The sequence below is a fragment of the Perognathus longimembris genome, chromosome 11, assembly GCF_023159225.1.
Source record: "Perognathus longimembris pacificus isolate PPM17 chromosome 11, ASM2315922v1, whole genome shotgun sequence".
NCBI lineage: Eukaryota > Metazoa > Chordata > Mammalia > Rodentia > Heteromyidae > Perognathus > Perognathus longimembris.
Genome location: NC_063171.1, coordinates 5,621,229 through 5,693,317, shown reverse-complemented (window position 1 = coordinate 5,693,317; position 72,089 = coordinate 5,621,229). Strand labels below are relative to the sequence as shown.

The following is a 72,089-nucleotide window of genomic DNA, read 5'->3' as shown; positions in this document are numbered from 1 at the left end:
ATAGAAGGCACTCTGGGTAACACCCCCTCGCCCACATTAATTGATAGATAGATTGATGGATTTATTGATGGTACTGTGAATTGAATTTAGGGCCTTGTACTTGCTAGGCAAGCATTCTACCACTTAAGCTATACCTTAGTTTTTGTTTGTTTAGTATTTTATTCTACTTTATGGTAAATTATCTGAGAAGCCACATATTGAAGGATCAAATCTTGGAGTTTTTATTAGAGCATTAGCAGTCTGCAGGCAGCCAGTTGCTACAAAGGCCTGCAACCCAGAAATACATTTAACACTATCAGGAAATGGACCAGAGAGGGAAGATAGAACAAAAACATTACCAACAAACCAATTCAGCTCCAATGGACAGCTGCAGTGGGACACCATGGTGACTAGAGACAAGCCAGGGGACAGGACACAGGATGTGAAGGAAGACATATGGCATGGCATAATGGCACCTGAGCTGATCTGACCCTAAATAGGGTTAGGTCAGGGGACTGGGTCACAGGAAGCTCCCAGACCCAGGCACTTGACTGACAGGTTCAGTAACCTATAGGCCAAGTGCCTACCCCTGTCTCCAGAGATTCAGGAATACCCATCACCTGGGGATGGGACTTCCCTTCCTCTAGGAATCCAGGCACACCCATCAAGACAACATAGTACAACTCACCATGTGGCCAATGATTGCGCTAGACAGATCTGACCTCCACACTACAGTTCTTTTATTCTTTTAGGCACAGCCTGGTGCTTTTGCCTAACTGGTATCTAATGCTCTTACTTCCCCTGGCCAAGTAACTGGGATAACAGATGTAATCATGCCTGGCCCCTGTTTATTATTATTATTTTTTGGCCAGACCTGGGCCTTGGACTCAGGGCCTGAGCACTGTCCCTGGCTTCCTTTTGCTCAAGGCTAGCACTCTGCCACTTGAGCCACAGCGCCACTTCTGGTCGTTTTCTGTATATGTGGTGCTGGGGAATCGAACCCAGGGCCTCATGTATACGAGGCAAGCTCTCTTGCCACAAGGCCATATCCCCAGCCTCTGGCCCCTATTTTTTGAGTACTTACCACCATGTGTCATGCTCCATTTTAACTCTTTTACATCTAATGAGTCACTTGATTTTCATGATATAAACCTGTGATGTTACTGCTATTTCCTCTTCCTCAGAGTTTCCAACTTGAAAAACTGTTCTAGGAAAAATATTCTGCTACATATTAAAAGTCAGAAGCCTCTATACAGGAACTGGAGGTAATCTAGGAAAATCTACTGTTTCCATTGGAAACCTCTTTCTTGGACATATTAAGAAAGAAAATATCATCTTAGGCTAGCTTTGCCTTGTTTTCATATGGAAAGACCTAATCCATATCTTTCCTAAAAACTAGGAAGCTAGGTTGCAACAAGCACGTCCTAACACCTACATCACAATAAAGCAAAGGAAATATTTGGAGTTTCAGACAAGGTCATAGAAAACAAGCGGTGCTTCAAAATGCCAAACCATTTTCTAGGTCTTATTGTAAGCTTTTAAAAGATTTGGGCAGCTGAACAGTAGGCTCATCATCTAGATTTTAGACATAATCTGAGCTGGTTCCCATAAGGCAGTAGCACTAGAATAATAACTGGCCTGGCCAAAGAGTGAAAAAAATGATTTCTCTCTTAGAAATGAACTGTATCATTAGTTACTATGAATACTGAAAATTATGACAGATTCACATGTAAGCATGCCAGAGAAAAGTAGGCATAAGGTATAATACACAAAATTGTTTATTACCCAAGAGAATCTAGGTGCTAATGTGGATGCTATTGCATCTGTGAAATTGTGAAATCCACAAAGGATTTGAAGAAATAAAGCCAAATAAAACATAATACAGAGGGAATGATTTTGATTATGTAACATTTATGTATAGCATTTCATTTTTACATTTTCAAATTGCTTTTCAGTCATTGGCTTATTCTTCACAGCACACCTGGGGAGTACCCTCATGCCATTATATTCTGTTCATAGCTGAGGCAACTGAGACTGCCAGGAAAGGTGTTTTATCCAACAACACAATAGGGATAGGGTGAGAAATCACTCATCCATTCAATCAGCAAGCTATTCAGAACTACTGTTGGCTAGGCACCAAGGTCTGGGTGGTGGCTGTATGCAGAGATGGGTGGCTACACAGTGCCTGCCTCATGCAAGCTTGAAGTTTTCTGGAGCAGTAGTAAGTAGTTTATCAGGAGGGCTTCAAGTAGCAAGGACCAAAGGTTTAGAGAAAATGAGTTTTCCAAAATTTCTAGAGCCATTGAAATTCAAGGTCATTGAAAGATGGGAGGAATTTTGAAAATGGAGTTTATGGGTAGTGGAAATTACACAGTGACCTAAATATAGACAAATTCAAGACACACTGGAGAATTGCTACTGTAGAGAAACTACAGAAAAAAGACTGGAGAGTAGAATGCAACTTTTTACATCCCTAAATGCTCAGCTCCAATATGTAGACTCTAGCCTGTGGATATTTGAGGAGAGACTCATCTCTGAATACTCCCATTGGTTCATTATCCTAACATGGAACATATTAATATATACATAACAATATATGATATTAATATACCATATATGCTCAGGTCACAAGCATTTACAAATATATTTACAAGTATTTTTCAAACATTTTTCTAAACAAGTATTTGTAAACATATTTTTCTAAACAAATATTTACAAACATTATTTTTCTAAGCAAGTATTATAAACATATTTACAAGTACTTTTCAAACGTTATTTTTCTAAACATTCTAACAATACTTTTTAAATAAGAGATTATGGGTTTTTTTTTTTTTTTTTTTTTGCCAGTCCTGGGGCTTGGACTCAGGGCCTGACCACTGTCCCTGTCTTCTTTTTGCTCAAGGCTAGCACTCTGCCACTTGAGCCACAGCGCCACTCCTGGCCATTTTCTGTATATGTGGTGCTGGGGAATCGAACCCAGGGCCTCATGTACATGAGGCAGGCACTCTTGCCACTAGGCCATATCCCCAGCCCAGAGATTATGTTTAATTATGAAAAATATTAAAATGTTCACTTTGTAAGTTTTTAAAAATACAATTTCATTTTATTCATGAGTACCCAAGGGGAAATCTTTACTCTTACTATTCTTGTTTTGTAGGAAATTTCCCAAACTTGTTAATGATAAATAGGTCTACTCAGTCAGGCAATCAAAATGCAAATATAGATAATCGGATTTAAAAGCCCCAACTTTTGCCATTAGGAAGTAGAAGGATGTAAGAAGAGAAAGAAGTAGGTAAAGAAGAAACTGAAGAATATTGGTCTACTATTTTTATCTGCCAAGGTTGTAGCTTTGATTTTACTGTGATGTTCAATATTACTGAAGGCTGGAAGAAACTTGTCCTCTTATTATTTGGGGATTACAGATGGACAATATTGTCCAACTTCCTTCCAAATGAATGGGCTCATCCAGAGTGAAGCTTAGGACTTTAGGAGAGGATGTGTTCTTTCACTGAATCAAAGGAAGTAAAAATGAATTCCCAGGGGCTGGGAATATGGCCTACTGGTAGAATGCTTGCCTCATACACATGAAGCCCTGGGTTTGATTCCTCAGCACCACATATATAGGAAAAGCCAGAAGTGGCACTATAGCTCAAGTGGTAGAGTGCTAGCCTTGAGCAATAAGAAGCCAGGGACAGTGCTCAGGTCCTGAGTTTAAGCCCCAGGACTGGCAAAAAAAAAAAAAAAAAAAAAAAGAATTCCCAGGAGTCATTCCAAGCTGTTTTGTATCTGCTGGAAAAAGAAGCTCATGCCACAGCAGGGAGAGCAGGGGACAAAAGGTAACAGAGTTCTTGGTGACATTGTGGAGCTACTGTGCAAGCCAAATGTGTGGTCTGGAGTCTTTCTGGATTTTATGAGAGTTGGAAATACTTGGGATAATCAGCTTTCCGTCTTTGTGACAAAATACCTCAAAAAATCAACTTAAAAGAACAAAGCTTTTGTTTGGTTCAGAGTCAGAGGTTGTGATACATGATCACTTAGTCTAATTGCTTTGGGCCTGTGTTAAGATGGAACATCAGTTGAGGAGTGTGTGGTAAGGAAGAACATTCACCTCATCATGGCTGGTAAGTGCAGTAAAAGAGCAAGGGGCAGGGTCCTATTGTTCACTTCAAGGACATACTTCTAATGACCTAACTGCCTTTCACTTTGCCAAACTCCTAAAGGTCCTATAACTTGTAATACGGCCACAGGCATTTTCTAAATAGCCCCTGAGGGACATTCAGGATCCAAACTGTAATAATACCTCTCCTTCAATCTCTGCCAGACACTTTCTCGTGCCCATTCTGTTCTTTCTTGTTGTTTCCTTAAACATTAGGGCAAGAAGAAAAAGAAGCTTGTTGAGCTTTTACTTGCATTTTGAATATCCATTAGAATGTGTATTCTGTGAAGGCAGGAATTTTTGCTCCCTTAATTCTCATTTAATGCTGAACAAATATTAGATTTTGAACAAATGCCCAACTTAAATTTTGTTATCAGTGTTCTCTTAAATCAAGAAATCAGAGGTAAATATTGCCCTGACACTCACTGCTCTCTTCTCACCCTAAAATATGCTTATTATTATTCCTATTTTAATAGATGAACTAAATTGATACATAGAGATTGAGACCATGAGATTGTGTAGGCAATAATAAAAAAGGGGGGATTCAAAATAGGACTCCTTGAAGGAAATAAACAAACTCAGATTTTGGGGTCTTAAGCATACAATTTTCAATAATGTGATTTCAGAGGGTTAGCAATATTCTCCCACCTCTTCCATTTCCTTTGCCTTTCTGAAAGTTCAGCAAACCCGAGGAGAGAGAAATGTAAGCCCATAAAAGGTACAGTAGTTACTTGTAAAAGGCAGGCAGTACTTTGGTTTTGAGTTATCTCTTGGAGTAATTAATACCCCACAGTTGGGTGGGACTTTGTTTTAAGAACTACTCATTTAAGAAGTAAATGGCTACCAAATGGACAAATCTGACAAACCACATACTGTTTGGAGTGGTGGAAATAAAAACTGGTAACTCACTGAAGCAAACGACTAGTCTTGAACTTTTACAAGCTTATGGAAAACTTAATTTGAAGTGATTAAAAATGTCAAGCATTATCAGCTGATATTTGAGATGCTTGTAAATGTTATTTATGTTTTTACTCTTGTAAAATAAAGATTTTTTTTAACACTCCCACCCCGCCCAATAAAAAGCAGGACTCCTGACTTCTACACGGAGTTAAATGGGGAGAATAGGATCAGAGTCTGTAGTGTAAATTCAGAATTCCCATTCAATAAAATGAAGAAAGCAAGGGCAGGGGGGTGGTGAGGAGTTGAGGGAGGGACAGAGGGAGAAAAATGAGGAAGGGGGTAATAAGTATGACAAGAAATGTATGTGTATTCACTACTGTAAGTATGTAACTGTAACTAACCTCTCTGTACATCATCTTGACAATAAAAAAAAGTTTTACTTCTAAAAAACAATCTGCATCTCACCTTAGCTCAATATCTTTTTAGAAATAAATTCATAGGAGTAAACTAAATTCCTTTATGTGTTTTTTTTTTTAATGTCAAAAGTCAGTTCTGGTCATTTGTCTTACTTATCTATCCCACAATTGCAACAAATATCTGCTTTTGATGACATTAGTTTTGTGAGTTTTTGTTTCTTTGCAGTGCTGGGATCAAACTCAGAACATACTAGGAAGTGTTCTATGACTGAGCAAGCCCTACTATGGATATCTTTGATACATTGTTTAACTTTCTTCTAAGCTAGGTCCTCTCTACTTCTATTTCCTTTCTCTGCTTCTATTTCCTGCTCGCCTCTTATTAAGCAATGCAGCCTGAAGTCCCATTTAGTATTACAGTCTAATCTATTCTGAAGCATTTGAAGCTTTGCCCATCAATAGCTTATTTTTGCATGGTGTGGTGCTGCATATAAGCTCAGGACTTAGTAGGCAGAATCAGGAGGATGGTGAGTTCAAGGGTGGCCAGGGCTACAAAGTCAAGCCTGGGCTACAAAGAAAGACTCTCCTCACCCTGTCCCCCTCTACAAGGGCTTCCCCCAACCCCCTAGATACAGGCTACTAATCAGTACTTTTGCTGCTTAATATCATCCAAACTAAATCAAGTGTTAGTCCAAAAATATTTAGAATGAAAATGGAAATACATTGCTTATTTAAATCATCCTACAAGGAAATAAATAGAGGCTCTGAGGAGATAGGTTGTTACTTAGGTAACTTAGGTTATTTAAATAGTAAAATGAAGACAATTTAGCATTTGTTAAATAGGGTGATTCTCATTGGTCCAGTTTAGAAGGATTTTTTTAAAAAGAAAAGTTACTGTCCATGACCAGTGAGAAAAGTATATTTCTAGAGCAAACATTTACCACAACTGATGGACCAATGTTATCATTCTGCATGAAGACAACTGGAAAACCACCAAAATAGAGGCATTTTGAAATCCTAAATTCAACACATGGAGTCTCCTTGTCTTAACCTACCAGCAGCTCATTTGGCTCTGCCCAGGCTGTACTTTAGAGAGTCATGGAGACTTATGAGTAATTGTGGAGTTGCAGTATCCTGGCCACCCAGGACTCGCACCCACACCAGGAAGGTCACCAGCACTCAGTGAATTGGGCTAGGAGTCTTTATTTAGCTGTGCACAGCCTCTGCTCTCCACCACTGGGATGGTAAAGAACAGCAAGGAGCCACCGCAGGCTTGGGTTTTTAAAGGTAGACACAGGGGGTTAATGCATGGGGTAGAGCAAGTCACAAATGGGTTAAGCAAGCTGTTTACAGAAGCAGAATTTTGTGGTCAGGCTGACCTGATACAACTTTATTTTAACAATTATTACCATGTTTCTCTAATATCAACTAAGCAAGCATGAGCGGGCTAAAACAATCCAGTACTCAATCATAAATGGACAAACCTGATAGTTGCCTTGGCATTTCTACACATGATCTTAGCCAAAAGGCCGAGAAGTGATTGTCTTGGCATTTCTATAACTACTACTATGAATATTTCTATAATCTATTACTATGATCATTTTTATAATTGTTACTATGGTTGCTACCTAGATACAGAGAGGAACAAGGGCTACATATATTTTTAAATGTCAGACTACAAGGAACTAGTCTCACGGGTGGGGATGCAGCCCTCTAGCATGCAGTCACCAAAATGGAGTTATAGAATCTTAGAGTAAATGCTAAGAAAGTGAAATTTTACAAGCCCTATTATTTCTAGGAGCTGGGCGGGGGGTACACTTTTCTGTGGTTCTCACAGAGTATCTCTCTCTATTTTTTTTTGTTTGCTTAGGAAGCTGAAAGTGGAAAAAAACAAATTTAATGTGTAAGGATTATTCAGTTTCAAGTAAGAGCTTATAGCTCTCACTTATAAAATAGAGAAAACAACCATTAGGCCAGAAAGTTGCTGATTGCTAACCAATCTTTAAGGAGATCAATGGGGAGGGGCATAGGTTTCCTGAGTTTCACTAAGGAAGAAGATGAAATGAAACTTATGCCTCAGTAGCTAGATCTGCAAAGCAGAGGGATACCTTGATATATCGGGAAAACAGAACTCTGAAAGACTCAGAGGATACACCACTTATTAGAATCATTTGCATCTCTACAGGAGAAAAATACACAATGTACACTTGAGGGGATGATTTTCTGCATTGATGGAAGAAAGGACTAAGGATACTCAAGTGAATATTCTTGAAAGTATGCATTAGAATTATTTTTTTCTAGTGGCGCTGTGGCTCAAAGAGGTAGAGCACTAACTTTGAGTTGAAGAGCTCAGGGACAGTGCCCAGGCCCAGAGTTCAAGCCCCATGATCAACCAAAAAAAAACAAAGAAAAGAATTTTTGGGCTGGGAATATGGCCTAGTGGCAAGAGTGCTTGCTTCGTATACATGAAGCCCTGGGTTCGATTCCCTAGCACCACATGTATAGAAACGGCCAGAAGTGGCGCTGTGGCTCAAGTGGTAGAGTGCTAGCCTTGAGCAAAAAGAAGCCAGGGGTAGTGCTCAAGCCCTGAGTCCAAGGCCCAGGACTGGCAAAAAATAAATAAATAAATATTTTTTTCTAACTACTGGCAGGGAAGCCTATGTAGCTCTTTCTCCCTTGAATGTTCGGCACAAGTGCTAAGATTCTCATACATCACTAAGGTAGAAACATGCTGGCATTAACCTTATTTTAAAAACAATATGTGTAATAGATAATTTCCCCAACAATAAGGCTCACTGAAACTTCACTCTTCACCAGAGAGGCTGAATTTTAATTAGGGTCTACTAGCTGTCATAGGTAGGAAAGTGTTAAATGAGGAATCAAGATGCATTTCAACATGCTAGCTGCTGAGGGCTAATCTAAGCTACTGGTGTGTCAGCTATATATACCTTGTGAGTCTTTGTAGGTACGCTGATGATTTTTCCCTGACTCAAATCCCAACATCATTGAGTTACATCTACACCATAGGCATCTCAAGAACTCTGGGCAGCCACTACAGCAAGGTCCATAGTATTGTCCACAGAGGCTAAAACACCAAGATATTTGTTAAATAGAAGTTGTTAGCTGGTACAGGGCAAAACAACCTAAATTCTCAGGGACACAAATAGGGAAGATCATGGTCAAGGTCGAGGTCCACAGGGTTCTGCTTGCTTAGAGTTCATGCTCACATGAGCTGAAGGAAGGCGTTGTTTATAAAGGTGGGAAGGACATAAAGTGGAGCACTAATACTTCTTCAGAGTCAGGGATACACTTTTAATTGTAAATGAACGAATATGTAAAGTGAATCAGATACTTTCGTTATTGAGCTTTTCAAAGCAGAATGGATAAAAATGAAAATCATGCTTGTTTTCTGCCTCCCTTTTCCATGTAACTGAAGATATCTTGTAAATAAAAAAAAAAAAAGCCCTCAGCTGTGGGTCAGCATCCTTACATGTCCTAGCTTTGTTCCATGTTTTCCTGTTTTCCAGTATGAAACAGATGTGAAGATCTGATTTTAGCCACATATTCTTATAGTCATAAGAGAAACGAGAAGAGGCTAAATATTGCTGTGCAAAACTCATCAGTAAACCACAACAGCATTCTAGGCTTCACATCAACCATGGGTAAATAATGTCAGCTGAAAGACTTGTGTAACACGCATAAATGTTTTCTAAGAATATTTTTCAGATGAGTGCATTTATAGGTATAATCTCTAATTGCATTATAAATGAAAGATAAGAGGTCAGAAAACACTTCAGGGATGTATTATATACTTATTTGCTGCCATCATTGTTCCTGTCTTCCATGACTGCAGATTGTGTTGTCTTGGTGGTGAGAATGAATTGCTACATTTTATGTTGTGGAGGGATTATTTTCAAATGATGATAAAGGTTGCAGGAAGGCCTACTTCAGTGTTTATTTTGGTACTTGTCTCATTTGAAAAGGCTGTGGCTAGGATTTCATGTCTAATAAGCATGCAAGCAACATTTTTTTAATGCTTGCGGAGTGCTTTATAGGCTCCTACTAGTCTCCACAATACTCCTTGAGGGTAGGTCACTATTACCACCTAGAGTTTACCTGTGAGGAAATCTAAGACACAGAGATCATGTAATTTGTACAAAGTCACCCAGCATGCATGCCTAGCTAATAAACGATGACTGAAAAGCTCTTTCCAAATAAAAAGAGCTTCTAAGTGGCAAGTGGCATTAGTGAACCTGATCCCAGGATGAGCACTCTCCACTAGTGAAGGACTCATACATGTTATATAAGACTATTTTTTTTTAAATTTTAGGTTGGCTTTTGAAAATAGTTATTGTCAAATCTCAGCACTCACCAGAGATATCTGAAATTTTTGGAATAGGCTAATATTTAGGCCCCTACCTTACAGAAACACAATCTATGTGATGAGACCTAGAGATCATGTTTACAATGTAAAAATACCATAATGGATTCTTATGCTCAAGCCAGAATCAAGAATGACTACTCTAGACTACAGTAATAATCTGTCAAGGTAAAAACAGCCATAAACCCCATAAAATCAGTTCAGGAAAGAATGGTATTTGTCCCATATGTATCTCACTTCACAATTATTATTATCAAAGAAGGCAAGCCATAATATACTAACCAATTTGGATACCAGGTAATTATGAACAGATTAAAATTCATTTAAGAAATAAACTCTGCAGTCCTTGAAATTTCTAACATAAAGGATAACTTTGCTAGTTCAGTCTTGGGTTATTGCCTCTGTCAACTTTAATATTGAGTACCTTCTGTGTTTCTTCATAAGCCATGTAGTAATAAGCTATAATACCTGCTCACCCACCCATACATCTCTCAAAAACATATCGAACAATTGCTATGTGGAGATTTCAGAATGCTTTTTGCTTATATGGAGTTTGTAATCAGGTGATAAAAACAGATATAAGCAAAATCAAGCAACCAGTCAACTAACCAACCAAACACCCTAGGATTCTAAGTCACACATACTAAATGATAATAAAAATATAGCTTAGCACAGTAGTTTTTTTTTTTTTTACTATAATCCTAGCTTCTTGGGTTTCTGACATCACAAGGATTATGATTTGAGGCAAGCTTGGGAGAAAAGCTAATAGACTTCATCTAACAAGAAAGAAGCTGGGCATGGTGGTGTGTGCCTATAATTCCAGAGACAGAGGAAAGTGTAGGAGGACTGTAGTCCAGGCAAAATAGGGCAAAATGTGCTCAGGCAAAAGGCAAGTCTCTATCTCAAAATAACCAGGTAAAATAGGGCCAGAGACATGATGGCCCAAGTGAGTAAGCACATGCTTGTGAGCATGAGGCTCTATGTTCAAATCCCAGTACTGCAAAAAAAGAGGGGGGTGTTAAAAAGGCATTATTTGTAATTGCTAAAAACTGGAAACAACTCAAACATCCATAACCAATAAGTGGATAAACAAAATGCAGTGAAGCCACATAGTAAACTATATGGTTCATGTAGCTTCTTAGTAGAGTACTTGTCTAGTATGCATGAAACCTGAGTTGGATGCCCAAAGTGAAAAGGAAAAGCACTAGAATAAAATGCAATGAAATACTCATATATGCTACACCAGTTGAAAACATGCTAAGTGAAGAAAGACAGACATAAAGGACCACATAGTATATAATTTCATTTATTTAAAATGTCCTGTATAGGCAAATCTATAGAGAAAGAAAATAGATTAGTGATTGCCCAAAACTGGAGAGGAATGAAAAGAAATGAGGAAATGAGAAATGGCTACTGAATTTTGAGGGTGATGAAAACGTTCAAAACTTAATTATGGTGGCAGTTACACAAGGAAGTTAACTATAAAAAATCCCATTGAATTTTATCCTTGAAATAGGTGAATAATGTGGCATGAATAAGAGAGATATCTAGCTAGACAGAACTATATTAACTTAGAGAAAAGAAATGGCATTTGATCTGAGTCAAAGGGTGATTTTTGTAAGGTACACTGGGTGGAGGGAGAGAAGGCATGCTCAAAGTTACAAAATGCTTTGCTTTCAGACAAAGGCAAGCAATCTGGAAGAGATGAGATTCAGGGTACAGTAGATAGGGACCTGATATAGACCTATCACTACCATACTCAATTCCATAGTTTGATTTTCCATCTCAGCAGTGGAGAGCCATGAGACTTATGTTTGGGGTAATCAGACCCTGGTTTTGAAGGGTAACTGGAGATGAACATGTGGTAGAAAGAAGGTAAGATGGGAGGGTCATGATACAGGCAGCCCATTTAGAAGCAAGGCTGTAGAAATACATAGACAAGAAATGGTGAAGCACCAATTAAGGAGAAAACAGTGAAGACTGAAACAGAAAAATGTGAGAAAACAGCTTAGAAATAGAAACATAAATATGTTGGCACTGGGATGTATACAGGGAAGTATCTTATAAGGGACTGGGTTCTTTTGATACATTATTTGGAAACATAATGCAAAAATTATTGTTTTGCTAACATTCAGCAGCCAAACTATAGCTCTGGTATAGACTGGTATGTCTTGGAGACATACTAGGTTTTCATTACAGACTCTTTTAAATTCCTTAACAAATGGTAGACCTAGGAGAAAAATACTCTCCCACCATTTATGAGCACCTTAAAAGCAGTCATTTATGGCCTATTCTGCATGACTAAGTATTTACCTCTTGCTCAGATAGCATCCCTAAAAACAGTTCTTCAGTGTGAGCAACTGAGATTTACTGCCAGGGCAATACCTTCCTTCCAACACCCACATTTCTTTTTAGCTCTGTCATTACTATCAGGTTCATAAACAGCATTTTGTTTTGCTCCTAATAAGAGTGTCATAATGTACCACACATTATAAATTTCACTTCCAACTGTGTTGATAGGGAAGATTGAAATGGTGGAGTCTCAGGGATGAAGGGGACAAAGTCTGCCTTTTCATTTAATGATTTAAGCCCACATCGATATTTGCCCTTAAGAGGTATAGTCAGATCCTGGGCAAGGTCAAAGGAGAAACAGTCTCTCCTAGCACACATCTGTATACTCCCCTAGGATCTGTGAAGACTTCCTCTGTGAGCTTTGAAGGCATTGAAATGATTCTGCCTCTTCCTAGCAGAATTTGGAAGTGCCTCTGACAAGTACTTTATAGGAACTGACCAAGCAGTGACACCATTGAGAACATCACTCACTGCTTATCTGTGCCTGTCATGGAACAATGATTACAACAAGCCGTGTTCAATCTCAGCTGTTAGCAGAGATAATTACAGCAATTGGTGGAGAGCATCCTAGCAGCCAACTCTAAGGGACTTACTTGCCTCACAGGTTCAAAAGGAGCTTCACACGTAAGCAATGGGATTCTCCTAACTTACACTTCATTTTCTAATGCCTCTCAGTTATGTGGTTTACTCATGATGTTGATATGTTACTGGTTGATATAGGGTCTAGAATATTCTTCAATGGTTTATATGTTAAAGGCTTCATCCCCAGCCCATGGCACCTTTGGGGGGTGGTACAATTTTTAAGAGGCGAGGACTAAATCGGAGGAAGTTAGGTGATTGGGAGCAGTCTTTAGGAAGGATACTGGAAGTCTGGCTCCCTTCTTGTTAGTTTCTTTGCTTCCTGGCCAGCACTTCTAATCATGAGGTACTGCTTAGCTATAGTCCCAAAGCAAAAAGGTCGGCCAACCGTGGGTTGAAACTTCCAAAGCTGTGAACCCAAACCAGCCTTTCCGCTTTTACATCTTTTAACTCAGTAGTGGAAAGCTGACCAACACACTCATCTTCCAATTTGCCTCCTTTCCCTAGTTTGTTCCAAGCAACTGGTTCTGAGATAAACCCACCTTCAAGGTGAAGAGTGGAGGAGGTCCCTCTATCCACCCTCTCTGTTCCCCGCTGCGATTGATAACTTAGGGTTTCTTCTCTCTCCTGTGTTGGAGACCTGACATGAAAGGACGTTGGCTACTGAATGAACATCTCTACTGTCAAAGTTGGGCTTCGGAGGATACCTCTAGAACAGATTGAAAAAGAATCTGTAACAATGTGTGCAGAATGTACCTTATCCGGGATCTCTAACCATATTCCTGTTCCTGCTGAATATCATACATAGTACGTTTCTAAGCAAGCAACCAAGGCATATCAAGTTATCCGATGATGCAGTAAGTGATAGAAAAGGATCTTATTACAGATTTGGCAGGGAGAAAATAGGAGATTTATTTCTAAGGTTTGAAGATTTTTTTCAGATTTTTCTTTACCAGATATGCAAATATAAAAACCAATAGGAACATTAAAAAATTGATGAAAAGTGATCACATTTTTCTATGTTCTGTGAACAAAGGAACCATTCTGTGTATGTGTGTGTGTGTGTGTGTGTGTGTGTGTGTGTGTGTGTGTGTACTGAGGCTTGAACTAAAGGCCTGGACTGCCTGTTAGCTTTTTCATTCAAGGTTGGCACTCTATCCCTTAAGTCACAGCTCCACTTCTTTCTCTCTCTCTCTCTCTCTCTCTCTGTGTGTATGTATGTGTATGTGTGGTTAATTGAGAATAAGAGTCTCATAGACATTCCTTCCTGACTTGGCTCCTGAGTAGTTAGTATTATAGGCATGAGACATTGGTACATACCTGGCTGAGGAACCATTCTTGACTTCAAAAAAATAATGCAATTTATAAGAATCTCAAATCCATGGTCTAAAAATGATGATTTGATAATAGTATGTAGATGAGACTATAACATCCTTAACTGCCTTCTTATGGTGAGGCAACATCTCTTTTTAAATGAACATCTTACGTTGACGGTTCAAATTTTCTCTATTCTCCTTTATCTTCCCAATCAATTAATTTTTTTCTTCTTCAGTGTTCAGCATAACTAGAAAGTCTAAGTAGGGAATTGCACATAATTATAGGCTCTGTACCAGTGATGAACTGATTTTTTTTTTTCCTTCTATGTACTCATAATCATCTGCTCTACTCTTCAGTCTTCCTGTGGACAATTTGGTTAGAATGGTAGCAGCGCCCCTTTTTCCTTCCTTCCTCCTCCTCCCTCCTCCTCCTCCTCCTCCTCCTCCTCCTCCTCCTCCTCCTCCTCCTCCTCCTCCCCTCCCTCCTTCCCTCCCTCCCTCTCTCTCTCTCTCTCTCTCTCTCTCTCTCTCTCTCTCTCTCTCATCAGTTGTTGGGCTTACATCAGGGTCTAGGCATTGTTCCTGAGCTTTTTTGCTCAAGGCTCGTAGTGCTCTACCACTTTGAGCCATAGCTCTATTTTGGGGTGGCTAATTGGAGATAAGAATCTCATGTACTTTCCTGCCTGGGCTGGCTTCGAACTGTGATCCTCAGATCTTAGCTTCCTGAGTAGGTAGGATTACAGACTTGAGTCACCAGCACTTGCCCTCTTTATTTCTCTTTAAGGCATCTTTGATCTCACTTTACATACACATTGTGAAACATCAGAAATGCAACAGCATGTTTCACATGTATTTACACATATACAAATAGAAAACACCTAAAGATTTAAATTGAATTTTATCCATACTTTGGGAAATTGAGATGATTTAATAGATATCAAACTGGAAGGCTGTGACCTTCCTAGCCATGTGTCAGCCTGAACCTGCCAGCTGAGAGGTTATCTTGAGCCTTTTATGCGAGAAATCCATGGCATCCTTTGCCTGCTTTCTTTATTACTGGCTTAGTAAAATCTGACATTGCTAAAAGCTGAAATTTGAAAATGCTTCAGAAAGCAGGATCCTTGCCAAATTCAAGATATTTCTAGTTTGCGAGTTAAGAGATGTTATAAAGAACAAAAGAAGGATACTAGAAGCCAGAAATCATAATAGGAAGAAACTTCACAATCTGAGGTTTCTGAATGTCTTTATCTCTTCCAGCCTTAAAAGGAAGATTGGTCCTGAGAATTATTTTTTAAAGAAAATATAGGGTGATTAAAGTTAAAGAGGAAAACTTAGCTCTTCCAGCAGCTCTTCCCCAATCTCAGGACCTTCATCCTGAATTTCCACTTCAGTACCCAGATTATAAATCATTGCCCACTTTCTCTTATTAGAATTGAATTTGTTACAAAGAACATTCTGCATGGTGTCAATTTGCTTGGTCAAGGAATAAGTTGTTCTGAATATGGAGGTTTCTTATCTGAAATTCCACAGTTAACCTAGTGTCATGATACAATTGTACATTATTGTACATTTTTATCTATCTTTGATGAAGCTGTTTTGTGAAGTTATCCTCTCCTGTCTCACTGGGCAGGGCACAGGTTGGCCTTGTCATGAGGACTTGGGAAGGTTACTTAGGTCTTTGCTACAGTGCAGTCCTGCAGGATAGGATGTCTGCCAGCAGAACCTCCGGGAGGCAGGTTATGTTGCTCTATTGAAAGTAGCACAACACAGCCACAGATGCAACTTGACTTTAGCTTCTATCATCTTGACTTCTCCACACTCCCCAATTCATAAGAAGAGTTTCAGTTAGTATGTAGCCTACCCTGTTTCAAAGGGTAGTAAGTATTTCATATGAAAGTTTCAAATAAAATATTTCAATATAAAAGACTCTTTGACTCTTATTAATATGGGCCTATAGTTGGTTTCTTCTTATTGCTTCTAATGTACTGGCTGGTATGTTCTCTATATACTGTTGTTTTCCATCTTAAATAATACTGCCTTCCCCCCCCTTTCCTGAAATTGTATGCCCTTCTAGATTCTGGAATACAGGAATTTGGAAAATGAATTAACTAATTAATTAATTTTATTTGCTGGCCCTGGGGCTTGAACTGAGGGTCTGGAAGCTGTCCCCAAGCCTCTTTCTGCTCAAGGCTACCACTCTACCACTTGAGCCATAGTGCCACTTCTAGCTTTTTCTGAGTACTGTAGTTTATTGGAGATACGAGTCTCATGGACTTTTCTGCCAGGCTGGCTTCGAATCATGATCCTCAGATCTTAACCTCCTGAGTAGCTAGGGTAATATTTTTTTTCCTGAATCCAAGAGGAATAGTAAAATGCAAAACACTTGTGCCTATGGACTGTCTTCTATGTTGGCTCTGCTACCACAGTTGGCAAGTATAGGACTTAGGGCCACAGTGCAAAGCACCTTGTTCTCTGGTGCACAAGTTATGGCCCTGTGCATCTGTTTATGAACCAGAAAGGGCTGCCATGGTTTACTTCCCAAAGTCAGGATCACCTGAACTCTGCATCTCAGGCACTTACCTGTCCTAAGACAAGCTGAAGGCTATATGGCTGCTTTCAACTGCCCAAACCAGAGGTAATTAATTCTTCAGCTCTTGATCTTCGTCTTCCTCTGACAGGACATTTATAACTACATTTAGGATCCACCTGGATAGTAGAGGATAATTTCTCTATCTCAAGATCCTTATTCACATCTGCCACATTTGCCAAGTTCCAGGGGTTAGGCCCAAAATACCACTGGGGATGATTGTTGCACAAGTCACAGTGCTTAGAATACAGCCTGGTGATAGCAACTTACCCAAATCATCATATAATAGAAGCTAAGTGAGTTTCTTCCATTTCCATTTGTTATCTTTCATTCTCATTTTCCTTCACTGGCAACTTTCTGTATTCCCCTGGATACAGATGAGTGTTTCCAGGGTTTAGTATTTGCTCTCTTTTTTTCCTCAGTATGCGAAGAGTTTGTAGTTCCAACCATATGCTGTGGGCTTTCAAATCTGCATCCTAAACCTCTATTTTGTACTTCTGATTTAATCTTTACCTGGGTGTTCCACAGCATGGCAAAAACACCATATCTCATCTTTTCATCCATCAAACACAACCCTAAACTCACTCTCTCTTCCTCTTATAATCTGTCTCAGTAAATAAGTACTAGCTTTTACTTAACAGCAGAAGAAGGAAGACTGAGAGTCATCCTAGACATCATACTTTTTATTTCTTTTTAAACCTCTACCACAGTCCTTCCCATAGTCTGGTTAGCCATGAACTTCTGCCAACCTCAGTCTAAAATACTCCTAACTTCCTGGTTCACATCCTCTTTCCTCCCATGGAGTAGGATATAAATGGATTTATCACACAATTCCTTTTGGTTTCTCTTGAATGTCAGAATGCCACTATCTTAAAATTTTGGATCTGTATCAAAAGTACTGCCCTGTTCTGTCTCTGATGGGCAGGTTGATTTGCATAGTACATGACCTGGGCTCCCACAAAGCCAAAGGGCCGGGATTGGCACCTGTCCCAAAGGCGTTTCTTCTGTAGGCTTGGGTAGCCAACTTATAACCCGAGTGGCTGTTTGCAATTTCAGAATAGAGGAACAGAGAGAAACCTATGTGAAGCAGGTCAGAGCACTGTATTTTTTCAACAGAAATTATGGGAATGAGCAGGCTGAAGCCATGAGAAGCAGATACTGTGTGTAAGCAATGGAGCTGGTGAGCAGAAACAAGAAAGAGAGAAAGAAGCCCTATGAAAACAGTGCTGTCTCAGGCTCTACCAGCATTTTAGTTATACTTGCTGAAGCCCTGGCCATAGTGTGACTTGTATTGTTAGTCAGTTAGTGCCCATAAGACTGATTAAAACAAAACCAGCAAAACCTGGTTTGAGCAAACTTGTTTCCTGACAAATAAAACAAAATAAAAATCAGATGAAAGTGTTGTTCCATTATGCCCTTATAGTGTTATGAGACATCTGGGAGAAAGAAATAGAGTGACTACTCTAAGGAAGTCCCAGATTCAATGTTCATTCAGTTCTTCTTGAGGCAAGCCTGAGGAGGAGGAAAAATAAAAGATTGTATCACTCTTTCTTTTGTGGGTAGATATACTTCTAGTATCAAACAATCTTGACACAAAACAAAGTGATCAAACATAATTTAAGAAAGGAAAAATACTTGCTGCTACAATGACTATAATAAGTAAAGTAACATTTTCTGATACTTGTCAATTATGGCATAATAAAAGTAACTTTTAAATGTATGTTTCTAGGCATCTGCCTTTCACTTTGCCAGTTAGTTGGGACCCAAGGGATTGCTAAATGTCTCTAGGATCTCAGTCACATGACTCCTCACTCAAATAAGAGTTAAGCACATTTTTGAAGTTTTGTAGGTTAACAAAATTAAGTGTAAGCAATGAAAACTTTGAATATGGAATACTGTCAAAAAGTGCTTTTATTTAAGTGTTCCACTACCCCTACCAAATGTTTTCAGTGGAAGAATTTTCTTATTCTTGTTTATGGGGGAAATACAAAATCCCAGGAGAGAGGACACTTTTCAGCATTCTCAGATTCGTAACACAGTCAAACCATAGGACAAGGTTTAAGTTAAGTCCTTCCACTGAAAAGCAGGTACAGGTATAAAGCCAATGCAGAAGAGGAGGAAGGCCTTTTGTTCTTTGCTCCCGGCAGCTTTTGATCCTTTGTGAGTAGGGATAGGAGAGGCAGAAGGAATAAGGCAGGGTGGGAATGCTCTCATTTGAATGCTGTAGCTGTAGGATATTCTGGTAACCATTCAAAACAGAATACATTTTGCAGAGGCTCTTGGGAGGCTGTGGTCATTGCTAGCCATGTACTGCCTGACATTTCCTTCAGGCAGATGCACTCTTCAGTAGTGCTGCCTCCTGACCCGCAGGAACCCACAGTTGTTCTTATTTCTCCTCTTCTGAGGACTGCCTACATGGAAATTTCATCATGTTTAGCCTACATCTAGTACAAACACACACACACACACACACACACACACACACACACACACCCCTACCTCTGATAAGTTAGAGCCTTCATGGTGGGATGGATTCTTGCTAGCCAGCCAATCTCTCATACGATTTCCCTGAACAGAATGAGCTGCGTTTTTTTCTACCCGAAGGCCATGCACCCATGCCTCCAGTTTTCTGATGAATCCTACTTATGTCCCTCTCTGTTGATAACCAGTGATTTCCACTTAAGTAAGGCTTGAACTCAGGACCTGGGTGCTATCCTTGGGCTTCTTTTGCTTAGGGCTAGCACTCTATCACTTTAGTCACAGCTTCACTTCTGGCTCTTTTTTTTTTTTTTTTTTTTTTTTGTAGTTTAGTGGAGATAAGAGTCTCACAGACTTTCCTGCGGATTGGCTTCAAACTGCAATCCTATGAACTGCAAACCTTCCTTTAAAAAAATTAAAAACCCTCTCAATATCCAACACTCCTCGATGTGACCCAACAGTTCCTACCACTATTGTTTCTTTCTTTGTTTTGTTTTTTTTTGCCAGTCCTGGGGCTTGGACTCAGGGCCAGAGCGCTGTCCCTGGCTTCTTTTTTGTTCAAGGGTAGCACTCTACCACTTGAGCCACAGCGCCACTTCCAGCTTTTTCTATATTTGTGGTGCTGGGGAATCGAACCCAGGGCTTCATGTATGGGAAACAAGCACTCTACCACTAGGCCATATTCCCAGCCCCCACCATTGTTTCTTGAATATTTAGTTTGAATAACCTGTAAGTACATAATGGGTTTGGCTGTTTTTGGTGTGGGTCCTGGGGCTGGAACTCAGGGTCTGGACTCTGCCCTTGAGCGTTTTTTGCTCAAGGGCAGCACTCTACCACTTGAACCACAGCTACACTTCTGGTTTTTATCCGATGGTCATTAATTGGATAGAATAATCTTATCCACCTTCACCTTCCTGCCTAGACAGGGTTTGAACCACAGTCCTCAGCTCTTAGCCTCTTGAGTAGCTAGGATTACAGGCATGAGCCACTGGCATGCTTTTCCTTTTTTTATTCGAATGTCCAAACTTTATTGTTCATATAAGGACTGTTTTATCTTTAGTCTCTATACTCTCTGTATACCATAACTACAGAGTTACAGTCAAGAAAGAAGTGCTGTGGAACAAATCTGGAATTTATCTGGCTATTCTTCCCAGCAGGCAAGGAAAGAAATACATGGACCTCTTCAAAACTGACAGTCCTAGAGGAGTATCAACAGCCCTAGGATCTAAGGGCCACATGCCCTTCACCTGCCCTGGAGAAGACTGCAAGGAACACAGGCATCCAGACATGGGCTAGGGGATCTTTCCTATGCTATCCTTAGTGGTACTGAGGGCTTAGTTTTCTGTGGGACTGAGGTGCCAGACTTTGAAGTCAGGCCCCACCACGTGAACCCCATTTTAGAATCGAACCCTGAGCCAATCAGATTTGTACCTGTGTTCTAATCTTGCTTGCACAGCTGATTGTTGTAACCTTGTTCTTTGCCTTTATAAGCCCTGTGTAATCACAGCTCGGGGCTTCCTCCTAACCTCCGCTGTGTCGGTGGGTAGGACGAGGCCCGAGTTGGCAGCTCGTTAAATAAAGCCTTGCCTTGCTTTTGCATTTCGGAGTGTCTGAATCTCGGTGGTCTTCTTGGGGGTGGTCTTGCAACTTGGCACAACAGGACCACTAGAGGGGAATGCTGAACTCAGCAATCTTAAGGCAGGAAGGACAACAGGCAGGGGTAGGAAAGTCAGATACTCTTGAGGAATCAGGAGTCTGAAAAGCTAACTCCGGATGAAGGCAGAAAGCAAGGGAGGTTATTACTGCCAGGAAAAAGGTATATATCTGTGGGGCACACCTGGAAGCCAACTAGCTGGCCCTGCCTATTTCTCAGTCTTGGGGCCACGTGTGGCTAAGATGGCGGCGCTTAACAATAATGCGCAGCTGCTACAAGTGTCTTTGCTTATAACCCGGAGGCGGTTCTGTGGGCTGTGATGCCTGGCTCTTCCACCCTTGATGGACAGCTCATGCCTCCTCTTCCTGCCGATCTTAGACTTGATTGGCTCCTGTGCCTTATATTAGTGGCATGTACTTCCCCAATAAACGAGGTCTTACGCTGACTTGACTCCCAGGCCGTCTGATTGTCCTCCGGTGAGGGAGGGCTGGGTGCGGGCGGTCTGTCGACCCTTTCCTTTCTTGGCTCATCCGATGGGGTGTGCCTTCCCCCTTCTCTCCCGCAGGTCAGGGGAGCGCGGGGGTGCTAAAAACCCCGACATATACCAGCTGAGGTATTCCATTGTGGAGCCCCTTCCATCTTCCAGTCTCTTCCCTGTTCACTCCTTTCCCTTCTACTCTCGATGCAGCTGGACATTTCCACTATGACATACTGTTCTTAACCCTCTATTGTATGAAAGTTCTTCTCCCATGACGCCATGCACTCCTTCCCCAACCCCTCCACTGCTTCTGCTCAGTCATTGAGACCTAGCTTAAGTCTAATTTTCTGTGACACCTTCTTCCTACTTTTTTGTTCCAGCTTTTGTCCACATCCTGGCTCCAGCCTTCTCCTCATTATGGTGGTGTACTCTATCACCTAGTCCCCAAGAGACTGTGACTCAAGGACCCGGGGGGTTCCTTTCTTATTTTTGCATGCTTACCACCTACCATTGCATCTCAGTGCTGTAAGGACTTATATTATCTTTCTAGAGCTGTATACCAGATTACTACGTATTTCTTATCATATTGTTAGAGTGTATCAGAACTAGGAATTCATAGCTGGATTTGTTGATTACAGCCTCACTATGAGAAAATGAAAACACTGCTAGGGCAGCAGTTCTCATCCGGGGCTCAGGATCCTCTTGAGAAGATTATTGGCAGAATTCACTTTCTTGATGCCATGGGACTGATGATCCTATTTTTCTGTTGGAAGTAGAGGCTACTTGGTTTCTTTCCATGTGGCCCCATTAGTCTCTTCACAAAATGGATACTTGCCTGCTTCCAGGTCAGTTGGAGCACACTTTCCCTAAACGATTCACACAGAACTCTCTGCTTCTAAATGGTTCCCATAATTAATTAGATTAGGCCCATCTAGGATAATCTGCCTTTTGCTACATAATGTGATTACATAAGAGATATTTCCATTTACATTCAAAGGGGAGAAGGGGTTTTATTAGAGTGAAGGTCATTGAGATAATTCTAGACTCTTGCCTACACCAGGGTTTAATGAATATTTATAATATCAAATAAGATGAATTTCAGAAATGTATTTCAGAAATGCATGGCTACTTAATTGCAAATTTGTTTTGTATTGTCAGTTTAGAAGGCTTTAGTTGCTTGCAAATTTATGTTGGGTCCAGGATGGGGAGAGATGCTACATTTGAGATAGATAATGAAGGCCTTCTAGTTAGTCCACTGGGCAACAGGGTCCTGGGGAAAAGAGCTAGCCTGTCAGCGGACTGGCTAGGGGATCTCGGGATAAGTCTTTGATACTTTGCAGTTTAGACTCATCTTCGTGTAAAAAAGGAGGATAATGTGTAAGGTTGACTAGCTCTTGTATGCTACAATTTTAAAGACTAAATGATAGTGATCAAATTAAATTCTAGTGGCTCACAATATCCAAATGCATCTAATTAGTTAATAAAATTTTCATTATTGATGGAATTACAGTGATGTGATCTTAAGAGGAAAAGTTTTTAAGCGAATCTATTCTTAAGTTGGTTGAATGTCAAAGCATACACATTTTTACTACTTAAAAAATGGTGAAGGGCTGGGGATATAGCCTAGTGGCAAGAGTGCCTGCCTTGGTATACCCGAGGCCCTAGGTTCGATTCCCCAGCACCACATATACAGAAAACGGCCAGAAGCGGCGCTGTGGCTCAAGAGGCAGAGTGCTAGCCTTGAGCGGGAAGAAGCCAGGGACAGTGCTCAGGCCCTGAGTCCAAGGCCCAGGACTGGCCAAAAAAAAAAAAAAAAATGGTGAAGAACATTTCATCTTTAGATATCTGTTTGGTTATGATTATAAGTTAATTTCCCATCAGGTATTAAGACTTGGTAAAATTGCTGTCTTATAGTAAGTTGAATTCACTTAATTGATGATAAATGAAAAGCTATCATAGGCATTCCTCAATATTACAAATCTATTCACTATGTGTAAAGCATGTTGAGATTCTTAAATACATTCTTTAGGGTTTAAGTCTTGCTTTTGTCTTTATGGAATGAAGCCTCCTTGATCAAGATAATAATTCTTTTCTACCCAACAAAAATAAACTCCAATTTTAAATAGGTATTATTAAATCCCAATGAAATAGGTTTCATACAAATGTATTTGTTAAAACATCCCTTTTTTTGAATGTGCATAGTTACTAACAATTCACATTTTAGTTTATCTACTGAGTAGAAAAGCATTTATTCTCTCATTAAAATGCTAAGCCTCCAGTGCAGCAGGAGGAACACAGAGCCTTCTTATAAACAGCTCTATTTGGAGCATGTGCAGCACTTCCATGTCAGTACGAAAGAGAATAAACACAGCAAATGGACATCTCCTTCTTTCCATCACCCCCCTCTGCCAATACATTCCTTTTATTCTAAAAAGTCCATAATACATGGTTCCCAGGTGGGTACTTCCATCAATCACAAGAGGAAGACAACACTTAGATGGTACCACACTGAGTGCAGAATGTCTTAGGGCTTGGCGAAGAAGATATCATCATAACAGAGAGGGTGGAAAATCAGGAGGGGAATTGTCAGTCTCCAGCACCTTGCTGCTCAAATTTCAGAAGCTGTTTTTCAAGTTTAGAAGTGTTTACACGATGCATCATCAGAAACTGGCCATTGAAATGAAAGACGGGAATGTGCAATCTATACCTTTCATACCAAGTTGAGTTTTCTGGAAGTGTGATGTCCACCTCCTGTAAAATAAACTGAAACACGGAGCGGCTTAGGATTTTTATTCTCAAGATCATGGAATGATCAACAGCAGTGATCTATTGACCTCCAGGCTGTCTAAGGCAGAGAGGTTTTGCTGTCTTTTGTCCTAGGTCCACAGTGATCTAATGCCCTGATTTTCAAAAGCTGATTGGTTTCATTATACTGTATTTCCTACCTCTCAATCCTGCTACTCTTCTCTTATTACTGCTATATTTGCTAGTACGGCTCTACTCAGTTCCTGGCAAAACAAAACATGCCAGGTGGGAAGCTGTGGCCAATCAAGACAAAGGCATTTTGGTTATAAGAATGGCACAGGTGTGGCGGTTTGCATGAAAATACTTCATAGACGTCATAAAATAAGATTAAAAGGGATGGAAACAGGAAGCCAGAATGGGCAAGAAAGCTGTGAGACTCTTATCTCCAATTAATCACAGAAAATGTGCAGAAGTGGTGCTATGGTTCAAGTGGTAGAGTGCTAACCTTGGGCAAAAGAAGCCTCGGGACTGCACCCAGGCCCAGAGTTCAAGCCCCAGAATTTGTAAAAAGAAATGGGGTGGGGGGGTGAGAACAGAAATTTAAAGAAAGCAAGAATATTGCATTGGCTAGTTCACTTTGACGCAGAAGTGTCAGAGTAAGAAAATCAGTAATGATCAGAAGGAAACACTTATGAATAATGAATTTCATGGAAATCAGCATTAAAGTCTTTCTCTGAAGAACAGAAAGAAAATCTAAATGAAAAATCATTTCATCTCTTTTCCTAAAGAAAGGATTCAAGCACATACTTTAGACCATATATAGTACCCATCACACAGACCTAAGAGTTAGACTATTAGATTACCCTATTTTTATAAGGCTCAAGAACTTCCTTGGCTTCTTCACAAAGCGGGCATGGATCCTAAAGGGGAAAAAAAAATAAAGATGTTAAACCCAAAGAATGGTATTTAGCATAAAAAAGAACCACAAAAAACATATCATAATAGATGGAGTTTCTGTACTTTTTGGTTGTTTTTCTCACACACACCATTCACAAACACATATACTTTTGTATGTAGAACAGATTAAAGTATTTAATATTTTTCACTGATCTAAGGGCTGTTCACTTCCAAAGTCCAACTTTGGCCTCATAAAGTCAGCAAAGATGACATTAACAGGATGGCTTAAAATATAACTGGGAAGTGCTGAACCTTGACAGCCAAAATTTCCCAAATATTTCACAGGAATAAACTATCCATGTAGAGTTAAACACAGGTTGTCTCTTAAACAGAGGAAAAAAAAATCAGCATTCACTCCACATGATGATAGTATCAATTCATAATGTTTTTCTCTTTTCCAAAAGTACACAAGAGGTATACTGGAGTAATGCTCTACTTGAAAAGCAAGGAGTTTTAGGATCCATTGTTTGTGCTCTTAAACCATCTTGTGGAGAATATAGATTGGGAATATAAATGAGCAGATTTTAAAGTATTCTCATTCACCAAGCGTAAGAAAAAGGACTAGCTATATGTTCTCTTGCATGAGCTCAAAACAGTTCAGCATTACTGATGCTCATCTAAAATCAGTTTTTAACATATCAGAAAGGAGATGAGCTGTTATATAGAGTTCCTTCCTTCACATACATTCAGACTGCGTTTGGAAGGAGATATTTCTGGGTCTTATTGGCCATAATTTGCTAGACAGAGAATTAGGCTCTTCAGATTACTATTAGTATTAAAACAAACAGATTAATAACAGTTTGTGATACTGTAAAACAATCATGATGAAATTTTCTGTGAAACTTCAAAAGGTCAACATAGGATCTTAAAAGCAAATGCTAAACTGCAGAAATACCACAGTAACAAAAACTTGCTTTTGTATTAAAAGCTTTAGAAGCATCTAGAATCCACTATTTGGCTTTTTAAAAACTAGGAAAATTTTTACAAATAATATGAAAATAAGGGTATATATTTCTATGAGAAGAGTCACTCTTTAGAAAGGAACCAGACAGAAACAAGTATGTTCTAGACCACTCAAGCATCTCTTTTCAGGATTTTCCATGGCACTTGTTATTTACTCCATCCATCACTGGTTGGATTGGCTGTCTATTACCTAAAATCTTTTTTTTTTTTTTTTTTTTGGTCTGTCATGGGGTTTGAATGCTGGGCCTGGGCACTGTCCCTGAGCTCTTAAGCTGAAGGCTAGCACTCTACTACTTGAGCCACAGCACCACTTCTGGATTTCTGGTGGCTAATTGGAGATGGGAGTCTTGCTGACTTTGCTGCCTGGGTTGGCTTTGAACTGCGATCTTCACATCTCAGCCTTCTTAGGAGGTAGGGTTACAGGTGTGAGTCACTGGCACCTGGTCTTTTTATTCTATTTAACTAAGTGTTTTGTCTACCTTATCTACTGCCCAAACTGATAGTGCAGAGCAGTAGGCCAAGTAAGCACAACTAGCCTTAAGAGATTACTTTAATTTTCTGATTAATTCTCATATACATTTCCTGTCCGATTTTGGTTTCATATATTATAAAAGTGAAATATGTGTGGTTTTCTTTTTGGCCAGTCCTGGGGCTTGGACTCAGGACCTGAGCACTGTCCCTGGCTTCTTCTTGCTCAAGGCTAGCACTCTGCCACTTGAGCCACAGCGCCACTTCTGGCCATTTTCTGTATATGTGGTGCTGGGGCTGGGGAATCGAACCCAGGGCCTCATGTATATGAGGCAAGCACTCTTGCCGCTAGGCCATATCCCCAGCCCCTGAAATATGTGTTTATGGATATAAAAAGCACTTTAAATATTTCAAACAAAAGTCATTTAAAAATATTTTATTAGAAAACTTACATTTAAAAAGAGCTAAAACTGTCAGAATTCTGAAAAAAAAACAAAACGATTGAAAGGAGACCTTTTTGTTTAAATTAACAAATTAAATTCATTTTTATTATAAATCAGACAAAGTGATATTAGCTAGTAAAACATATAGTCATATTATAACTTAAACTAATGTTTCCATTATAAATGTCAGGAAAAGCTCTTAAACATTTGTGTGTGTGTGTGTGTGTGTGTGTGTGTGTGTGTGTGTGTGTGTGTGTGTGTCTGTGTGTGTGTATACCAGTCCTGGGACTTGAACTCAGAGCCTGGGTGTTGTCTCTCAGCTTTTTTGCTCAAGGCTAGCATTCTTCCTTCATTTGAGCCAAGGTTCCACTTTCAGCTTCTTGGTGCTTAATTGGAAATAAAAGTTGCACGGACTTTCCTGCCCGGGCTGCCTTTGAAGTACAAACCTTGGGCTGGGAATATGGCCTAGTGGCAAGAGTGCTTGCCTCGTATACATGAAGCCCTGGGTTTGATTCCCCAGCACCACATATATAGAAAATGGCCAGGAGTGGTGCTGTGGCTCAAGTGGCAGAGTGCTAGCCTTGAGCAAAAATAAGCCAGGGACAGTGCTCAAGCCCTGAGTCCAAGGCCCAGGACTGGCAAAAACAAAACAAAACAAAACAAAACAAGTTTATAAACCTCAGATCTTAGCTTCCTCAGTAGCTGGGATTAGAATCATGAGCCACTAGCACCTGGCTTCTTAAATATTTTTGAGGTCACTGTATGGCTTAAAAGTAGTGCTAGAGACAAGAAAATAATTACTTACTGTTGATCCTCATTATTTATAGATTCTGTACCTTTGTGGGATTTCCTACTTATCTGTAACCCCCAAATCAATACCTAAAGTGCTTCTGTGTTTATCCTCAGACACCAAAATGTACTGAATGATAAAAATTTCAGTTTTCAGAAGCACAAATTCTAAACCGAGATTCACAAGGCAATGCTTTGCCTTTTTCTTAAGCTCCCCTACTGTAACCATGGTGAAGATCCTCATGGCTACCCATATGGGTGCTGCCTTATGAGTAATGCTATGGTTTTTGCATTTGGGTTTTCTGTTAGTGATTTAAAAAAAAAAAACAAACTGTCCCCAAGAAGTGCTAGAATGTTTCCTCATGTTCCTAAGCATAAGAAAGGTGTGAAATATCTTATAGAGAAAGTATGTATGTTAGTTAACCTTCATTTGGGCAGGAATTATTCTGTTGCACATGTTAATGAATTAACAATATACATTGAATAAAGCATTTTAAAGAGAAACACATAAAATGATGTTATGCATTTGTCTAGTTAGCAGAAATATTGTGACCAGGGCTCACAGGAACCTAACCTTGTATTTTCTATAGGAGCAATGTGTTAGTGTCAGCTAATTCTCTGTTCATGGTGGTTGTACAGTTCATTAAAGTAGGTAGGAGATGAGGGAGAACACCAGGCGGTATTCAGGCAGGAGAGAAAGTTTATTCCTGAATTGCTGGCCTGTGGCGAAGATGATGAATGGCCGGAGAGAAGGGCTGAACCACTGCTGGGCCCCGCGTTATCTATGATAGGGGCAAGAGGTGTGGCAAGGTGGATTGGATGTGACCTCAGAGAAGGGGGAGGTAACTGCTTCCAGGCATGCCGGTTACCTAGGTAATGCAGGTACTGGGTAGAGACTTAAAACAGGTGGGGGGTATCTGCATGAAGCCCTCCTGGGGGTGGACCTTACAGTGGTTTTATGTAACATAACTATTGCAGATAAGAACTGATTTATTTATAAGTGGTTCATTTCAAAACATCATGCTATAATCTATATTTTTTTATTGTAGGGGTAACACTGGGTATATCAATTTGCTCTCTGGTAATTAGGAAACCATGAGGTTTCTTGGGAGCAGTTATTGCTATTATGCTGACAGATACTGAAGGGCCTAATATAGATCAGATTTATCCCTTTTTCATAAATGTACAACTTTTTTTTAACCCCCAAATTTTAATCTTTTTTTGCAGAGGTACTGAAGTTTGGACTCAGGGCCTTGAGAGTGCTAGTCAAGTGCTCTGCCACTTAAAGCCATGCATTCATCTCTTTTTTTTGTATTAGTTAATTTTCAGATAGGATCCCATGCTTTTCTCCTCCAAGGTTGTCCTTAGCTCATGACCCATCTGCCTGTACCTCCTTACAGCTGGGTTATGGATGTCCACTACCACTCCTAGGTTGTTTTTATTTTTCATTCTTTGTTGGTTGTGGGGCTTGAACTCAGGGCCTATGCACTGTCCTTTGCTTTTGCGATTAAGGCTAGCACTCTACCACTTTGAGCCACAGCTACACTTCCAGTTTTCTGGTGGTTAATTGGAGATAAGAGTCTCACAGACTTTCCTGCGTGCGCTGGCTTTGAGTCATGATCCTCAGACCTTAGCCTCCCAAGTAGCTAGGACTACAGGCATGAGTCACTGGTGCCCAGACTTTTAATTATTTTTAACTAAATATTTTGGCTAGCTCATCTGCTGCCCAAACTGAAATACAGTGCAGAACAGTAGGCCAAGGTTGTTTTTGTAAGGTAGAATCATGCTAACTTTTTAACTTGGCTGCACTTGAATGAATAATGAGTATTCTGATTTCTGCCTCCCAGGTATCAAGTAGTACAGGTATACATCACTGCTTTCAGCAATACTTTATTTTTTAAAGTAATGATTTTCATTTTTCGCTCTGTACCTTTTTAAATAAGGTCAGCACAGGCAGAGTTGTATTTGAGGCAGAGAGGTTTCGCAAGAAAGGACCTGTGAATTTGGCGAGTTGCATGCTATTTCCTTGAAACCAGAACATCTTAATTCTGCCAAAAGAAAAATAAACCAGTAAACATATGCACCATAGACTTTGTTATGTACAATAGCAACAATAAGTTAAAACTTTTATGGTAGGCTGAGGCTTCAGCATTGCATCTTGGCAACTAAGAGTGTCAGAGAGGCCTAGATGTTTGGCAAGTTTCCATAATGCCTCAAGATTCACTGTTTCAAGCAAAGCAGAATTTAGAATGGAAAAAAAAATCCATTTTTATGGATCACTTGCTTCCTGTAAGTAAAAACTGCACAGATTCAGTAACAAAATTAAATTTCACATGCAGATTTTGCTGGCATTCCCATGATCACTAAAAAGTAGTAGTATCCCAAGATGGAATTTAGTCACAGCTTGTTATTGGCAAGCTTCCAACAATACCCAGCCCCAGAACAGTAAAGGGAATAATTAAGTCCCTAACACAAGTCCCAGGCAATGGATTAGGATACTAAAAATGTTATTATAAAAGTAATGTACAGAGGGATTAGTTTCATAAGTCAGGTAATGAGTACATTTCTTTTGGGTCAGTGTCACCCCTTCCTTTGCCCTCCCTCAGTTTTTCTCTTCCGTCACCACCGGCAAGTTGTATAGCTCATTCTCAACAAGATGTCTAGTGAGTATGACTGCTGCATTTGTTCACCCTTTGTCCCTCCATTTCTGTGACCCCCTTCCCCTCTCAAAGACAGATAAATGAACAAACAATACAAAGAGAAAACAACAACAAAAAACTCTCCTGTTTCCATTTCCTGGAGTTGACTTCTACACGTATTATTTTATATGATCAGAAGCACACAGGCATTGGTGTCTTTGTATTCCTCTCCTAGGAGTATCCTCCTTTGGTCTCACTGTGTGTGAATGCCTAGAATCCTATATAATTTATCATGTTCCAGTGTAGTTTAGATCTAGCTTCTGCATATGAGAGAAAACAGGTGCCATTTGTCTCTCCGAGCTTGTCTTTCCTCTCTTAACAGGATTTGTTCTAGGTCCATCCATTTCCCTGCAAATGACATAATACTATTCTTTCTAATGGCTGTGTAAAATTCCATTGTGTATAGTTTTCATGATGTGCTCATCTAGTATAGGGCAGCTGGGCTTTCCATAACTTGGCTATTGTGAATAGTAGGATGCCTTTTAGGAGACACAAATATGCAGTCAGAGGAACTGGAGGGAAGACTCAAGTTGAACTGATATGTCAGGAAAAAAAACCCAAACCACTCTTCAAGTTATTTTAAAAGGAAATTATCATGATTAAAAAAAACCCCAAAACATACACATGTTCTCGTGCACAAATTCCAACAAGAACAGCTTAGTAGCAACATGTCAAACACTACACTTTGATGTTCCCCCATCCTGCTACTTTGCTTGACATGACTCCCTATTATTCCTAGTCATTCTACTGAGCCTCTAGCTTTGTCTTTAAAACTACAAATATTACAATTTCACTGTTAAAATATATGTGTACTGTTGGCTTTGTCAGTTACTAATATTCCCAAGATGAACACATGTCTGGGATAATCATCATTTCTTAACTTCCTTTCAACTTCCTCTGTCACTTTCTCCTCCCTTAGCTATTGTAGCTACAAAAATTTCACTTTCTAGTTCTTGAATGCTGGGAGGCCAGTTCTCCATCAGAAGGCTTGCACCACTGGCCTTTCCCTTTGCATGAGAAGCACCTGACTGGGGTCTCCTCCTTTGCCCTCCTTGAACTCTGTAACCATATTACCAATCCCTGCCAGTCCACAAGTCTCCATCTTCCTCATGCCTTGTTATAGTTTCCTTTTGTCATTTACTACTTAAAATTATTTACGTCCCCTCTAATACTTATGTCAATTCTGTAAGGGCAGGTATATGTTTATCTTGCATCTCTAAGTACCCACAACTAATACGGTATAAAATAAGTGCTTAAATATTTATTTGAGAGTTAAAATGTTAACTTGAAATGGGTCCTTCTTTCCCTCTGTGGTCTCATCTCTAACCCTGTTCATTTACTCAGCATGTACGGCAGTCACTTTTGAGGGCTATTTCATCGGGGGCTGCAGGTGGTTCTGAGCTCTTCATTGCCACTACCACACATCATCCCCTGCTCTGTTCCACAGAGCATGACTATATTAATTAAGTGCTAATCTTCACTGGCAACTAGGCTCCTCAGTGTAAGATTAGCTTTAAACTCATTTCAAACAGAATCATAAGACTTTATAGAGAAAATCATCAACCCATATCAAATTACAGTAAAGGCCACAGGACAAAAAGATCAGATACTGATCCATGAAAACACTGATCTTTTCTTTCTTCTTAAACCCTTACTCTTCTACTTCTACCCAAATCTCCTTGCTAACTAAGGGATTCTGATAATACAGACAAGAGAAATGTGATAAGATTCAACAAGCTCTGGGTACTGGTGGCTCCCACCTGCTATCTTAGGTACTCAACAGGCTGAGATCTGAGGATTGGGGTTTGAAACCTGCCAGGGCAGAGACTCTTATCTCTAATTAGCCTGTAAATGCCAGAAATGGGCCTGTGACTCAAGTGGTACAGTGCCAGCTTTGGGACAACACCCAAGCCCTGAGTTAAAGCCCCAGTACTGGTTGCATGTGCACACACACACACACACACACACACACACACACACGAATCCACCAATTATTTGTAATCTAGAAAGTGGATGTGAACAATTCTACACTATTCTGTGCTACTGTCAACTAAGTTGTGACATCCACATTTTGTCTGTATACTAGCAGAATCAACTCCAAAGGGTGAATGGGGCTGGAGACAGTTTCTAAACAGTTTTGTCTATACAAAACATTAACAAAAAAGAAAAACAGAATGTTAAGAGCAAGTATCTGCTTACTTTGTATCTCAAAGCACCCACAATTAACCTGGTATAAAAATGTCTGCATCAATAAGGGACTATTTTTCAAACCTTTATGCCAACAAATTCGAGAACTTGGAAGAAATGGATGATTTCCTAGAAAAAATTCATATCCCCAAACTTAAACATGAAGATTTAAACCTTCTAAACAGACCCATATCCAGTATTGAAATGGAAACGGCAATAAATGATCTCCCATCCAAGAAAAGCCCAGATCCAGACGGATTCACTGCAGAATTCTACAAGGCCTTCAAGACAGAACTCACACCAATATTTCTCAAACTCTTCAATGAAACTGAAAGAGAATGTTCACTACCAGACTCATTCTATGAAGCCAGTATAATCCTCATCCCAAAACCAGGCAGGGACTCATCACGGAAAGAGGACTATAGACCGATTTCCCTGATGAACATAGACACAAAAATTCTCAACAAAATTCTGGCCAATCGACTTCAACAGGTTATCAAAAAAATCATACACCACGATCAAACTGGATTCATTCCAGGGATGCAAAGTTGGTTTAATATATGCAAGTCAATTAATGTAATCCACCACATCAACTGGAACAAGGTAAAGAACCACATGGTTTTATCTCTGGATGCAGAAAAAGCGTTCGATAAAATCCAGCACCCATTTATGCTTAAAGCCATGGAAAAACTGGGATTCCAGGGAACATTCCTGAATATAATCAAGGCAGTTTATGACAAACCAACAGCAAGCATAACTCTAAATGGGGAAAAACTAAAGCCATTCCCTTTAAAATCAGGAACAAGGCAGGGATGTCCACTCTCTCCCCTGGTCTTCAACATAGTACTAGAATTCCTAGCCAGAGCAATTAGGCAAGAAGAAAATATAAAGGGGATCCAAACAGGAAAAGATGAAGTTAAACTTTCTCTCTTCGCAGATGACATGATCCTATACCTAAAGAATCCTATAGACTCTACCCCCAAGCTACTAGAGCTGATCCAAAACTTTGGCAAAGTTGCAGGATATAAAATAAACCTTCAAAAATCAACGGCCTTTCTCTATGCTAACGACCCGAAGACCGAGGCTGAAATCAGGAAAGCAACTCCTTTTGCAATAGCCCCCAAAAACATAAAATACCTCGGAATAACCTTAACCAAAGAAGTGAAAGATCTCTTTGATGAGAACTTTAAAAGCTTGAAAAATGAAATTAAGTCAGAACTAAGGAAATGGAAAAACCTCCCATGCTCCTGGATTGGGAGGATTAATATAATCAAAATGGCAATACTGCCAAAGGCTATCTACAAATTCAATGCAATACCCATTAATATTCCAACACCATTTTTTAATGAAATAGAGGAAGCAATCCAGAAATTCATATGGAACAATAAAAGACCTAGAATAGCAAAAACAATCCTAAGCAAAAAGAACAGTGCTGGAGGAATTACAATACCCAACTTCAAGCTGTATTATAAAGCTATAGTAATAAAAACAGCTTGGTATTGGCACCGGACCAGGCCTGAAGACCAGTGGAACAGAATTGAAGACCCAGAAATGAACCCCCAGAACTATGCCCACTTAATCTTTGATAAAGGAGCTAAAACAATAGTATGGAAGAAAGATAGCCTCTTTAACAAATGGTGCTGCCAAAACTTGTTCAACACATGCAACATACTAAAACTAGATCCTTATATATCACCCTGCACCAAAATCAATTCCAAATGGATTAAAGACCTCGAAATCAAAACAGACACCCTGAAAACACTAAAGGAAGGAGTAGGAGAAACACTTGGGCTCCTTGGCACAGGACGGAACTTCCTTAACAAAGACCCAGAAAGGCTACAAATCAAAGAAAGGTTGGACAAATGGGACTGCATCAAACTGCAGAGCTTCTGCAAGGCAAAGGACATATCTCGCAAGATAAACAGAAAGCCCACAGACTGGGAGAAGATCTTTACTGGCCATTCAACGGACAAAGGCCTCATATCTAAAATATATGCAGAACTAAAAAAATTAAATTCCTCCAAAACAAAACCACAAAGAACCAATAGCCCCCTCATCAAGTGGGCTAAACACTTACAAAGAGACTTCTCTGATGAGGAAATGAGAATGGCCAGGAGACATATGAAAAAATGCTCTACATCACTGGCCATAAAAGAAATGCAAATCAAAACAACATTGAGATTCTATCTCACCCCAGTAAAAATGTCATATATCAGGAAAACTAACAATAACAATTGTTGGAGGGGATGTGGCCAAAAGGGAACCCTACTTCATTGTTGGTGGGAATGTAAACTGGTTCAGCCACTCTGGCAAGCAGTATGGAGATTCCTCAGAAAGCTAAATATAGGGCTCCCCTATGAACCAGCAGCCCCACTTTTGGGTATTTATCCAAAAGACCACAAACAAAATCACAGTAATGCTACCAGCACAACAATGTTCATCGCAGCACAATTTGTCATAGCGAGAATTTGGAACCAACCCAGATGCCCCTCAGTAGAAGAATGGATCAGGAAAATGTGGTACATATACACAATGGAATTTTATGCCTCTATCAGAAAGAATGACATTGCCCCATTTTTAAGGAAATGGAAGGACTTGGAAAAAATTGTACTAAGTGAAGTGAGCCAGACCCAAAGAAACATGGACTCTATGGTCTCCCTTACTGGGAATAATTAGTACAGGTTTAGGAAAGTCATAGCAGAGCATCAAAAGGCCCAATAGCTATACCCTTATGAACACCTAAGATGATGCTAAGTGAAATGAACTCCATGTTATGGAGACAATTGTTATATCACAGTTGTAACTACTTTCCACGTCCCATGTGTATCTGTAGCTTCTATTATTGATGATGTTCTTGTATCCCCTTCCTGTGGTTGTACATAAACTATCTCTGTAATCTTATCTGAGTATATTGGAAACCGTGTATACTGGTATTGGAACTAGGAAATTGAAAGGGAATACCAAAATTGAGAGACACAGGGTAAAAAAAAACAACTACAAAAGCAATACTTGCAAAACTGTTTGGTGTAAGTGAACTGAACACCTCAGGGGGGGAAAGGGTAAGGGGAGGGGGGAGGGAGGTATGAGGGACAAGGTAACAAACAGTACAAGAAATGTATCCAATGCCTAACGTATGAAACTGTAACCTTTCTGTACATCAGTTTGATAATAAAAATTTGAAAAAAAAAAGTCTGCATCATTGCATTTGGAAAAGCTCTTAGAGACCAGGGCCCACACTCACAGGATGTGGGAGCAAAAAATTTGTACTATATATGGAGAGAAAAGAAAATAAGAATTTTTTTTAAAGGCATAAATATAGCCCTTGGAAATGAGAAGGATTCTAAAACTAGGATGGCAAACACATTTTTGGAGGAAGAATACAAGATTTGTCAATGTCTGGCAGGCAAAGAAGGGAAAACATACTGCTTGTACCTGGCTGAGATGAGACTGAGGTGTTGAGGCTGAGCTGAGACTGAGGTGTTGAGGCTTTAAAAAATTTCACATTCACAATGAAAATCTGCTTCAGTATTTCCAACATGACAAAACACAGCATGTAGTCTTAGTTGCACCCAAGACAAATAAAACCTGTCATAGTAAACAAAGTTGCTATTCATCCCAGATTTGCTGGAATGTTTGTTCAACCAACCTAGATAGCTAAGTAAAGCCTTTAGTGATAAGGCTACAATGATTCTTTTTATGACTCAATTCTTTTCCCACTGTGGATCTCAATGTCTTTTTCACATATTCTTGCTTACTTAAAGGTGGCACATTAGTTTACTGAAGAAGCATCAAGGCTATGCAATTTTACAACGTGCATATTGTCTAAATGCCCTAAGGAACGTGTATTTTTTTCCATATTGTTCAAATAACTTATTTTTTGGAAGTACTGTGTTACATCCAAAATTAGAGTCTGACATAAAGATCATGTTCCTTATTCCTAATAGGCAAATAATGAAATAATTAAGACTAACATTCCTTAATTCCTGGAGCCTACTTATTACCAGAAAAGAAAAATATGATATACTCCAATGGGAACTCTGTAATATTCTTCTTAGAACATTTTATTAACTATAAAGTCTAACACCATTGCTGTCAATGTCTCATTCACCAAGTCATGCCTTCTTGAAGTAAAATCTTAATGTGGGCTTTTCTGTCAATGTGACATTTTCATCAGTTCTATTATTTTTGCGCAGTATCTTAGCACTGTAAGAAAATATCCTGAAAGGTGGTCTCTGCTTATTAGCTCACTGCTGTGAGAAGACAATACTTTTGATTATGTCATCGAATTTTGTCATGGAGAATGTGAGAATGTGTTCTGACTACACACGGACAAAATTTTCTCTTTTATATTTTGTTACATGCCTCTGTGATATGAGCCCAAGAGCTGTGTTCATAATATCAAAGTAGTACAATTGGGTCACCTCTGTCATCAATTTAAAAAGAGCAAAAAGCAAAAGACTGGATTTGGAATGTGCTTAAAGCAAATTCTAAAGCCCGACAATAGGGGTAGTGACTCCTGCTATTTCAAGTCCGGTGCCACTCTCAGAGGCACAGATCTCCCTGAAAGAGAAAGAGAATGTTGCTTTTCAACAAAACTGAGACTCACTCCAGTGGTCTTTACCGCAGACTCAAGTACATTGGGGATGGGAGGGTGGTCTGATTGGGCCAATTCAGCCCTCCTTGAAACTAGATAGGCTAGGGAAGATAACATTATAGCATTTTTCCTGAGAAGCACTGAAGGGCATTTCACTAAAGCAACTGATTACAGAACAGAAGGAGGCCAGTCGTTTGAACTTTTATTAAGGATTATTCATTTCTTGCATGAGAAGCTGCCTAGGCCATGGCAGCCCATCATTTATGGGGCTCCTGGATTTTTCAAACATTGTCTGCATCTGATTAGGAGGGAAACAACATTGTTCTCGCTTGAGCAGAAAAACTGACCTTCACTGACCAGAATTTGATTCACAGAGTCCTCTGACACACCAAAGCTCCAAGCACACATGTTCCTTTATCAATAGGCTGCAGTGTTAGTTCATGTGCAAAATAAAAAAAGTCTACATAAACTCAGGTACTGCTTTGGTTATTAACAGATAATGTTAGAGATTCTTCACAAGACTATAATGTAAATTTAATGCTGAGCTGACATTAACCCAACACTATTACCACAGCTCTTTCTGAACCCATTTTCCATAAAGAGAGCTCAGTCATTTGTGCCATGTGAGAAACTAAGTGCTTCATTTCACATTCATTACCATCTAAGTATAATGTTCCTATTTTTAACCAAATGAACAGAAACACACACACTACACCACACACACATACACACACACACACACACACACACACACACACACACATACACACACACACACCAGGAACAAATTCCATTATTTTTGGTTAATGAAAGTTTAGATAACAAGGTGAAGTTCCTGTTAGGGTCACTGGTCCTTTCACTCACTAGTTTCTAAATGAAGCCTGCCCAGTGTTCCCCTGTTGTTTTGGTAAATCACCCATGTCTAAACCTCACAACTTTCTCAACAAGAGCCTAACCTGGAATCTTGGGATCCAGGGTGGTAGAGGGTTCTTGATAGGAAAAGGCACTCGTGCCTAGTGACAAAACAACAACACTCCTGGAAAGCTGAATGAATACTTTGAAGCATCCATTTCAAGGGGCTAGGAAGGGCCAGGAATGAAGATATAGAACAGAAAGCAGGGAATGGGAGGTTGGGATGGAAGTGGGAGGTCAAATGGATAGTTGGGCCCTAACTCCTTAGTGTGATGGGATCTCAAGTGCATATTTGGTGCTTCAGCCGCAGCAGAGTAGCTGGCCTAGGGAAACACTTAAGGAGGTGGCATCAACTCAAGACAAGATACTGTCATGAAGATCCCCAATTATTGTCTGCCTGTGGGCCAGTTGTATGTGGAATACTGCTCAGTTTCATTCCAACCATGCAGTTTAGACTGCTGATTTCCTTCCACATTACAGAGTTGGCTTGTATTATGCCCTACCAAGGAGGCAAGAGCAGCTTATGCCATACTCCCTTCCTGCAGCTTCTACTTCCGGATTTCTGTGCCAACAGGTTCTCCACAGAGGGGCCAGGAGAAGCCAGTAGACAATTAGTATCCAGAAGTGACTGGTCAACTGATTGGTCCAGGACTTACTGGTCACATGAGTGCCTAGATAAAAACCGTTTTCTGTTCCATTTAAATTATTATCATGACGATGGGATTTCCAAGTATCTAGATGTCTCTACTACATTCTCTGGATTCAATGGGTAGCATATTCATTTGCACTCACATACTTTCAGTTTGCAAGAGCTTTATGAAAAAGTGTTTTCATTGTTTAGGTGTGGGCCTTGCTTATCTAATAAGATTACAATTTTATTAAAAGTACATGGAATTCACAGAGCCACCACTTAATCCATTAAATTATTTTCTTATCTGGCTTGGTGTTTCACTCATATTTTTCTCTTCAAATAAGGCTCTCACATATAATCAGCTTCATAAACTAAATATAAGGGACTTCCGGGAAGATGGCAGAGGAGCAGCAGAGCCCTAGCTGAGCTCCCTCAGACATCGCAGTCTTACCCCATAGAAACTTTTACTCCTAGAAAGACAGCCAGAGTAAGTTCTAACAGTACAGGGATTCTGGCCAGGAAGGAAAAATCTACTTTGCTCATCTGAAAAGACAGATTTGAGCTCCGGGCGGCGTCCCGCCACAGCGCCAATGCCGGCGCCGGCACAGCGCCCAGCACAGTGACCCACACTCCGCACAGCTAAAGCACACAGCGTAGACCAGGGAGAAATCCTCCAGACGGTGCTGAGGACGGATGGCCTGAAATCGTAGAGAAAGCGTGAGTACCCCACGAAAGATATTCTCACTCATGCCCACAGAGCAGCTTCTGGAAGGTAACCCTTCCCCCACCGCCAGAACAAAGCGCCATCTTTGACACTGGCATAGGATCAGACCAGACTGGAACTAAAGCGGGCCTGGGGAAAGCGAGGACAAAGGAGCCATCTTTGAAAAGGGCAAGAGGGACCGACCAGTGAGAGCCAGCTCCACCCAGGAGAACGCCCCCTGCCCAGGTGGGAGGCTCGTCCTGGGCCACGGCTTAGCCAGAGGTGCCTGACCTTGCCCGCCGGAATTTCTAAATTTAAAGCGATAGCGGCGAGCAGCTACCGGCAGCACGGGAACACCAGACAGGGGAACAAACAGTTCCTGAGACAGATAAATGGTTCCATTACAAGAGGAAGCCCAATTCCCAGCCCAAAACTGAGCTGAATTCCATAGCCAGCTCCGCCAGGCGGCCGACCTGCCCAGGAGGGAGGAACCTCCCCCAGGCAAGCAACTCTCAGCTGGGTAAACCAGGCCAGAGGAGCACCGCCTTGCTGATTACACAGCCTATTCAAAGCCAGGCGTTAAAGGCCGCAGCCCCACAGCAGACAGAGGAGCCACAGTTCCCGAGACTGCTCACGTCCCCATCTACAGAGGATGCCCAAGGCCTGCCTGCAAGCTGTGTGAACCACAGAGACCCAGGATTGCACCAACAGGGGAGAAGGGTCAGAACAGATCCACCCCCTGCAAACTGAAAGCAAGTCAAACCAGCCAATCAGGAAAACAGACTCTAGACCATCACAAGGAAACCAGAGACTGGGGAAAGACCACCCAAACAAGGAGGACTCCATTTTTTTTTTTTCTTTTCGAACAATTTTTAAACTTAAAAAAATTTTTTTCACTTCTGAAACGTTGTTGGTTTTTTTGTTTTCCATTTTTACCTGTTTGTTTTATCAAGTTTTTTTTTTTTTGGTTGTTCGTTTTTCTGGTTTTTTTCCTTTTTATTTTTTATTTTATTTTTAAATAATTTTTCTCTGTTTTGTACATCTATCTTCCAGTATATTTTCTTTATTTCTCTCTTTACGTTCTCTTTCTTTAAAAATTACTTTCCTATGAATAACACCTCCACTCTTTTCTGCTAACTGTCCATTGTCTATCATTTTAACCTTGTTCTTTCTACTGATTCTATTCTTCTCCACATTTCCACGTTACTGAAACTAAACCAAAATCCTCACCCCCCGCAATACATTTTACTCTACTCTCGTTACTACCTCTAACTTTCCCTCCTGACTTACTGCTAGGACCTCCAGGTTCCACTGACTCATGGTTATTGGATAGAGGGTATCCCTGCTTAATCCGAGTGAATCGATGGGGTTCATAGAGAAAGCCAGTCCTAAAAGAACTTAATATAAGAACAAGAATTGCTCATAGGGTTGTAACAGTAAATAACTAACTACTGAATACAGGGCCCAGGATTTGTTGTTATATTGAAATTGTATTCTTTACGAACACCAAATCTAATTTTATAGACAGGTATACAAGGTATCTGTATATAATTGTGAACTTATAAGAGTTACACAACAGTGCTTGGTAAGGGCTGCTTTGGGTCTTTTTTTTTATTTGTTTATTACTTGAACACAAATTTTTTTTACAAGGTGTTGTGCAAAAAGGGTACAGTTACATAGTAGGGCAGTGTGTACATTTCTTGTGATATCTTATGTCCTGTTTTTCTATCCCTTCTCTAGGTCAGGTAGACATATATACAATATACAATGTATCAAGAACATATATAGTATTCACAGATTTGATCTCTACTGTCTCTCCATCTCCCTTTGTTAACAGTCATATATCAGGGAGATCATGCCCCTTTGTTTTCTGTGTTCTAGGCTTGTCTCACTCAACATTATTCAAGTTCTGATCATTTCCCTGCGAATAACAATATTTCACCATTCCTAATCGCTATGTAGTATCCCATTGTGTATAAGTACCATAGTTTTTGGATCCATTCATCTGTGGAGGGGTATCTGGGTTGTTTCCATATTTTGGCTATTGTGAATTGTGCCGCGATAAACATGGAAGTACAAATGTCTTTTTGATATCTTGGGGTTTGCTGTTTAGGATAGATGCCTAGGAGTGGTATGGCTGGGTCATAGGGTAGGTCTATATTGAGCTTTTTGAGAAACCTCCATACTGTTCTCCAAAGTGGTTGTACTAATTTGCACTCCCACCAACAATGGAGAAGGGTTCCTCTTTCCCCACACCCCCTCCAGCATTTGTTGTTGCCTGAGTTCAGAGTATAGGCCATTCTAACTGGGGTGAGGTGGTATCTCAGGGTTGTTTTTATTTGCATTTCCTTTACTAGCAGGGATGTTGAGCATTTCCTCATGTGTTTCTTTGCCATTTTTATATCTTCTCTTGTGAAGTCTCTCTTTAGCTCTTTTGCCCATTTCCTAATAGGTTTATTGGGCTTGGAGGGGCTTAGTTTTTTGAGTTCTCTGTAGATGACCGATATCAGGCCTTTGTCTCTTGCTGTGCTGGTAAAGATCCTTTCCCATATCATTGGCTGTTTTTCTATTTTGGTGGCTATGACCTTAGCTGTGCAGAAACTTTTTAATTTGTAGTAGTCCCATTTGTTGAGTCTCTCCCCTATTTGTTGTGCCCCTGGGACTCTATTCAGGAAGTTCCTTCCTGTGCCTATAAGTTCTAGCATCTTTCCTACTCTGTCCTTCAGTAGTTTCAAGGATTCAGGTCTGATATTGAGGTCCTTGATCCATTTTGAGTTGATCCATTTTGAGTGCATGGTGATAGGCTTGGGTCTACTTTGAGTTTTCTGCATATGGCTGCCCAGTTCTCCCAGCACCAGTAGTTGAAGAGGCTATGTTTATTCCATTGTATGTCTTTAGCTCCTTTGTCAAATATCAGTTGGCTGAAAGAGTGCGGTTTTATTTCTGGGTCTTCAGTTCTAACCCATTGGTCTTCTGATCTGTTTTTATACCAATACCAGGCTGTTTTTGTTATGATGGCCTTGTAGTAGAGCTTGAAGTATGGTATTATGATACCTCCTGCACTGCTTTTTTTGCCTAGAATTGCTTTGGCTATTCTAGTTTTTTTGCTGTTCCATATGAATTTATGGATTGGTTTCTCTATTTCAGTGAAGAATGTGGCTGGGATTTTGATAGGTATTGCATTGAATTTGTGTAACAATTTGGGCAATATGGCCATTTTCACTATATTGATTCTGCCTACCCATGAGCATGGGAGGTCTTTCCATCTCCTTGTGTCTTCTTTGATTTCCCTTATTAGATTTTTATAGTTTTCATTAAATAGGTCATTGGTTAAGTTGATCCCTAGGTACTTTATTCTTTTTTTGCTACTGTAAATGGAATTGTTTCCATAATTTCCTTTTCTGTTTGTATATTGCTGGTGTACAGAAAAGCTGCTGACTTTTGTGGATTGATTTTGTATCCTGCTACTTTGCCAAAATGGTTTATTAGGTGTAGGAGTTTGGGTACTGAGTTCTTTGGGTCCTTCAGATATAAGGTCATGTCGTCTGCGAATAGGGATAACTTGATTTCTTCCTTGCCGATGTGGATCCCTTTGATGTCCTCCTTTTGCCTTATTGCTATGGCTAGGGATTCCAGCACTATGTTGAACAGAAGTGGGGAGAGTGGGCATCCTTGTCTTGTTCCTGACTTTAGGGGGAATGATTTAAGTTTCTCTCCATTTAATATGATATTAGCAGTTGGTCTGTTGTATATGGCTTTTATTGTTTTGAGGAATGTTCCATCTATTCCTATTCTCTCCAAAGCTTTTAATAGGTATGGATGTTGTATTTTGTCAAAGGCTTTTTGGGCATCGACTGAGATAACAATGTGATTCTTAATTTTAGATCTGTTTATGTGGCGAATTACGTTGATTTATTTACGGATGTTGAACCATCCTTGTGACTGTGGGATGAAGCCTACTTGGTCATAATGTATGATTTTCTTGATCAGTTTTTGGATCCTGTTAGCTAATATTTTATTGAGGAGCTTTGCGTCTGTGTTCATTAGTGATATTGGTCTGTAGTTCTCTTTTTTTGTTGGGTCTTTGCCTTGTTTGGGAATGAGTATGATGTTAGCTTCAAGAATGAGTTTGGGATTTCTCCCTCTGTTTCTATTTCGCGGAAGAGTTTGAGGAGTATTGGTATTAGCTCCTCACTAAAGGTTTTGTAGAATTCGATGGTGAGTCCATCTTGGCCTGGGCTTTTCTTAGTAGCGAGGTTCTTGATTACCTCCTGTATCTCACTGTAAGTTATTGGTTTATTTAGTTGATTTATTTTTTCTTCGTTCAGTTTGGGCAGTTTGTACTTCTCTAAGAATTGATCCATTTCGGTAAAATTACTGTTTTTTGCTGAGTAGAGGTTAAGATTGTTTGAATATCATGTGTACTTGTTGTAAATTTTCCGGTGGAGTCCTTGATTTTACGTATATGAGTCTCTTCTCTTCTTTTGTTTGTAAGTCTTGCAAGGGGTCTGTCAATTTTGTTTATTTTCTTAAAGAACCAGCTTTTAGTCTTATTTATTTGTTGAATGGTCTTTCTATTTTCAATCAGATTTATCTCTTCTTTAATCTTTGTGATCTCTCCCCTCCTAGTCGTTTTAGATTCTGTCATTTCTTGTTTCTCCAGTTGTTTTAGTTTCATCGTGAGGTTATTCACCAGCTCTGCTTCCATTCTTTTAATGTGAGTGCTGAGGGCAATGATCTTGCCCCTCAGTACTGCCTTAGCTGTGTCCCATAGGTTTCTTTGTGATGTGTTTTCATTGTCATTGTGGCTTATGAATTCGTTGATTTCATCTTTAATTTGGTCTGTGGCCCAAGTGTTGGATAGCAGCGTGGGGTTTAGCCTCCAAGAGTGTGTATAGCCTCTGTGATATCCTTTGTTGTTGAGAGTTACCTTTAATCCACTGTGATCAGATATAATACATGGGATGACGTCAATACTTTTGCATTTGCTGAGGTTCTTTGTGTGGGCTATGACATGGTCTATTTTGGAATATGATTTATGGGCTGCTGAAAAGAAGGTGTGTTGGGTCTCTGTCGGGTGGAAGGGTCTGTATAGGTCTGTTAGATCCACTTGGGAAATGGTGTTATTTAGGTCCTCAGCTCCCTTACTAATCCTCTGGGTGTTGGATCTGTCTCTTGGGGAGAGAGAGGTATTAAAGTCACCCACTATGATGTGTTTGCGTCTATCTTGTTCTGTAATTTTGTGAGAATTTGCTTGATACATGTAGGGCCTCTTTTGTTCGGTGAGTATACATTTATCACCGTGATGTCTTGATTCTGGATTTTTCCTTGTATTAATATGTAGTGTCCTTCTTTGTCTTTTTGAGTGGACTTTAATGAGAAGTCCAGCTTGTCTGAGATCAGAATGGCTACACTTGCCGTTTTGGTGGGTGCAATTGCTTGGTAGATCTTGCTCCATCCTTTCATTTGAAGCCTGTTTTTGTCCCTTGCTGTAAGGTGGGTCTCTTGTAGACAGCAGATGTCAACTTTTTGTTTGCAAGTCCATTCTGCCAGTCTGCTCCTCTTTATCGGGACTGTTTTTTCCTTTTTTTTTTTTTTCTTGTCTTTAGCGAGCTGTTCTTTCTGTTGGACTTTGGGTATTGAAGTTTCTTTCTGATTCTGTCTGTGTGTCTTTTATGATCTCTGTTGGGTGGGGATCCCCTCTTAGAATTCGCTGTAGGGCTGGTTTTTTATTCACATACTCCTTTAGCTCTTCTTTGGTTTGGAAAGATCTGGTTTTCCCTTCGAATGTGAACTCCAATTTCGTGGGATATTTGATCCGAGGTTGCAAATTGTTGGCCTGAAGTACTTGGATGGTGTTCTTCCACTCACTTCGAGCTTGGTAAGTTTGTGTGGATAAGTCAGATGTTATTCGAATCCTCTTCCCGTTGTAGAAAGTTTCCTTCTTCGCTTTGGCTGAATTCAGAATTTGCTCTTTAATCTTGAGGTCTGTAGTCTTGAATATTATGTGTCTTGGGGTGGCTTTCCTGGGGTCTGGCCTGCCAGGTGTCCTATAGGCTTCGGTTACCTGGATGGGGTCCCCTGTGAGATGGGGAAGTTTTCTTCAAGAACTTTATTGAGAACATGTTTAAGCCCTCTGCTCTGGTATTCGGCTCCTTCTTCTATTCCAATTGTGCGCAGATTATATCTCTTGTCGTTGTCCATTACTTCCTGGATTAGTCTGTCCTGAAGCTTCACCTTTTCTTGGAGTGTGGTCATTTTCTGGTTGTTGTCGGCTGCCTCATTGTCCAGGCGAGAGATTCTGGATTCCATATGGTCCACTCTTTGTGTTATGGTTTTAATTGCGGAGTTTATGGATGTCAGAGAGCTATTTATGGTTGTCATATCAGCTCTGATCGTGGAAATTTCTTCCTTCAAAGAGTTGCATTTTAAATCTATTTTTTCATGCATTTCAATTCTCAGGATGTGAAGATTTTCTTTAAAGAAGGCTTGCATTGTATCCATTTTTGCTTCCATTTCTTTAAAGGAGGCTTGCGTTGTTTCCATTTTTGCTTCCATTTCTTTCTTGGCTTCCTGGGTGTCCTTCAAGATTTCTGCTCTAAACTCCTGGAATTGTTTTCTGATTTCATTTCTGACGCTTTCCATAATTCCTGTTAACATGGCCTCATTTGCTTTTTTATTCTCCATCTCCTCTTCAGTCGTGCTGCTTTTTGGAGCTGGCGAGTTGGCTTGCTCTTTGATGAACTGTGTTATGTTTCTTTGTGATTTGCGCATCTGGAGATCTGTGGATAGCTTCTCAGGTTTGGTTTGTAGCTCTTCCCTCCCTCCTGTGTAGGCGTGTCTATGGCAGCAGGTGCTGCCGCTATGGCCCCGCCCACAAGTGCAGGGTACGCCTACCAGAGCAGGCGCTGTCGCCGGGGGGCCCTGCCCTCCTGTGCGCTGTGCGTCCACTACAACAGGCACTTTAGCGGGGTATGCCTCCCAGAGCGAGCCCCGGGTTGTTGGGTTGTGTTTGCGCCCTCCCGTGAGTCCGTTGGGGGGGGACGGTATGTGTGGGGCCCAGTGGGATCGACTGTCCGTGTGTGGGTTAGCACCCTCAGACCTTGCCTCTGCTGCGCGGAGGGGACGTGATCAGGCCCAGGTGTCCCTGCTGTGCTGGTATTGCCCACCAGCGCCTGTGATTTTAGTTGTAAGAGTCCGCGAGGTCCAGGCGCCTCGGACGGGGCTTGCACTGCTGGCCGTCACCCGGCCCCTGTTGGAAAGGGGATGGGGCCGGTTCTGCCAGTTCAGGAACCTGTGGGGCCTTGGGACTGCTCCGCCCTTCCCCTGCTAAACTGACTTCCCAGCGCCCGAAGGGAGCTTCCCGCCTGATTTGGGGTTTTTTTTGTTCCCACGGGGTGGGGAGGGGGAGGGAGGGAGATCTAGCTTCTTTGTAGGGTTTGGGTCTCTGATAGCTGGTCTCCCATTGGGTGAGGGGGTAATGGGGGACTCACTGATCCTGCATTGTGTGTTTCTGTCCTGCGCAGCCGTTGGTCCCTCAGGGGGTGGCGAAGTATCGTGGTGGCTTCCCCAGTTCCCTCCTTCTGCCGCGCTGGGTCCCCTGTCCAAACCCGGTGTGGACCCGAACTTCTCGTCACTGCTGTTGTGTGTCTTGGTCCGCACCCTCCCGTGCGGACCCACCCTGACAGTGGGGTCTACCGCTATCTGGATTCTGCACTCCCGGCAGCCTGTCTCCCGATCACCGGGTTCCCCTTTCCCAGCCTGGCCTTGTTTGGGCCAGGGTCGGCTGGTGGGGGGATGGTGCCCCGGAGATTCTCTGGCTCCGTGTACGTTTTCGGCTCTTCTTTTTTGCTCCTTTTTGTTTTCCTGCGTTTCTCCACTGCTTCTGGCTGCTGGTTTTGCTGGGTTCTTGATGGGGTGTTGGAGGTTGGATTTCCCAGCTCGCTATTCAGTTGGAGCGAGTCGGGGTGCCTCCCTCTTCTGTCGGCGCCATCTTTCTTCTCTGCTTTGGGTCTTAAATGGTGCTCACAGGTCCTTGTAGATTGGCATTCCCAATCCAAATGGGCAGAAGAAACAGAAGAAAGATGGCAAACAATGGAGTCTTTTCTCCCACTCAAAGCAAGCAGGAAACAGAGCAGTCAATCAGAGACATAGCAGAGAACCCTCAAAATGCTCTACAAAGTCTACTGATAAACATGTTAAATGAAAAGTATGAATCAATACAGCAATTCTCCCATAAAGTAATAGATGATTTCATGGCCTCAACAAATAGAAAGATAAATGAAATTCAAGAGTCAAATGAAAAGATAGCTACCCAGGTAAAAGATTTGAAAGACAGCACTCAAAACCAAATTAATGAAGTAAAGAAGTCTATGCAAGACCTGAGAGATGACATGGAAATCATTAGGAAAGATCAGTCAGAAGGAAAAGAGATTCAAAATCAAGTAGCTAGCCTACAGTCCTGACTAACTGAAGGAGAGGATCGAATCTGAGGAGCTGAAGATTACCTAGAATCTATGGAGAAAGATAAAAAAATCAATACAAATCCAGTCCAATCAACAAAACAGATCGCTACAGGAGATTCAAGACACAATGAGGAAGCCCAATTTAAGGATAATAGGTATTGAGGAAAACTTGGAGAAAGAGGGTTGGGGATATGGCCTAGTGGCAAGAGAGCTTGCCTCCCATACATGAAGCCCTAGGTTCGATTCCCCAGCACCACATATACAGAAAACGGCCAGAAGGGGCGCTGTGGCTCAAGTGGCAGAGTGCTAGCCTTGAGCAAAAAGAAGCCAGGGACAGTGCTCAGGCCCTGAGTCCAAGGCCCAGTGTTGGGGTCAGCTGCACCTTTAAGGGGCCACAGCTGACCTCAGCCTGTCCCTCCCCTTCCTGTCTTTAACCAGAAGAGAAGGATGTCTGACATCACTTAAGGGACAGCCCTTGGGACCAATCAGGGGCCCCTCTGTTGTGCCCACCTTTGGGGTATATCTGGGAGGCTCCTCATTTGAATAAACAGAAGCCCTAGAGTTTTTCTCCAGGGACCCACGCGTCTGTGTCGTTCTTGGCGGCTTTGGGGCACCCTGCGACCACATGCCACCGAGGCTACCCGTGGCCCGTGAGCGATAATGGACCACTCAGGAATGGGCGGACAAGCCCCTTCCCCAAGCGAGCGGAAGTCGAGAGAGAGAGCCCACAGCCCAGGACTAGCAAAAACAAACAAACAAAAACTTGGAGAAAGAAGTTAATGGGATAGGCAACCTATTTAACATAATATTAGCTGAGAACTTTCCAAATATCCAGAAGGATAGGCCTATACAGATACAAGAAGCATTTAGAACCCCAAACTGACCAGACCAGAATCTGGACATCCCACTGACACATTGTGATCAAAACAGGATCAGTAGAGTACAAGGAAAGAATCCTTAAAGCTGTTAGTGAGAAGAGAACAATCACATATAAAGGAAAAGCAATAAGAATTACCCCAGACTTGTCAGCAGAGACCATGAAAGCAAGGAGAGCCTGGAATGAAGTATACCAAACTCTAAATAAAAATAACTATCAACCAAGAATAGTGTACCCAGCTAAACTCTCATTCATAGCCGAAGGTCAAATAAAAGTCTTCCACAGTAAGGAAAAACTGAAACAATATATCTCCACCAAACCAGCTTTACAAAAAATACTCAAAGATGTACTATACAGAGAAAATAATCAAGATCCCAATGCAGACAGAGAAATGAACCCTAAATACTAAACCAGAATAACAGATCAACAAATGGGAAGACTCAGCCTTTAACGAGATAGGGATAATGAAAGGAACAAATGATCAACTCTCAGTCCTAACTCTCAACATTAATGGACTTAATTCACCAATCAAACGACATAGGCTCATAAGTTGGATCAAAAATCAAGATCCATCTTTCTGCTGCCTCCAAGAGACTCATCAATCCAGCAAAAGTAAATATCTTCTAAAAGTGAAAGGCTGGAATCAAATCTATCAAGCAAATGACCCCCATAAGCAGGCTGGAGTTGCAATCCTAGTGTCAGACAAAACTGAATTAAAATTTAAAAAGGTAAGAAGAGACAAAGAAGGTTACTACATACTAGTAAAGGGATCTTTCCTACAGGAAGATATAACCATTCCAAATATCTACACACCAAATGCAGGAGCACCCAACTTCATCAAACAAACACTACTGACTCTAAAAACACTCATAGACCCAAACACATTGGTAGTTGGGGACTTTAACACTCCACTATCACCTCTGGACAGATCAACATGCCAAAAACGGAACAAAGAAATCACAGAACTAAATAATTGCATAGACCAACTAGACTTAACCGACATCTACAGAATATTCCACCCAACAACAACAGAATGCACATTCTTCTCCGCAGCACATGGAACAGTCTCCAAAACAGATCACATCTTAATAAAAATTAAAAAAACAACAACAAACAAACAGATCACATCTTAGGGCACAAAGAAAATCTGTACAGATTCAGAAGTATCAAAACCATTCCCTGCATTCTCTCAGACCACAATGGAATAAAATTAGAGCTCAACTCAAACAGCCACCACAGAAAATCCCACAATTCATGGAGACTAAATAACACACTGCTGAACCATCAGGGGGTCATTGAAGAAATTAAAACGGAAATTCAAATGTTTATGGAATTCAACCAAGATGAGGACACAAAGTATCAGCTCCTTTGGGACACAGCAAAGGAAAATTTATATCTCTGAGTGCATACACCAACAAACTGGAGAAACAGCAACTCAATAATTTAAGGAAGGACCTTAATTTCCTTGAAAGAGAACAACAAGCCAAACCCCAAGTCAATAGACGGAAGCAAATAATTAAAATCAAATCAGAATTAAATCAATTAGAGACGAAAAAAAACATCGAAAGAATCAACAAAACTAAGAGTTGGTTCTTTGAAAAAAATCAATAAGATAGACAGACCCCTGGCAAACCTGACCAAAAAACGAAGGCAGCACACTCAAACAAGATAAGAGATAAAACAGGTAACATCATCACAGAAATAACCGAAATTCAGAAAATAATAAGGGACTCTTTTGCAAACCTTTATGCCAACAAATTTGAGAACCTGGAAGAAATGGATGATTTCCTAGAAAAAATTCATATCCCCAAACTCAACCATGAAGATTTAAACCTTCTAAACAGACCCATATCCATTATTGAAAATGAAATGGCAATAAATGATCTCCCATCCATGAAAAGCCAAGGTCCAGACAGATTCACTGCAGAAGTCTACAAGGCTTTCAAAACAGAACTCACACCAATATTTCTCAAACTCTTCAATGAAATTGTAAGAGAACGTTCACTACCGGACACATTCTATGATGCCAGTATAACCCTCATCCCAAAACCAGGCAGGGACTCATCACGGAAAGAGGAGTATAGACCGATTTCCCTGATGAACATAGATGCAAAAATTCTCAATAAAATTCTGGCCAATCGACTTCAACAGGTCATCAAAAAAAATCATAAACCACAATCAAACTAGATTCATCCCAGGGATGCAAAGTTACAGGATATAAAATAAACCCCTCAAAAATCAAAAGCCTTTCTATAGGCTAATGACCCGAAGACCGAGGCTGAAATCAGGAAAGCAACTCCTTTTGCAATAGCCCCCCAAAACATAAAATACCTAGGAATAACCTTAACCAAAGAAGTGAAAGACCTCTTTGATAAGAACTTTAAAAGCTTGAAAAATGAAATTAAGTCAGAACTAAGGAAATGGAAAAACCTCCCATGCTCCTGGATTGGGAGGATTAATATAATCAAAATGGCAATATTGCCAAAGGCTATCTACAAATTCAATGCAATACCCATTAATATCCCAACACCATTTTTTTAATGAAATAGAGGAAGCAATCCAGAAATTCATATGGAATAATAAAAGACCTAGAATAGCAAAAACAATCCTAAGCAGAAAGAACGGTGCTGGAGGAATTACAATGCCCAACTTCAAGCTGTGTTATAAAGCTATAGTATTAAAAACAGCTTGATATTGGCACGGAAATAGGCCTGAAGACCAATGGAACAGAATTGAAGACCCAGAAATGAACCCACAGAACTACGCCTACTTAATCTTTGATAAAGGAGCTAAAACAATAGTTTGGAAGAAAGATAGCCTCTTTAACAAATGGTGCTGCCAAAACTTGTTCAACACATGCAACATACTAAAACTAGATCCTTATATATCACCCTGCACCAAAATCAATTCCAAATGGATTAAAGACCTCGAAATCAAAACAGACACCCTGAAAACACTAAAGGAAGGAGTAGGAGAAACACTTGGGCTCCTTGGCACAGGACGGAACTTCCTTAACAAAGACCCAGAAAGGCTACAAATCAAAGAAAGTTGGACAAATGGGACTGCATCAAACTGCAGAGCTTCTATACAGCAAAGGACATAGCTTGCAAGATAAACAGAAAGCCCACAGACTGGGAGAAGATCTTTACTGGCCATTCAATGGACAAAGGCCTCATATCTAAAATATATACAGAACTAAAAAAATTACCTTCCTCCAAAAGAAAACCGCAAAGAACCAATAGCCCCCTCATCAAGTGGGCTAAAGACTTACAAAGAGATTTCTCTGATGAGGAAATGAGAATGGCCAAGAGACATATGAAAAAGTGCTCTACATCACTGGCCATAAAAGAAATGCAAATCAAAACAACACTGAGATTCCACTTCCCCCCAGTAAGAATGTCATATATCAAGAAAACTAACAATAACAATTGTTGGGGGGTATGTGGCCAAAAGGGAACCCTACTTCATTGTTGGTGGGAATGTAAACTGGTTCAGCCACTCTGGCAAGCGGTATGGAGATTCCTCAGAAGGCTAAATATAGGGCTCCCCTATGAACCAGCAACCCCACTTTTGGGTATCTATCCAAAAAACCACAAACAAAATCACAGTAAAGCCACCAGCACAACAATGTTCATCGTAGTGCAATTTGTCATAGCTAGAATCTGGAACCAACCCAGATGCCCCTCAGTAAATGAATGGATCAGGAAAATGTGGTACATATACACAATGGAATTTTATGCCTCTATCAGAAAGAATGACATTACTCCATTTGTAAGGAAATGGAAGGACTTGGAAAAAATTATACTAAGTGAAGTGAGCCAGACCCAAAGAAACATGGACTCTATGGTCTCCCTTACTGGGAATAATTAGCACAGGTTTAGGCAAGTCACAGCAGAGGATCACAAGAGCCCAATAGCTATACCCTTATGATCACATAAGATGATGCTAAGTGAAATGAACTCCATGTTATGGAAACGATTGTTATATCACAGTTGTAACTACTTTCCATGTCCCATGTGTATCTGTAGCTTCTACTGTTGATGATGTTCTTGTATCACTTTCCTGTGGTTGAATCTACACTATCTCTGTAATCTTATCTGAGTATATTGGAAACCGTCTACACTGGTATTAGAACTAGGAAATTGAAAGGGAATACCAAAATCGAGACACACAGGGTAAAAAAAAGACAAACAACTACAAAAGCAATACTTGCAAAACTGTTTGGTGTAAGTGAACTGAACACCTCTTGGGGGGAAAGGGAAAGGGGGAGGAAATGAGGGACGAGGTAACAATTAGTACAAGAAATGTATCCAATGCCTGACGTATGAAACTGTAACCTCTTTGTACATCAGTTTGATAATAAAAATTTGAAAACAAACAAACAAAAAACTAAATATAACCCATAAGAATCTAGATGCATTTTAGCAGATTCATGAGGTGAAAAATTCTTAGCTGAAACAAAAAAACTTCTATTAGTCTTCACACTATTAGTCAACTAAAGATATTCAATTATTTGTGGTACAAAGAGAGAAACTGAAGAGATGATCTCTACACATGAAAAGCCAAAAACAAAATCTGATCAGAAGACAAGACATTTACAGGCAAAGAGGACATCTAATGGGGCATATAAAAGGTCATTTCCAACCAAAGAAGTGAAAGACCTCTATGATAAGAATTTGAAAAACATGAAAAAGGAAATTAAGGCAGAACTAAGGAAATGGAAAAACCTCCCAAGCTCCTGGATTGGGAGGATTAATATAATCAAAATAGCAATATTGCCAAAGGCTATCTACAAATTCAATGCAATATCCATTAATATCCCAACACCATTTTTTAATGAAATAGAGGAATCAATCCAGAAATTTATATGGAACAATGAAAGACCCAGAATAGCAAAAACAATCCTAAGCAGAAAGAACGGTGCTGGAGGAATTACAATACCCAACTTCAAGCTGTATTATAACGCTATAGTAATAAAAACAGCTTGGTATTGGCACTGGAACAGGCCTGAAGGCCAATGGAACAGAATTGAAGACCCAGAAATGAACCCCCAGAACTATGCCCACTTAATCTTTGATAAAGGAGCTAAAAAAAATAGGATGGAAGAAAGCCTCTTTACCAGATGGCGCTGGCAAAACTGGTTCAACACCTGCAACAAACTAAAACTAGGTCCTTATATATCACGCCGCACCAAAATCAGTTACAAATGGATCAAAGATCTTGAAATTAAAACAGATACCCTGAAAACACTAAAGGAAGGAGTAGGAGAAACACTTAGGCTCCTTGGCACAGGATGGAACTTCCTTAACAAAGACCCAGAAATGCAACAACTCAAAGAAAGGATGGACAAATGGGACTGCATCAAACTGCAGCGCTTCTGCAGGGCAAAGGACGTAGCTTGCAAGATAAACAGAAAGTCCACAGATTGGGAAAAGATCTTTACCGGCCACACAACAGAGAAAGGCCTCATACCCAAAATATATGGAGAACTAAAAAAAATTAAATTCCTCCAAAACAAAACTGCAAAGAACCAACAGCCCCCTCATCAAGTGGGCTAAAGACTTAAAAAGAGACTTCTCTGATGAGGAAATGCGAATGGCCAAGAGACATATGAAAAAGTGCTCTACATCACTGGCCATAAAAGAAATGCAAATCAAAACAACATTGAGATTCGACTTCCCCCCAGTAAGAATGTCATATATCAAGAAAACTAACAATAACAAATGTTGGGGGGTATGTGGCCAAAAGGGAACCCTACTTCATTGTTGGTGGGAATGTAAACTGGTTCAGCCACTCTGGCAAGCAGTATGGAGATTCCTCAGAAGGCTAAACATAGGGCTCCCCTATGACCCAGTAGCCCCACTTTTGGGCATTTACCCAAAAGACCACAAACAAGAACACACTAAAAACACCAGCACAACAATGTTCATCGCATCACAATTTGTCATAGCTAAAAATATGGAACCAACCCAGATGCCCCTCAGTAGATGAATGGATCAGGAAAATGTGGTACATATACACAATGGTATTTTATGCCTCTATCAGAAAGAATGACATTACCCCATTTGTAAGGAAATGGAAGGACTTGGAAAAACTTATACTAAGTGAAGTGAGCCAGACCCAAAGAAACATGGACTCTACGGTCTCCCTCATAGGGAATAATTAGCACAGGTTTAGGCTAGTCACAGCAGAGGATCACATGAGCCTAATAGCTATGCCCTTATGAATGCATAAGATAATGCTAAGTGAAATGAACTCCATGTTATGGAAATGAGTGATAAATCACTGTTGTAATTACTTGCAATATGCCATGTGAAACCGTAGCTTCTATTGTTGATGATCCTCTTGTATTCCCTTTCTGTGGTTGTACCTGCACTATCACTGTATCTCATCTGAGTACCCTGGATACTGTATATACTGGTATTAGAAGTAGGAAAGTGAAAGGGAATACCAAAATCGAGAGACACAGGATAAAAAGACAAACGACTACAAAAGCAATACTTGCAAAATGTTTGGTGTAAACCAACTGAACAATTCATGGGGGAGATGGAAAGGGGGAGGGAGGAATGAGGGAGGAGGTAACAAACAGTACAAGAAATGTATCCAATGCCTAACATATGAAACTGTAACCTCTGTGTATATCACTTTGTTAATAAATGAGAAAAAAAACAGGTGTCTTCCAAGGCTTTAAGAGAAAGAGAAAGAAGAGTACTGTGAGATGACATTGGATATGGTTTCATGAGAGAAAAATCTTGATTTATTAAGGATTAGGATATACAGACAAAAGAGAATCATTCCAAATTTGAGGTTAGACATAAAGTTGTTTAGGTAGCACTGTTATAGCCAGTTGGTGAGGGTTTTAAACAGATGATGTGATAATAATCAAGTGCTTCAGAAGATTCATCCAGCAGGAGCATACAGAAAGGATTGTATGAAAAAGGACAATGGATGTAGGAGTTGGGTCAGTTTGACAATCTAAATGTAGAAGTAGAGGCATTCATTCATTCACTCATTCATTCAATAATTATCTACTGTTGTTCATGTACCAGATACCATTATCAGTGCTGAGATAACGCAGTGAAGAAGAAAGAAAGTCAGATTGTCCTGTTGGATCCACATTCTAGTGAGGAGATTTTTAACATCGGAGCATATCAAGCAGTGATATTATGTACAGGAAAGAGAACAAACGTGATGGTGACTAAGGGAAGTACTCTGTGAGCAAGAGCTGCTTGAATTAAAGGATCAGAAGATATAAACATCTGAAGAATGAGTGTTGTAGGCAAAATCCCTAAGGCAAAGACAAAGGACTTACTGGAAAAAACAAAGGACAGAGTAACTGAAGCACAGAATGGATTAAGTGAGGAAACAAGCAGAATATTAGGCCAAATGATATCAACTAGGGATCAAATCACATAGGCTTTGTGCGCCATATTAAGGAACTGAGATATTATTCTAGTACAGTAAGGTATAGAGGAGGGAAGGATCTCACATACACCTTGAAAAGATCATGTTAGCCAAAATGTGAGGAATGGATTAGTGAGGGATAGAAGTAGGAGAGATCTAATAGGAGGTAAATCCAGGGACAAGAGTAGAAATGTAGCCAATACGGCTTGTCAATGAACTGAACAAGAAATTAAAGACAGAAATCCTCCGGTTGAGTGGCAGCACCATTTACTAAAATGAGGAAAACTAAGCAACAGTTTGAAATCTATGTGTGCCATGAGCTGAGTGAGGGACATGTTGGAGCTCAAGAAGACAGGCACATATACAGGTATGGTTCTGAGGAAAGGAGCCAGAGCTGAAGATAGAAATTCCATTCCTTCAAGGATGATATCTGCAGCTATCATGCTAGATGAAGTCATATATATAGTACAGAAAAAAAAATAGCCCAGGAGAGGTCTGAGGCAATAACAGCTTTCTGAGGTTGGGAAGAGAGGAACCAGCAGAAGAAGCTGAAAGAACTGCTGGGAAGGTAGGAAAACCAGGGAGTCTGTCATACCTATTTACCAATTTAACAGAAGAAGGCATAGTTCATTGCCAAACAGTGGCAAGGCTTGCCTAGAATAAGAACAATGAGACTTCAAAACAGAAAACATGAATCTCATGTTATTCCAAAGTAATTAATTCTTATAATCAGTGCCTACTCCTATAATGAAAGACCTTGACTGGTTCTTGTCTAATTTAACATTTTAACTAGAAAAAAAATAAGTAGGTAAAGAAAGAAGAGTAAAGGCAAGCTGGCTAAGTAACTTAAAAGAGTAATAAATGTAAAAAAAAAAACCTGTATAAAGTAGAATAGAGGCGCAAGGCTTAAATATTGGTTACGACTACTACTACAGTACCACAACTGCTGCTGCTGCTACTACTACTACTAATTTTATTGATGAAAATGGGCTTTTACTGACCCCAAATGGATGACTTAAGTCTTTAATGTAACAATCTTAGAAATGGGAAAGTGCAAAACTGAAAAAATACTTCAAACAGAAATATTAGGTTGTGAACATTTTTTTCTTCTTTTTTTGTTGAAGACTGGGACTCAGCCTTGGTACCTAACATTTTTACTCATTGGCTGGCCTCTACCAACTGAGCCATGCCTCCAACCTTGTGAACATTTCAAAATAGTCATTTCTAAGACATGAATCACCAATCAATATGTTTATCTGCTACTAAGGAAGTTACTAAGTCTAGGTAAGGCTAAACAGCAAATATAGTGGCACAAGGTATTGGCTTAGTTTGTTTAAGTATCACAAAATTACAAAATTGCACACTGAAACTGCTGTCTGGGAGGACTCTTAAGTTTCCTCTTGATAGGTTTTAAACCAAGGCCAGTTTCCTTCCAGCTTCTCTCTTCCAGTGTTTGCCTTTATTTTTCAAAGTAAACTCAGAGTCATTACTACTTTAACAATGACAGCCTCAATCTATGTATGTCAAAACAAGCTGCTTAAGTAATGGTAAAGTTGGACTTTATTGACAGTCTATTTGAATGTGTATGTGTGTGTGGGAGAACTTCCTCTGCTGGGCCTCTTAGCTCCTCACAAAGCCCCACTGAGAAGATGAGAAAACAGACTCAGCCCTTCCCAGTGATAGCAGCCCTAGTGGAGAGGGCTTAAGAGTGTGCCTGAATGAATGCATACCATCTGCCGCTGTGGTCCTGTGCCATTATCATCATTTTTGCAGATAGGGAAATTTGGACACTAACAGATTGAGTAACATACTGAAGGACACCCAGCTATTAAGAGGAGCCAAGGATGCTGGGCACTGGGGGCTCACACCTATAAGCCTAGCTACTCAGCAGGGGAGATCTGAAGACACACACACACACACACACACCAACCAAAAAAAACGCAGAAGTGACACTGTGGCTCAGAGTGGTAGAGTGCTAGCCTTGAGTAAAAACAAAACAAAACAAAACAAAAAACCAAAAAAGTGAGAGAGAGAGAGAGAAAGAGAGAGAAGAGAGAGGATAAAGGAGAGAAGGAGAGAGAGAGAGAGAGGGAAAGAGAGAGAGAGAGAGAGAGAGAGAGAGAGAGAGAGAGAGAGAGAGAGAAAGAGAGAATATTGTTGAAGACTGAATCCAGAGCCTTGTGAATGCTAGGCAAGAACTCTACCATTAAGCCACATCTCCAACCCTTACACATAATTTTAAAGACAAAAGTTGTTCCAAGAAATTCTGAATAAACTGTCCAGAGAAATCAAAATAATTTAAATGAATACAGCTCCCATCAGTTAAAGGAGTTAAGCATAATTCTTCATTAGAACTTAAAGCTACTCTTCAGGAAGAACTCCAGTTGTAATTGTGCATGTTTGAATTTCCTGAATGCTTATTTTAGATGAGTACTTTATAAATATACATCCCAAAGGAAAAGCAACTACCATTAACTAGCTCTGAGATTGGATGTATCCTTATCACTTTGAGCCTTAGTTTTTTTTTGTTTTTTTTTTTTTTTTTTGGCCAGTCCTGGGCCTTGGACTCAGGGCCTGAGCACTGTCCCTGGCTTCTTCCCGCTCAAGGCTAGCACTCTGCCACTTGAGCCACAGCGCCGCTTCTGGCCGTTTTCTGTATATGTGGTGCTGGGGAATCGAACCTAGGGCCTCGTGTATCCGAGGCAGGCACTCTTGCCACTAGGCTATATCCCCAGCCCGAGCCTTAGTTTTGTCAACTTGAAATGACAATTCTACTACTTATCTTGTTCTCATTTTCCACAGACTTAGAGGAGCTATATTACTGGCTTTGAGCACAAATGTCCACTTGGTCTGAGAAGGAGTGCTCACAGGGGAATTGCTAATGGCCCCATAAAGCCTTGAACAAGAATATGAGGTATATTTTTACCTTTAGGAGCCTTCAGTACCTGGTTCTTTAAAGAGAACCCCAATTCACGTATAGCTCCAGGTAGAAGTGTAAATGTCCTTTCTCTCACTCTTCAATCCCAACTAGGAAGGCTTGGTGTCAGAAAGGACTGAGGTGGGAAGTGGGGGTGAGGGGGTGACAGATCACTTTAGTGTCTAAAAACATCCGAGATGAAAAAGTTCTTCCCAAAAGGAAGACAAATGAACTTTTCTCTTATTATGATACAAATATAAAGTTCTCTTTGCCTTAGCATTCTCCTCCATATTCAGAGCACAGCTGCCTTTTCCTTGGCCTGTAGCAAGTTGACAAATGTGAAATAGTAGAGAGAAATTTCAGTATAAGCAAGGGTTTGTTTTAGAGTCTTTAGACCTTAGCTGTCTCTCTTTCCAGATCATTACTTCAGAGGAGTCTACTTGGTAATGGGGTTGGCACACATGACAATGTCAGGGAAGGTTTCCAGGAAAATATGCAGCTGAAAAAACAAAGTGATGTTAATAAAGAACAGCAACATATTTGCACAACACATTCCCTTTAGTACCCAGGAGTCCAAAGGGAATTCTGAGCCAATCCACTTAACACAATGGGGTCTCCATAGACTCACTCCTTCCCTCCATCCTCAACCCCAAAGATACTGACTCAGCAACTGGCTGAGTGCCAGAGTAGCACATTCCAAATTCAGAGTGTGCAACCATGTTCAGTTCAATTATGATATAATGGCTGTAAAGCTGTTCCTGAAAGCCAAAAAAGCCTGAATAATGTGGTTAGGTTATATTATACATGAGGGCTTAATAGAGTTTAAAAACCAATTTGAAAATTCCCTCATTCCATAAAGACAACATTAAGATAAAGGCAAAATCATCTGGTTCAAGGAATGGGAGCAAGTGCACAAGGAATCCTCCAGACTCCTTTCCATAGCATCCCCTCCTTCCCCCAAGTACAGGGGGACTATGTTTTCAAGGCAGCTGTCTGACTACTTGAACCACACTCCTAGCTCTCACATTATCCTTCTTAACCAATGTGACCCCTTTCCTTTTGAAGGCACCACTGACAGTTAATACTGACCCAGAAAGAAGGCAATTTCATTAGAACACCTTAGTCTTATTGCACCTAGCTAGCAACACCAGTTTCTTTGCTATTTAAAAAGCATCCAAGTCCATTTCTAAAAGCAATAGCTTGCAAATTAAAATCCATGTGCCCAGGCAATGGTTTCAATTTGTCAGTAAGGCTGCCCATTTCCAACTCATCTTGCTAAAGAAGTGAATTTATCTTCATAACCAAAAGACCTGAAAGGCTTTCATTAATTCCTAGCTATTTGGTAGCAAATGGCTTTAGACAGTTGAGTTGGACATTCCGCTGGACTTATGATATCAACAGGAGATATGCCTTCAGAAGCACAGTGCTCAGTTTGAACATTAGGAATCATCCATCTACTCTAGGCCAGGCCCTAGCAACTCTGAGTTCTGTAGTGTTCTGAGTTCTGCTCTGTTCTTAACTACCCAAGATGGAATATGTTGACTTTGGCTAAGGAAAGTACTGTTTAACCAAGTCTTCATATTATAGTTTGTGTTCATTTCTATATATTTTCAAGTATTCCTATACAATATTTGTGTATATATTGTATACAATAAGAACAACATAGAATTTCAGGACTAGAAACATCTTTAGCTTCAATAACTTTTCTTAAAAAAAAACAAACTCCAAAATCTTTCATATTAATTCTTAGAGTATACCCAATATAAAGACAATGTTTTGCTTAATAATTGTTACAATTGGAGATAAAAAGGAAAGAGTAAGTTTCAGATGGAAAAATTCTTTTAATACAAAATGAGGTTCTTATCTCTAGGAAGATTCACATTAATTTCACTTTTTGAACCCAAAGAAAATGCTGAATTTAGCTTTTTTTCCAGACATATGTCTCAAATTGCCACAGTTGACTGAGTTTCTATTAAATAATGGTATCCTTTTACTTGGGTAACTGGAAGGACTTTATGTAGTAAGAATTTCTTTTTAAAAAGTCAAATAATTCAATGTCATATCCTTCCCTCCTAACTAAACTAAAAATCATATCCCCTTTATTTCATTATTAATTTGAAAAAGCTATGGGACAATATGAGGAAGCTCATTTGTTTATCATTGTAACACTCTGGTTTCTGCTGCAATACCACTGACAAAGAAGAAATGGCACATGCCCTGGCTTTCTTGTTACAACATAAAATGCTGTCAGCTCTGAACTCCTTTGGAATACTGTAGAAAAGCAGAAAACACAAGAGAGGCTTTTCTTCAATATTACTTGAGCAACTTCCTTTAAACAGTAGCTGGACAGAGATCCTCTATCCTAGAAACAGGACCAAACCAAAATACAGGTGCTTTAAGTGATTTACGGCACCTTCTTGGACTCTCTCTGAATGTTTGCCGAACAAGTGTCTGGGTAAGGAGATGAGCATGGTAGGCTTAGAGGTAGGTGTGGGGTCAGGGCAGTTAGGACCTTTCAGATTGCACATTCAACTAAGTACAACAAAGACCCTATAAACAATCATGTCAGATATCCTCAGAAGGCAGTTTAGTGACTTATCTATGGATTTTCAAATATTCCCTGGTAATCAAAGCATTACTTTTAACACCTAAGAAATTATTGTTATTTTATAGTCTTTTCTTATCTTGGGGCATTCCTGGTGATATTTTCACTAGACTCAGTCTCCATTCACAGATGCTGCTTTTTCATTTTTTCTTTTTTCTGGCCATATTGGGATTTGAATTTAGGCCTTGAAGTTGCAAGGTAGGCACACTACCACTTAGATCAAGCCCGTAGCCCATTTTGCCACTGTTATTCTTCATACAGGGCTTCACTTTCTAAGACTGGCCTGGATTAAGATCCTCCTACCTATGATCTGGTGCAGCTGGGCTGATAAGCATGGAGCACGGTGCCTAACTTTTAGTTTTACAGGCTAGCCTTGAACTGTGATCCTCCTGAGCTCAGCCTTCCAAGTAGTACAATCATAGGCATGTCCCACATCCCTGTGGGAGATTAGGGATGTGGAATTATGTATCTGTGCTGATGTTAGCTATAACTTTTCCTTTTGCATATTCTTCCTCAAGTGATGCTTGTCCCTAGAATCTGCTTTAGGACATGAAAGGTAAGGATACTAGAAGCTCCCTCAGCCTTGCTACCTGAGTAGCTACACATACCTGATCCAGATGGTTTCTCTCCATCAAAATAATTGCAAACAAGATTAAAATCACATTCAGGAACTATTCCAGCTGGCTTTCGGCTTCCTCTGGTGTATATTTCTTGAATAAAGCTGTGCAAAAATTAGTTTTAAAATAAAAAAATGTAAACAAAGAACCCTATTTGTACAAGGTCTTGCTATGTTTGAAACCCAGAACTCTAATATTAGAGTAACTGAATATATTAAACTGTTAGAGTATATATAAGTTATCTATCTCTCTCTCTCTAATTTAAACCAACAACTAGTTTGAAGGCATCTCTCCATAGTGCCTCTGGATATAGCCAGGTAACTGAAACAAAATTGAAACAACAGTCCAATAACTCTCAGGTTGGGAAAAAACCCATCATTTCTATTACTTTATCTGACAACAATTCATCTACATAAAAACACATAGTCAAATATTCCTCTAGTGAAGGAGACAAAAAAAACCAAAAAAGGATCTTTTCATGGCAGGTGGCTACCAATGGACCATACACAGCGAGCAGGGAAAGAGAAAACCTAGGGCCTGTCTAAAGCACTCTACAAATCTTGACTTTCACAACTAAGCCTTCTGGTGCCAGGCAATTCCTCAGCAAAGTAGGACCAGGTTATTAGGCTACAACATTTCACACAGAACTATGATTAGTTTTGGCTTGTCCTAGTGTTACAGGAATCAACTTCCCCCATGGTATATTTCTTTTCCCACATGTTTTCAATTTCTGTTATTTACCTAAAATATACTTTAATGTATACAGTTTTCAATACTGGTAGAGAACTTCATGTGCATATCACAAAATATTACGGAATGGGAAGACAGTGGTTTCTACAGCCACCTCAAATTGCTCAGTGTAATGAACACGGAGTTTAAGTGACTAACTAAAGCATCCTATAGTTACAGGAGCCCAGCTCAGGAGGGGGAAAAGGGCTAGAAGTGTTGGAACGTTAACACAACATATTCTAGACACTACCTCTATATTCTTTGGGGGCATCCTTGACCATAACGTGGATTTTTTTTTAAGGTATACTAAAATATAAAGTCCAAATAAGCATGTTCTATTAAGAAACAGGAACAAAAGATCATTCAGACAAAAAAAAATTCTTGTTAAAGAAAGCCTTAGAAATGATCCCATGTCTACTCATGGTAGGGAAAATTTGGTGAGAACTTTAAAAAGTGTATGCACTAATATCTGTTCAGTGTGATTGATAGACAAGGCCCGATTTCAGCCCCGGCACTCACCGTATTCCCTCTTGCACCCAGCAACCTTTTCACCCCAATTAGAGGTCAACATGGCTGCTCAAAAATATTTATTTTTAAAAGGCTTTCGTCCCAGCAGGCTGCCAAGTGAGATTATACTGACACGTCGAAGCATTGCATTAAACCCGGGACGCGGAGCATCTGTGAATTACTGGGAGAGGCAGGACGTCGAGATGTTTTCCTGCTTTCTTTTAAAAAGCTGCTATTCCCTCTCACATATTCAGTCTCTTCCGCAGTCTTGCCTCTCAATTTTTCCCTTCGCTCCGTTCCCTTCCTTTCCCCTCCTCCTCCCCTTCCCCGCATGCGCGCGCATGCGCAGGCGCACTTCAACCCCCGGCCCCAGTGGTCAAGGATTTATAGCTCCCCGTAGAATTAAATTCTCTTCCACGACAACTGGCTGCGTGCGGCGCCGCGAAGGGCTGGCAGCCCTCGCTCTCCCCAGAGCCTTGGAAACCCACAACCTACCTGAGCCTCACGCCAGCTGCCGCAGCCCCCGCTTCCGCCCGCGCCTGGTACTTCCGCCCACGGCCGGCACTTCCGCCCGCGCCTGCCGCCCTGCCGGCTGCGCTAGTCCCCCTTGCTCTGCAGAATACTGCATGGGGACGGACAGAAGGGAGAGCAGGCGCGTGCTGAGCTGTCTGACACACACACACACACACACACACACACACACACACACTCACACCCTTTCCCACCCCCACCCCCTGTGTTTGGGAGGTAACCTTCTAGTGGTCTGGGCTGTTTTAACCTCTTCCTTCCTGCGTTCATTGAGTTTACCATCTTCCTTTGGGGCTGGGTTAAACTAGGTGTGGGAAACAGGGTGAGCAGAATTGCACCTGTGTCTCCTGAAACATAAAACCTTGCAGGCAACACACTGGAATTATTTTTACAATTACTGCGATTGTTATTACAGCTGTCTTTTAAATACAGTAGTTTGTGCATTTACTGAGCTGGACACTTTGAAGGGGAGCAAGAGTGAAAAGACACGAGTGCAATGAAGTTATGAGAGCACTCTTGGGTGAGGCGTGAAGGAGCCGGGTTTAGCATCCCAGGCTTTGGGAGCACAGCAGGGGGCATGCACGCAGAGGACTGACCATTTGGCTAGACGGACTGTGGTGAAGCCTGAGCAACAACCAGAACTCAGGACAGGGTAGCTGGAGTTAGGACGCCTAGGTTTGTGCTAAAGGCAATGTGAGGGCTTTCCCTTTATCTCTTTGTATCCCTGGGAAGGACTTAGATGGATCACTTCTACTCTGCAAACATCTTCCGCTTTGGGAAGAAGATGACAAGAGTTCAGAATGGGCAAGAATGGGCCAACCAGGGAAGTCAGGAAGCAACTAAGTAGTCCAGATTCCAGGTGTGGTGATACTATAGATAGAAAAGGGTGAGTTAGGTAAGTATAGTAATACTCAGAGCTAATAATTCTGGCTGCCACACCCAAGGCTTTATATTACTAATGTGTTTAATCCTGGGAACAATACTATTAAGTATTACTAGTACCATCTGACAGATGATGAAATGGAGGCATACTAATTTGTCCAAATGCTCATAGCTAGTACATGGTGGAGTTGGAATTCCCTCCCATGCATACCCTTGTACACTTCATATGTGACTTTAAAAAGACATAAATTTAGAAAACAGGCCAAGACTGAGTCCCTTAAACAAACCCTGGTGATTATGAGATACTGGAATTTCTGGAAGTAGAAATTTTTTATATTTGCAGTTTGTCACTGCAGCATTTGTTGGTAGCTAAAAGAGGGAATTTGATGCCTGAATGAACTACCTGTGGTTATTTTTGAGTTTATACACTCAAGACCTAATTTGGGGGGTGGGGTGGGAAGCAGTCACTTCATTTAACAGATGCTAATAAAATCTAGTTATCACAAACACATTGATAGAAAATGTATAACTTACATTTTATGGCATGACAAAAACTTCCTAGTTATGTAATTTTAGATCAGCTTCCAAATCTCATTTCTTGATAGAAAACAAATGTTCATGAAGTAAATTGAATTTATGAAATTTTACAAACAGAAGATGACTATCGTCCCCAAAGGCAACAATAAAGGCTTTTTAGCACTTGTTATATGTAAATTTCTCTAAGAAGTCAAAGTTCATTCACTTTGAGAATATTAATTACCAATGATTTATTGGTTTGTTAAGGGATGGTACAAGATTTGGAATCTCAACCATATTGTTTTCTGTTGAGAGTAGGAATGAGGGTGACTGGAAATCCCTGTGAACTCTCCCTGGGCTGTACCTGGTTGGTCTGAGAGAGTCTGGCTCAGGGCCATTATCCCAGAAGAGGACTTTGGTCTCTGGTCCAGGACTAGGCCCAGTGCTGGACATAGGACCTTTGCTTGGCAAAATGTGTGCAGTCTAACCAGGAAAGATAATTGTATCAAAATAAAAAAGTAGCATAATAAACTTTTATTTAATGGTCACAGCATAGAAGATTGTGTCAGCTTCATAAATGGGTAGTCATGGCATCTGTAACAACTTCATTACATTTGAAGATAGTTTTTAGATGAAGTGCTTTCACCAAGTTAAAGTTCCTAAAGTTTGAGTATTGAGAAATTGTAATGTATTTTTAGGATAGTAAAGTTCATTGTATTTTGATAATGAGGTTTTATGTTCTAGTGAGAAACAGTCTGAAAAGAAAAATCACATTTTGAATTCCAATATATTTTTGGTGACTTTAGCTAAATAATTTCAAAAGCAAAATTATTTATTAGAATCTTTAGAACAAACCTTTTTTATATAATTAAAATATTTTAAATAGGGGCTGGGGATATGGCCTAGTGGCAAGAGAGCTTGCCTCATATACATGAGGGCCTGGGTTTGATTCCCCAGCACCACATATACAGAAAACGGCCAGAAGTGGCGCTGTGGCTCAAGTGGCAGAGTGCTAGCCTTGAGCAGAAGGAAGCCAGGGACAGTGCTCGGTCCCTGAGTCCAAGGCCCAGGACTGGCCAATATATATATATATTATATATTATATTATATTATATTATATTATATTATATTATATTATATATATATTATATATTATATATATATATTTTTTAATAGTTGTTCAAGTGGGTTTCAATGGCTGTGTACAGCTTCTAGAATATGTAAAGGGATGTGAAAGGGAACATGAAGGCAAGTCTTAAGATGGCAGTAGGTCTTGTATGGTTTTGTTCTTTTTTATCAGTACTTGCCATAAGCATTTGCTCCTTGTTTTGTCCTATAAGTCTGAACTCTAATTCTAGGCTATTTCCTGGGGATCTGAATAAGACTAATGCAGAGATCCATGTATTCTGAACTGTAGTTGGGGATTCATGTGGGTTAATTCCTTCATACTCACATCTCAGTCATCTCTGTGGTTTCACTCTGAGGCTGGTTTACCTTGCAGTCTATTGTAAAGAGAGCTCAAGGGAACTTTAGAAAACACACTATCTGTTCTTCTGGAGATGACTTAGAGCTAGCTTTTCCTCTACAGGCCTCCTAAGTGCTGGACTGGGGTTGTGGGGGTTCAGCATGCTTTCAAAGCTTGGCTTCTGGGAAAGAAATGGTCCTTTATGCCAAGGCTTTTTCTTTATACTGTCTTAGAGAAAATAACGTGGTTTGGCAAGTAGTAACCGCCACACCACCTCTATTTTACAGTAACCTGTTTCTATGCTGGCACTCAAAACACAATCTGGACTTTGACTAGAAGGGCAATGCCAGTAATTGCCACAATTGGGTGATGTAATGTTGGTGGTAGAGGCATCCTGGTAGATTTTCTTCCCTGATGTTTTTCTGTTCTTTAGAATTGAGTGTGTTTGTTTATCTCCTAAGTGTCTTGTCCTCAGCATTACAAATTGCAGAAACCATCTGTAAGGGCCAGGTACTGTGTTGCACTTCAGGTCAGGAGGAAAAAACAGTGGCAATTTCCCAAAGAAAAGACATGCTTCTGAGCTGGGGATGGGGTACTGTAGGCTCCCCACCCCAGGCCAACCACTGTAAGAAACAGACTTAGCAGCCTGCCTGTTCCACCGGGAGACAATGCACCTCAGGAATCTGATTTCTGTATCCACTTTGACATTTTAAAAACTCTTCTCCTGTGCCAGACATTTAGAGGAGAACAGGGAGAAAAAAATCAAAGGAGAAAATTGTTTGTTTTAAGGCTTGCTCAGTAATCCACTTCTGCCATTTACATTAGTTAAACAACCTTTCTGTGTAAACACTATTAATTATGTAGTATAAGAGCCAAATAAAAACTCTAAAAACTAAAAGTAATTGTAGAATAAATTAGTATAGCTTGAGTGCCCATACATTATAAAGAGACTGTAGATTTTCACAGAGGCGAATGTGTGGTTTTTCTATTGTTTAAGCTACTAGAAAGGAACCAGCAGAAATGACATTTTACAGATGGATACCAACGCTGTTAAAGTTTAAAGCCATAACAGCAAGGAAATTATAGTTTTCACAGAGGTCTTGATTCCCACTTCGCTCTTCATCTATCTCAAGAAGACTTGGGGGACCAGTCAGGGTTTAAATGTCCTGTAGATTTCCCCAGAAGGAATTTGGAGCAAGACTATTGTCTATTGGCAAATCTGTAGCCTCCAACGTTCTTTCCCTTGTAGTAGCAGAAGATTGTTTTTGTCTGTACTAAAAGAAATGAATTAACAATCTACCAGGCACAAAGATGCAGGGCAGGAAGTAAAGCTGTTGAAGGAATATGACATAGGAGACTCTAGTAAGAACAACAGTCTTCACCCTTTGTAGTACTTCCAGTTTCATAAATATTAATTCATTTGATCTTTCACAGTTCTATAATAAGATAGGCAGGATGTGTTTCTTTTGTCAACCCCATTTTACAGACAAAGAAATTGAAGCTTAGAGAAGGAAGCCACAATTGAAGCATTTCTTAACTCCTATCTGTATTTTTCTACTACCTCATTCTTGTTTCTTTTAAAATGAGAATGAAAAGAAGTATGGTTTACTTCACAGCAATATTTTGTGTCATGTAGGATCTTTTAAGAATATTTGAGCACATCTACACCATTTCCTCAGGGAAAGTTTTGTTTTATCTCACGAGGCAGGAAATGGACTGAAAATGGGAAAAGTTTTTCATTTTTGTGGATTAAGCCCATCTGTTATGTTCACTAAGGCTGGATCATGGAAGGGCATAGATTTCTCACAGCTTGAAGAGAATAGAGGAGAGTAAAAAGTACCTTTCTATTCCCTTGTGTTGATCTATACCATCCATCCAGGGATCCCTTCTCAAACAGCCAGCTACCCATCAGGGAGGAAGATATTGCTGTCTGCAAACACACCCCAACAGACTTGAACAGCCTTCCATAAAGTGGAAATTTAACATTTAACTGTTCAAGAGAATTCTAAGGGAAAATTTTTTGTTGTTGTAAATTTTCTCTTTCAGAGAAATATCCTCAATTATCTATCATCTGTTATGTCTATACAACACAAAATCATCGGTTATCTATCTATAGCTGTCTGTCTATCATCTATCCATCCATCCATCCGTCCATTCATCTGTAATAATGCTGACAGACTACACTGTGTCAGTACCAAGTACTGTAACTCCAGTGTTGAAATAAACACATGTGGCTCTAAAGTAGAATTTAATGAACAAAGCAGATTAATGTTAATCAAATGATCATGTCTGTAAGTATTTATTGTTGAGCATGGTGACTCCTGCCTGAAATCTTAGAACCAGGGGAGGCTGAGCCAGGAAGGATGGAAAGTTTGAGGCCCCCCCCCCCCCACCCAGTTACATAGTATGACTCTGTCTCAAATGAGTGAAAACAAAGCAAGGCAAAAGAATATTTAATGTATAAGTTCTCATATCCAGTGCTAATAAGGCCAGTAGATACTTAAATGTAAAGTAGAAATCATATATATATCTATAAACCTTTTTATTTTATATAGAATATTCTGTTGCTAAATTTGATGGAGCAAAGATGCTTTCTTTGAGCACTGGTTCAATATGAAGCTTTATGTCATTTTCCTTGTACAAAGCTCACCCAAAATGATATATAAATATTATGCACAATTTTCAGTTATCTTATTTTTATTACACATATTTATTGGTTATCATATGTATTTTAATTGTTTTTTCAATTTTATTTTATTTATTTATTTATTTATTTTTGCCAGCCCTGGGGCTTGGACTCAGGGCCTGAGCACTGTCCCTGGCTTCTTTACTTTGCTCAAGGCTAGCACTCTGCCACTTGAGCCACAGCGCCACTTCTGGCCGTTTTCTGTATATGTGGTGCTGGGGAATTGAACCCAGGGCCTCATGTATACAAGGCAAGCACTCTTGCCACTAGGCCATATCCCCAGCCCTCATATGTATTTTAATAGTATGTGTGCATTATATAACACTTGTTTCAACTACCTGGTATTCATGTTGGTTGTTCAAAGGAGTTACCCCATTGGAATCCTCCCCTGCATATACTGCACTTTAGTTAGTACATTTGTGTATATATAAATGACCTGTAGATGTTTACATATGTATAGTTTAGATCTAATTCCACATATGAGAGAAAACATGAGTCCTTTGTCTCTCTGAGACAGTTTAAGGTACTTTAGAGGGATGATTTTTTTTTCCCCTACTTTTTAACACTTTTCTTGCCTACAATGAATTTAAGGACAGTTACTGAACTCCCCCCTTTTCCCAGCCTTTTCAGATCATTCCAAAACATTTAAACTTAGCTTTCATAGGAGTGGCAACTCTCTTTTTATGCTCATATTTGAACAGTTTACATGCCATTTAATTAAACTTGTAATTATAGTAATCAAGAACAACTGCCACAATCAGGTTTAGTAGCAAACACAACCCATTTTTAGTAAGCATGGAACCAGCTTGTGGGAGAAGGGAAGAGGAGATGAGGTGGCCAAAGCTACAAGCATTTATGGAGCTCTGGGCAGTCCGTCAGCCCAGCTTACAAAGGGATATGAAAACATCAGTTGAGTCCCTCAGAAGCTCAATTAAAAGAGCTTCTATTGTAATTAAACATTCTGAAAGAAAAGCAGTGGGCCATAAAGTTCTATAGTAGAGAATTATGATTCTGCCCTGAGAAGTCAGGAAAGGCATCTCAGAAGCTGTCCCACTGTGAAGGTGAGATCAGAAGCTTAGTGTGAATTCAGAGCCAGCAGGGACAGGAGTCAAGAGACTCAATGCTCTTCCAGGCAGCGGAGCACGGAGCCAATGGTGTGAGGAGCATGTGCTGAAAAAGAGAAGTGGGAAGAAGCTGGTTTAGCAAGCAGGAGAGGTAGGAAGGTCCAAGATGAGGTAGAGGAGAAGTTAAGCTTTTAAAATTTCAATCCAGCTTTAAGGCTCTGACAAATGTGACCATCTTCAACCCCATTGACAATGGGAAGCTACCAATGCGTGTTAATCGGATCAAGCACAACAACCAATTTGTAAAGACCTTCAACTCTCATTTGGGGACTTGTCTTTTCCTCCTAATCTAAATGCCCCAGAGGCAGTAGAGAAAGAAAAGAAAATATTTTCTTAACCTGTCCTCCCAGGATACCTTCCCATGCATTTGTGTCTTTTTCTTACAGTCAGTTAGACTAGTGTCCACCTGAATGACTTTATCTGAACTTCTTTATATCTGCAAAGACCCTACTTCTATACAAAATCATAGTTACACACATAGAGGTGGAAAGTCAGGACTTCCACCTACTTTCAGAGAAAAGAATTCAACCTTTAACAATTGTGAAAAGAGAGATGAGGGAAGGATCAGAAAAGTCATGGGAGGTTAGGTTGCTAGGGTGGTAACCAATAAGAAGTTACCAGTGGTAAGATGGCTGAAAGAACTAATAAACGGTCTTAATGTGATTTTTCATACAGTGTAAGGTATGACCATCTGCATGACTCCTTCCACTGTGCCTTCTCAGCATACATGCTTACGTTGCAGTGGGAAAGCTGAGGAGGAAAGTAGAGTCATCAAGTTCTTAAGAGCCATGTCTGTTCAGGTGCCCTGGCATGAAGGGTGTAATCACAGAGAACCTACAGATATCAGTTTATTAGAGACTGGAAAGCTGAATAAAAGATAATTCTGGAGGCTGAGATTTGAGGATCACACTTTGAAGCCAGCTTGGACAGGAAAGTCCAGGAGAATCTTATCTCTAGTTAGCCACAAAAAAGCCAGAAGTGGAGTTGTGCCTCAAGTTGTACAACACTAGTCTTGAGATATAAAGCTAAGAAACAATACCCACTTCCTGGGTTCAAGTCTCAGTACCAGCTTGGGCACAAACACAAGAGATAATTTTGAGTTATGATAGCTCCTTATTCCCACATATTTGTGTGTATGATGGATCTGCCCCATCTCTAGCACAGGCCTTGATAGCCTCTTCTCCACTCTGCTGGACTAGGAGGAGGATTTCAAACATGGATATGAAAAAACTACCTTCACTTGGCACGGTCAGCCTTTTTGGGCTCAGTATAAGATTTTAGCTGTGTTAGGAATGTATTTGAGTCATTTTCAAAACAAACAAAATTCTTCTGTTCTATATTCCTTGTCCTGTCATTTTCTTAGTATAAAATTTACAAAGAGGCCAGCTTTTGTGGCAAGACAA

General features: G+C 40.2%; 1 protein-coding gene across 5 annotated transcripts; it reads right to left on the bottom strand.

Moving 5' to 3' along the window:
- Window positions 1–13,180: 13,180 nt before the first annotated feature.
- Window positions 13,181–64,009, bottom strand: C11H5orf63 (chromosome 11 C5orf63 homolog). Of its 5 annotated transcripts, none has more exons than XM_048357179.1 (4): window positions 61,441–62,043; window positions 29,569–29,686; window positions 24,882–24,938; window positions 13,181–13,469 (listed from the first exon to the last, which is right to left on the bottom strand). In XM_048357179.1, exons 2-4 carry the CDS (start codon window positions 29,677–29,679, stop codon window positions 13,332–13,334), a joined length of 306 nt encoding a protein of 101 aa, XP_048213136.1. In that variant the 5' UTR covers window positions 29,680–29,686; window positions 61,441–62,043; the 3' UTR covers window positions 13,181–13,331. The 5 variants fall into 5 exon arrangements, with proteins under 5 accessions (XP_048213136.1, XP_048213135.1, XP_048213134.1 ...); XM_048357178.1 differs by lacking the exons at window positions 13,181–13,469; window positions 61,441–62,043 and adding exons at window positions 23,439–24,036; window positions 63,981–64,009; XM_048357177.1 differs by lacking the exons at window positions 13,181–13,469; window positions 61,441–62,043 and adding exons at window positions 23,439–24,036; window positions 62,241–63,129.
- Between the last annotated feature and the right edge of the window lie 8,080 nt (window positions 64,010–72,089).

Bases quoted from the DNA above. Each gene is read 5' to 3' on its own strand.
- C11H5orf63 (XM_048357178.1), bottom strand. From the start codon at position 29,679: ATGTTCTGGTTTCAAGGAAATAGCATGCAACTCGCCAAATTCACAGGT. The intron at 24,939-29,568 runs GTACAGAGCGAA...TTTCCCCTTTAG, and splicing joins TGCTGACCTTATTTAAAAAG to GATCCATGCCCGCTTTGTGA. The intron at 24,037-24,881 runs GTAATCTAATAG...TCCGTGTTTCAG, and splicing joins TTGAGCCTTATAAAAATAGG to TTTATTTTACAGGAGGTGGA.